This window comes from Heptranchias perlo, unplaced genomic scaffold, assembly GCF_035084215.1.
Source record: "Heptranchias perlo isolate sHepPer1 unplaced genomic scaffold, sHepPer1.hap1 HAP1_SCAFFOLD_63, whole genome shotgun sequence".
Lineage (NCBI taxonomy): Eukaryota > Metazoa > Chordata > Chondrichthyes > Hexanchiformes > Hexanchidae > Heptranchias > Heptranchias perlo.
Window position 1 is genome coordinate 1,887,745 of NW_027139655.1, and position 72,089 is coordinate 1,959,833.

The following is a 72,089-nucleotide window of genomic DNA, read 5'->3' on the forward strand; positions in this document are numbered from 1 at the left end:
GCCATAACCTCCTTAATAATGGATTCTAGCATTTTCCCTATGACAGATGTTAAGCTAACTGGCCTGTAGTTTCCTGGTTTCTGTGTCCCTCCTTTATTGAATAGAGGAATTACATTCGCTATTTTCCAATCTGATGGGACCCTACCAGAATCTAAGGAATTTTGGAAAATTAACACCAATGCATTGACTATCTCTGCAACCACTTCTTTTAGGGCCCGAGGATGAAGTCCGTCAGGTCCTGTAGACTTGTCAGCTTTTAGTTCTGATATTTTTTTCTGAACCCTTTCCCTGGTGATTGTAAATGTTTGAAGTTCCTCCTCCCCTTTCACTAAAAATCACTTCCTAGCTGTTGTACTCTATGCCTCTATTTATAAAGCCCAGGATCCCATATGCCTTTTTAACAGCTTCACCAACTTGTCCTGACACCTTCAAAGATTTACGTATCTGAACCCTCTCTGTTCCCTCATTTGTTATTTTTATTTGCCGCAGATCCTCTCGCAAAACCAAAGTTGATCCTTAATGTCCAGTTGGTCAGGTATTGGAAAGGACAAGTGCTGACCATAACATGCCAGGGAGATGTGTGGGAGCAGAACGGTTACTTCTATTTTTACAGAGATGGGCTACTGGCATAAGTTGGGGAGTCCCACAGCTTTCAAACCGTCTGCTTTCTGGGTCCAAACAGAACGGGAATCTCCCAGTATAAGTTCATATTGGATGACCATGGAAATGGTTCGAGTCCCTATCAGTGATGGTGTGAGAGTGACTGAGATAGGTCAGTGATCATGAGAGAATCAATCCCCAACCTGTTCAACTGTTGGGAAAGAATATATATATATATTATTTTCAAAAATCTTCTGATTCAACCTTGTCCTGCTTTTGTTCCAATTTTTGGTCACACTTTTCTGTCACAGTTGACAACTGTAAATTGCCTTGTCACCATTTTTGGTCACGTTTTTATGTGGGATTACCTAGAATTTGCAGCACAGAAACAGGCCATTCAGCCCAACATGTCCATGCCAGTCTTGATGCTCGACACGAGCAGACTTCGTTCCTGCCCAACTTCATCCAACCCTAGCAAGGCACCATTCTATTATTTTCTCCAGGTCGAATTTTCTAAAATTCATTCTGGGGATATGGGCGTCGCCGACAAGGCCGGCATTTATTGTCCATCACCTCGTCAAGGTGGTGGTGATGGGGCCTTCTTTTTGAACCGCTGCAGTCCTGTGTGGTGAAAGTTCTCCCACTGTGCTGTGAGGTCCAGGATTTTGACCCAGCGGCAATGAAGGAACGGCCGATATATCTCCGAGTCGGGTTCGTGCGAGGCTTGAAGATGGAACTTGGAGGTGATGGTGTTGGAGCTTTACTCTGTATCTAACCCGTGCTGCACCTGCCCTGGGAGTGTTTGATGGGACAGTGTAGAGGGAGCTTTACTCTGTATCTAACCCGTGCTGTACCTGCCCTGGGAGTGTTTGATGGGACAGTGTAGAGGGAGCTTTACTCCGTATCTGACCCGTGCTGCACCTGCCCTGGGAGTGTTTGATGGGACAGTATAGAGGGAGCTTTACTCTGTATCTCACCCGTGCTGTACCTGCCCTGGGAGTGTTTGATGGGACAGTGTAGAGGGAGCTTTACTTTGTATCTAAACCGTGCTGTACCTGCCCTGGGAGAGTTTGATGAACAGTGTAGAGGGAGCTTTACTCTGTATCTGACCCGTGCTGTACCTGCCCTGGGAGTGTTTGATGGGACAGTGTAGAGGGAGCTTTACTCTGTATCTAACATGCTCTGTACCTGCCCTGGGAGTGTTTGATGGGGCAGTTTAGAGGGAGCTTTACTCTGTGTCTAACCCGTGCTGTACCTGTCCTGGGACTGTTTGATGGGACAGTGTAGTGGGAGCTTGGTGTCCATGGACAGAAATCACTAGAAGCTAGTGCACAGATACAAAAATTAATCACAGACTAATGGAATATCGGTCTTTATCTCGAGGGCTGGAATAGAGAGGAGAAGAAGTGATGGATCAGATCTGCAGAGCCTTGGTCAGAGCCCCTCTGGAGTACTGATCCTCACTAAGGATATATTGGCCTTGGAGGGGAGACAATGCAGATTCATCAGAATGATACTTGGGCTTGAAGGTTGATATTATGAGGACCGGTTGCATAAATTTGGTTTGCATTCCCTTGAGTTTAGAAGTTTGAGGGATAATCTGATCCAGGGATTTAAAATGATAAAGGGGTTCGATAGGGTGGAAATAGAAACTATTTTCTCCGGTGGGGGAATCCAGAACAAGAGCACACAACCTTAAATTTACAGCTCGGGTGTCTTGGAGTGAAACCAGGAAGCTCTTTTTCACACAAGGGTAGTGGAAATCTGCCCAGGCTGATTGAAGTGGACCCTGTGATATAATAGAATTTTCTGTCCTGTCAGACTTGGACATCTTGTCGATCCATCTTTTAAAAAAGGTGGAGGTACTCAGTTCTAAGATGGATTCCACTCACTTTATAATATTTCCTCGATCAGCTTCTCTTATCATCGAGATATCAAGGATCAGAAACACCATGTTTAAAAGAAACCTGATTTATTTGACACTTGTACAGAATCCGAAACTCCAGCCCAGTTATTGGGGTTATTAACATCAGAAACAAACCCCAACTGTCAGAATGAACATGGTTCAGTCCTGGATGTGATTAACAACAGCAATAACAGCAGAATCCAAACCCTGCAGTAACATGTGAACTCGCTGCTGACTCAGCAGGTGTGATGACTGAGTGAATCCCTTCCCACACATGGAGCAGGTGAACGGCCTCTCTCCAGTGTAAACTCGCTGATGTCTCAGCAGGTGGGATGACTACGTGAATCCCTTCCCACACACGGAGCAGGTGAACGGCCTCTCCCCAGTGTGAACTCGCTGGCGTCTCAGCAGGTGGGATGACTACGTGAATCCCTTCCCACACACGGAGCAGGTGAACGGCCTCTCCCCAGTGTGAACTCGCTGGTGTCTCAGCAGGTGTGATGACTGAGTGAATCCCTTCCCACACACGGAGCAGGTGAACGGCCTCTCCCCAGTGTGAACTCGCTGGTGTCTCAGCAGGTGTGATGACTCAGTAAATCCCTTCCCACACATGGAGCAGGTGAATGGCCTCTCCCCAGTGTGAACTCGCTGGCGTCTCAGCAGGTGGGATGACTACGTGAATCCCTTCCCACACACGGAGCAGGTGAACGGCCTCTCCCCAGTGTGAACTCGCTGGTGTCTCAGCAGGTGTGATGACTGAGTGAATCCCTTCCCACACACGGAGCAGGTGAACGGCCTCTCTCCAGTGTGTCTGCGTCGATGAGTTTCCAGCTGGGATGGGTAACTGAATCCCTTCCCACAGTCCCTACATTTCCACGGTTTCTCGATGTGCGGGTGTCCTTGCGTCTCTCCAGGTCGGATGATCAGTTGAAGCCTCGTAGATACACAGAACACGTGTACGGTTTCTCCCCGCAGTGAATGGTGCGATGTTTTTTCAGGTTGTGGAAATGGTTAAAGCTCTTCCCACAGTCAGTGCACTGGAACACTCTCATTCGGGTGTGTGTGTCTCGGTTCTTTGAAATCATTTCCCACAGACAGAACCGATGAACATTTTTCCTTCTATATTCAAAGGCCGATGATCTTCAGGTGCTGGTGAATTGAGTGACTGTCAGATCTTGATGTTTGAGTTTCCTGTCTGCAAATCCTCCCCTTGTAATACCCTGTAAAAGTAGATAACAAAAGTCCTCATTGTGAATGCAGGATAGAAATTCAGAACAGGCAAATTTAGTTTCTATGGAACATTCTTCCTGCTCATTCCCCCAGATTATAAATCCCCGTCCCACACACTCACCCTCCTCCCTCTGCTGAGATCCGAACCCATCGCACCATCTCCAACATTTGGGTTGGTTTGGAGGCCTTGAATCTGAGTTGGGAAATACAATTAGAGAAACATGATACAATTTAGAAACAAAACTATTTAAAATCAAATAACATGGATTGTTGTTTTGCGCCAAGTGGGAAACAAATTTTGTTCGGGCTGTGGGTGAGTGTTTGCGCCAGGTTGCACAGCGTGTCCCTCTCTCTCCGCATCAAATGCGCTTCTTTCGGCTCGCAATCTCTTCTACACATCTAACTGACTGGAACCATTTAAAGCTCCTCTGGACCCATCTTTTGTTTCTTTACTTGACCCATTACCACCCTCCTTCCCCTGTACCATCGTCCCCTTTGTCGCTTTATCACTCCTGCCCTCCACCCTATCACAGACCTTCCCTTTTGTTCTTTCCCTCCCCCCACCTTTCCCTGGCTCTCCACTTGCTTAAAAACTGTTAAATCTTTAACTTCTTCCAGTTCTGACGAAATCTTAACTCTAACCTGAAGCGTTAACTCTGTTTCATTCTCCACAGACGCTGCCACACTTGCTTTCCAGCATTTTCTCTTTATATTTCACATTTCCAGCATCCGCATTATTTTGCTTTTGATTAGACAAACCTCGCCCTTCGAAACCCCATCAGAGAATTATCAGCAAGAGGGGATTACAATGGCGGATGAGATTACCCAGAATGCCGCGCGTTGTAGAATACGGTCTATCTCCATTCGAAGGGGCGCAATGCGAAGGCGCAGCAAGTGCCGGTGGTTGGAGAAATCAGCGCCTTGGAGAGATAGAGGGGTTTCTGGGTCGCGGGGGATTGTGGGCCCTCCGGCCGCCATTAGTCGCAGGTTGTGGGTCAGTGTTCTATTGCCCGCGCCGCCCACAGAACCGTTTCTGGAAATACAGACTGAGGCATTCAGAGCGGGTTTGATGAACAGACACTGACCGTACAATGTAGAACAGAGTTTCTCAAATTATTTTTCTCGTGACCCAGTGGAAGAAAAACACTTCCCCCAGGGACCCGAAACAATAATAACTTCAGACTGGAGTTTTCATCAAATCCCAATAAAGGTCAGTCCATGCTCGCTCTTCACTTCACTTCAAGTCATAACTAAAATTACACATCGACGTTGCTTGAAAAACATTTTAAATACAGTATAAATACAGTAAAAGAAGATCAGGTTGAGTTTCACTTACTTAATGTGAGGGGTGGGTTTGTCAGTTGGTCATGATCTCGTTCCAATCTGTATCACAGGATGAAAGTGCTTCACGCATCTCAGGTGCGCTGTTGAGTTTCTTTCACTTGTTTTTAACCTTGTCAAAGTCCAAAATCCCAGTTCGCACATGTAGGTTGTTCTGAACGGCAGCAAAAGAACAGTAATCATAACAGAGGATATTCTTTGAAAGCACTGATCCAAAAAGATGACAATCTGAATGACTTGTGGCGTGTTTTCAGTGTGCTCACAGGTGAGTCGCACCAGATCGTTTTCTTGCTCAGGCATCAAGTTTAGCCTCATTATTGATTCAGGATTTTCGAAAGCAAAAGGATCTTTCACCAAACGCTTTTCCTTCAAATTTTCAAATCCCTCTGCAGGGAAGTATCGACTAAAACGGTCAGACAGAGCAGCGAGATGTAACTGTGTGACACATTTCATTTCATTCCCTTTATCTTCATTGATGCTGTTCTCCTCAATGTGTTGTAACAGTGTGAAGCAGTAAATGAGCTCCGCTCCCATTTCTGAGCGTAAATCTTCAAAAACCCTGCAGTTCAGTGAGTTTCCTTTAATGAAAAACCCCTTCTAATTCCAAGCCATTATGGAGAGTGCGGTGCCCAGAACTGAGCACTGAACTCTAAATGATGCCTAACCAGAGCTCTGTATAACTATGACATAACTTCCACTGCTTTTTATTCCAATTCCCTTGAGACAAAGATAAAAATTTAATCTCCATTTTAACATTTTTTTGTGATTTAGTGATCACTTTTAGTGATTTCTGTACTTGGACACCTAAATCTCTCTCCTCCCCCACAGTTCCTAGCTTCTTGCCATTTAGAAAATACACTGATCTATCGTTTTTTGGTCCAAAGGGATGACCTCACACTTCCCCACGTTGAACTCCATCTGCCACAGTTTCACCCACTCATTAATCTATCAATGTCCCTTTGCAAATTTCTGCTCCCATCTACAATGTTTACTGTGCTACCTAAATTATTGTCGCCAGCACACCTGGAAATAAAGCTCTCTACATAAGAACATAAGAAATAGCAGCAGAATAGGCCATATGGCCCATCGATCCTGCTCCGCCATTCAATATGATCATGGCTGATCTTCGATCTCAACTCCACTTTCCCGCCCGATCCCCATATCCCTTGATTCCCCTCGAGTCCAACAATCTACCGATCTCAGCTTCGAATGTAACTCAACGACTGAGCATCCACAGCCCTCTGGGGTGTAGAGAATTCCAAAGATTCACAATCCTTTGAGTGAAGAAATGTTTCCTCATGTCGGTCCGAAATGGCCGACCCCTTATCTTGAGACTATGAGATCTTCTTCTTGACTCTCCAGCCAGGGGAATCAGACTCTCAGCATCTACCCTGTCAAGCCGTCTAAGAATTTTATACATTTCAATGCGATCAACTCTCATTCTTCTAAACTCCAACCAATATTGTCCAATTTTGCACAATATTTCCTCATACTACAATTGCAGCAAGACCTCCTCACTCTTATATTCCAACACCCTTCCAAAAAAGGCTAACATATCATTTCCCTTCCTCACTCTCATTCGACCCTTGGTAAATCAGTATTTCCAGCATGTTTTTCCTCTTTTCCTTCGATAGGGAAAAGAAATGAAGGTTGATAACATTTTACTGCAATTACACTCGATTCTGTCTTGGAAACAATATCCAACTGAACTGCATCAAATTCGATTGTAAACTTAACAGTTTCTGATGGAAATAAAATAATAAAAACACTTAACTGCGATGGCCGGGAATCGAACCCGGGTCAACTGCTTGGAAGGCAGCTATGCTCACCACTATACCACCACCGCTGAAAATAATCGATAATAAAATAGTTCCCAAACATCAGACCCTGACCAGACACTGCAGGCTGATGGATTTTGTTCTTCATTTTCACTGGTTTCTGACGGATCCTTTCTCGCTCTGTTGCAGTTCCTGTTTCCGCCCAGTAGATTTCACCAACCCCCAATCAATGGAAATTCCACACCAGCCAGTAATTCTTCACCTGATATCGGACTGAAGGGACAGTCGATACCTGCAATACTTGACCAGCTGGAAATACATTTTACCACAGCTCACATCGGCCTTTGAGTAAAGTTAAATAATTCCATTAAATCATTACAGAGACCTGACTACCAACTGGGCAGGAATGGCAGCTTAATATTCAAGTCTATAAGATCTTTAGAAAGGACAGGGAAATAGGGAAAGGAGGAGGAGCAGCAATATTACTAAAGGTCAATATTACAGCAGTTCAAAGATAGAATATCAGTGAGGGTGAGCGGGCTGTGTAAACACTCTGAGAGAGACCCATCACAAGTGCCCCCACTGTACTCCTCTTTGTGAAAGTGTTTGTGAGATTGTGGAAATGTCTGGAAGAGGAAAAACCAGCGGTAAAGTTCTGTCCAAGGCCAAGTCTCGCTCATCCCGGGGCGGACTGCAGTTCCCTGTTATCCGTGTTCACAGGCTCCTGCGAAAGGGGAACTATGCTGAACGTGTGGGTGCCGGAGCCCCGGTCTATCTGGCTGCTGTGCATCGAGTATCTGACGGCTGAAATCCTCGAGCTGCCCGGCAAAGCGGCCCGGGACAACATGAAGACCCGCATCATCCCCAGACACCTGCAGCTGGCCATCCGAAACGACGAAGAGCTCAACAAGCTGCTGGGACAGGTGACCATCGCTCAGGGTGTTGTCTGATATCCAGGCCGTGCTGCTGCCGAAGAAAACCAGCATTGTGAGCTCCAAGAGCAAGTAAACTGGCCAAGGCTTAATCTGATAACCCAAAGGACAGGACCAACCTTATTGAAATATTTGAAGAAGGAACAGAACGTGTAGACAAGTTTAATGCAGTAGATGTGATATATTTGGATTTTCCGAAGGCCTTCTGTAATGTACCACATTGTAGACTCATGGTTAAGTTCAGAGCACGTGGAGTCAGGGTCAGGTTGTCGAATAGAAGTTAAGGTTAGCTACTCAGATTGGCAAAAGATGGGAAGTGGAGTTCCAGTTGCTGGGACCACTGTTCTTCAGAATTTACATTAACGATTTGGATTCGGGAATCGGAAGTACAATTCCAAAATTTGTGGACGACACCAAATTGGGGATTTAGTTAATAGAAAGGAAGAATGCATCAAAATGCAAGAGGACATTAATAAACTTGCAGAATGAAGAATCAGGAGGTCACACACTGCTTGGATAATAAGAGTCTGAACGGGATAGAGGAGCAAAGGGATCCAGTGGTACAGATACACAAATTACTAAAAGTAGCGACCCAGGTTAATCAGGTCATAAAAAGACAAATCAAACACTAGGATTCATTTCCAGAGGGATATGGTTGAAAAGCAAAGAAGATATGTTAAACTTGTATAGAACCTTGTTTAGACCAGACTTGGAATATTGCGAACAGGTCTCGTCTCCATATTATAGACATAGGGGCATTGGAGAAGGTGCAAACAAGATTCACAAAGATGATACCAGAAATGAGAGGATATTCTTATCAGGAAAGACTGAACAGCCTGGGTATCGTTTCACGAGAAAAGAGAAGGCTGAGGGTTGATCTGACCGAGGTTTTTAAGATAATGATAGGGTTTGTTAGGATAGATGGAGCGAAAATGTTTCCACTTTTGGGGAGTCCAAAACTTCAGGTAATAAATATAAAATAGTCGCTAATAAATCAAATAGGGAATTCAGGTAAAATTGCTTCACCCAGACAGTGGTTAGAATGTGGAACTTGCAACGACGAGGAGCAGCTGAGGCAAATAACAAAGAGGCATTTAAGGGGAAGATAGATCAGCACATGAGGGAGAAAGGAATAGAAGGATATGCCGATAGGGTTAGATGAAGTAAGGAAGGAGGAGGCTCATGAGCAGCATAAACGCTGGCATAGACTAGTTGGGCCGAATGGCCTGTTTCTGTGCTGTAGTTTCAATGTAACTCGATGTAAAGGCTCTTTTCAGAGCCACCCTCTGTATCTGTGAAAGAACTGGTTACTGTCTGAAGGGAGACGCTGATATCATGCTACCAGTGTGGCTTTGAGCTGCTTTTGTCTGGTTGTGGACGAGATGAGGTATTAATGGGACTGGAGTCGGGGCAGTGACCACAGTTCGGTACTTTAAACGGTGCCTTATAGACCGCAGCCCACACATCACCAGATTTCTTGTATTTATTTAAACTACTTGCCATGCTGGGCTCGTAAAGAATCACCAGAACTGCTCGAATAACCTTTCTACATCTGTGGAATTCAGCGCTTCGCTCCGTTTCTGTTCTATTTGTTGGATTATTTACATAACGCATCAAACTCACTGGGGAATCACTGAAATGTAACTCTGTACAGAAACAAATAACAGTGAATTGCCTGGTGCCCAGGAGATCAGGAACATGACTCGCCTTTCGTCCTGTTAACGAGTAAACCGTGTTTAGAGTCCACCGACCCGCTTTGTTTCCATCTGGGGGATTAAACAGAGAAATCGGGAGGGGAGGAGACAGTCAGAGTGACAGAGCGGAGAGCGGCCTCTGATCTTCCAGCTCCACCTCCAGTTCTCTCCATCCGACAGTTTCAAACCGTTTATCGATAATTGAACCGAACCTCAGCGCTCCGCACAGACCCTGACAGACCCGGGCTTCATATTGAAGGATTCCCAAAATCCGAAGCTTTCAAATAAGCCCCGTTACAATGAGAAATCGTTAATATTCCTGCCTAAATACAGTCCATTCAATAACAAGTCAACTCGGCTCCTCCATTTCAGTCTGTTTCCCTGTTCTATCTCCCCACACATCCCCTCCCAGACGGGTTCAGCGTTTCACAAACACCTTATTGCAGCTTATTTGGAGAATCTCATGTGTTGGGGTTTGAGTTATGACGCGGAGTTTCTCCGCCAGTGTTACCGTCTCACAGAGACTCTCGCCCTGAATCTGTGAAAAGATCATGACCATGAACTGGGACTGGAGCCGAGCACATCCCCAGTTACAGTGAGGCCCGGCCCGGACATCTCATTCTCTCTATTTTATATCAGACAGTATCCCACTTTCATGTCCAGCAATAGAGAGAGAGAGACAGTATCAGTCTTACACTCCCGATCTGTGTCCAAATCACGCTCAATAGCAGTATCCACCTTCATATACAGCACCAGAGAGAGAGAGGGGGAGGCAGACACTGTGAGAGAGACAGAGAGAGCGGTGAGACACAGTGACAGACAGACGTTAACAGTATTAGTTCCAGACTGACCGGTAAAGTGCCGTTTTATCCAGAAAGATCGCGTTGGAGAGACAGAAGATGCAATCTCATCTCTCACTGATATTGTACAAGGGTCAGAAACACTATTAATCCCACACTCGGGGACAGTACAGAGAGGGACAGAAACAATGGGTCACATTTAACCCTCTAATGCCTGTTGTACTATCTGCAGTTTCACAGCTCAGGGCTGTTCGATATTACTCTCAGTGACCTACAGTTTCACTCCGGTTAAATTAATCTGCGACTGTTGCTGCCTGATATTAACCCTACACGGTCCCAGCAAATACACCGACTCCCACTTTCCTCCCATGTTTCTCCAGGATTGGTTTGAGAAATCCTCTCTCAGTCACACATTATAGGGGCCATTAATGAAGAGAATCCATTGGCTGATTTCACAGCCGCTCACTTTATCTCTGAAAGGCATTTCCCATCAAAAGACCCCGAGAGAAACAGCAGGGATGGAAACATCTAGTTTAATAGTTGGAGATTGTAAAGTCAGTCTGGATTCCAGCGTTAGGCACTGGTGGAATCCCATCTGTTTCCCATTCTGGTGCCTGTTCCTGCACAGCCTGTGGACCCCATTCCCTCTGACCTCTCCCCCAGACGCACTTCCATTGCTCGGAAAAATTCCAATTGGGGATAGTTTCCATCGATTTCTGGATTGTGAATTGTGGGCGCCATTCCCTCAGTGAGCGGAAGAAGATGGTTTAAAACAGCCGGGAATGGAGAGATCACGGCCCCCGGGGGAAGGGAGCAAAGAGCAGCCTCGTTACAGCAGATGATCGCTTCGGGACCGTGTCGGCAGATGGGCTCAGAGATCGGCATTGAGTCCGGGGGAAGTTCAGGGGGAGTCCGGGGGGCTGTTTGTAAGAGTCGAAGTGGATCAGGAACTGGTCCCGGAACATGGAGTGAGAGGGGGGAAGGGAGAGGTCATTCTCGGGCTGTGTGTGTTCAGCGTGTGTCCAGGGGAAGGGAGAGAGAATGGGAAGGACCTGCTATTAAAATCATTGCTGCTTTCTCTCCCCAAACCAGGAGTGAATGGTCTTGGTTTAGTTCCAGCCTCACCCTGTTTATTGTGATTGGACAGTGAAGAGTGGAAACAGAGCCGGACAGTAAGGATGTGGGGAGTTATACAAAGAGCATCTATTGCAGGCATCAGGTGAGAAGTGTGAAGGACACATTTTAAACAGCGGCTGTTTGGTTTCGGTTGAACGGTTAGTCCCATGGGAGAGGGGATTAGAAACCTGACCTGTTTCCCATCGGGTTGTCACATTCATGCATCCGTGCAGGGGTTGGGCCGTGTCTGGATGTCATTAAATTGTTGTAAAACAGCCCAACACACCTGGTATGCAGAAGCTGAGTGCTGCAGTACTGCAGAGGAGTCAGACACTGACACTGTTTGTATCACTGGATTTCATTTGTGGATATTCAAAATGATCATTAACAGTGATATTAAACTGATCACATCTGTATTTTCTACCTCACATCTTCCTGAGTAACAAGAGATAATTTTCTTTCTCCAGGCAAACCCTTGAACGATCCAGAATAAATGTGATGCTTCCTCCACCCGAGGCAGAAGGAACAGTGCAGCCAGCTCCTTCTCACACACAGTAAGTATAATATCACTCACAGAGCACAGAGACACAGACAGGTCATCAGTTCCACAGTCTCAGACAGCAGAAGTAGTCAGTCCCACACTGATCACAATTTCCAGAGACACATTTTCAATCCAACAGTGAAGCAGAGTAGGTGAGGCAGACACTGTTCCATTCCCCCTAACTCAGTCCCGCTGACAGGTAGATACAAAAATCCCAGTCCAAAACCACACTCTCAGAGTGAAAGGCACTGTGTCAATCTCACAATAGAGCAACATTAGCTACGAATTAAATACCAGATAGAAATCACACATGGTACCCGATTCAAAGGTACAGAATGAATCCCAATAATGTACCCCGAGATTCAAATTGAATACTGGGCCAGAACTCTCACACACATGACTTTAATACATGCAATATCCATTCGAAATGTGTATCATATGATACAAATTGCATACAAGTCCAAAACTCAGGTGGAGTACCAGAGTGAGAAATATTGAAAGATAGTAAACCTGAGAAACAAATTAGATACCTGTTCAGAATGCACTCGTAGAATGAGATTTAAAGATAGAGTATATCATGCACAAAAAGCAGGACAAATCCAATCCGGCCAATTACCGCCCTATCAGTCCACTCTCAATCATCAGCAAAGTAATGGAAGGTGTCGTCGACAGTGCTATCAAGCGGCACTTACTCACCAATAACCTGCTCACCGATGCTCAGTTTGGGTTCCGCCAGGACCACTCGGCTCCAGACCTCATGACAGCCTTGGTCCAAACATGGACAAAAGAGCTGAATTCCAGAGGTGAGGTGAGAGTGACTGCCCTTGACATCAAGGCAGCATTTGACCGAGTGTGGCACCAAGGAGCCCTCGTAAAATTGAAGTCAATGGGAGTCAGGGGGAAAACTCTCCAGTGGCTGGAGTCATAACTAGCACAAAGGAAGATGGTAGTTGTTGTTGGAGGCCAATAATCTCAGCCCCAGGGCATTGCTGCAGGAGTTCCTCAGGGCAGTGTCCTCGGCCCAACCATCTTCAGCTGCTTCATCAATGACCTTCCCTCCATCATAAGGTCAGAAATGGGGATGTTAGCTGATGACTGCACAGTGTTCAGTTCCATTCGCAACCCCTCAAATAATGAAGCAGTCCAAGCCCGCATGCAGCAAGACCTGGACAACATCCAGGCTTGGGCTCATAAGTGGAAAGTAACATTCGCGCTAGACAAGTGCCAGGCAATGACCATCTCCAACAAGAGAGAGTCTAACCACCTCCCCTTGACATTCAACGGCATTACCATCGCCGAATCCCCGACCATCAACATCCTGGGGGTCACCATTGACCAGAAACTTAACTGGACCAGCCACATAAATACTGTGTCTACGAGAGCAGGTCAGAGGCTGGGTATTCTGCGGCGAGTGACTCACCTCCTGACTCCCCAAAGCCTTTCCACCATCTACAAGGCACAAGTCAGGAGTGTGATGGAATACTCTCCACTTGCTTGGATGAGTGCAGCTGCAAAACACACAAGAAGCTCGACACCATCCAAGATAAAGCAGCCCTCTTGATTGGCACCCCATCCACCACCCTAAACATTCACTCCCTTCACCATCGGCGCACAGAGGCTGCAGTGTGTACCATCCACAGGATGCACTGCAGCAACTCGCCAAGGCTTCTTCGACAGCACCTCCCAAACCCACGACCTCTACCACCTAGAAGGACAAGAGCAGCAGGCACTTGGGAACAACACCACCTGGACGTTCCCCTCCAAGTCACACACCATCCCGACTTGGAAATATATCGCCGTTCCTTCATCGTCGCTGGGTCAAAATCCTGGAACTCCCTTCCTAACAGCACTGTGGGAGAACTGTCACCACACGGACTGCAGCGGTTCAAGAAGCCAGGTCAGCACCAACTTCAAAAGGGCAATTAGGGATGGGCAATGAATGCTCGCCTTGCCACCGACACCCACATCCCATGAACGAATAAATAAAGTTATTAAACATAACAACGAGATCTGCACCTGTGTTTTTTCCACTTCAGTTTTGGTCTCCATACTTAAGAAAAGACATACTTGCTCTCGAGGCAGTACAAAGAAGGTTCACTCGGTTAATCCCGGGGATGAGGGGGCGGACATATGAGGAGAGGTTGAGTAGATTGGGACTCTACTCATTGGAGTTCAGAAGAATGAGAGGCGATCTTATTGAAACATATAAGATTGTGAAGGGTCTTGATCGGGTGGATGCAGTAAGGATGTTCCCAAAGATGGGTGAAACTAGAACTAGGGGGCATAATCTTAGAATAAGGGGCTGCTCTTTCAAAACTGAGATGAGGAGAAACTTCTTCACTCAGAGGGTGGTAGGTCTGTGGAATTTGCTGCCCCAGGAAGCTGTGGAAGCTACATCATTAGATAAATTTAAAACAGAAATAGACAGTTTCCTAGAAGTAAAGGGAATTAGGGGTTATGGGGAGCGGGCAGGAAATTGGACATGAAGCTGAGTTCGGATCGGTCAATGCCCTGTGGGTGGCGGAGAGGGCCCAGGGGCTATGTGGCCGGGTCCTGCTCCGACTTCTTGTGTTCTTTAGATTTGTGGTTGGGATCAGATCAGCCATGATCTTATTGAATGGCGGAGCAGGCTCGAGGGGCCGATTGGCCTACTCCTGCTCCAATTTCTTATGTTCTTATGTTCTTATGTTCTTATCTGTGCAATTTCTGATCTCCATTCAGACCTGTATCTATGTTTCACTTTATATTCCTGTCCTCTGTACAGTTTGTTTCTTTCCCAGTGAGGAGTGGTACTCTGTAATAAATGTCCCAGTGCTGTGTTGACACAAAATGGTGGCCCTGAATAAACACAAAATTGAGACATATACCTGTAAAAAAATCAGTGCCTTTACATTTAAACAACATACCTCTCTCAGTGTGTCTCTCCTTCTCTGGACTTTACGGCCCATGTATGGAACAGTGTCAGCTCCTGGACATGAACAGCACACAGTGGGTAAAAGGGAAACATTCACTCCCGCCCTGAACTGAAAACATCATGACTGCCAGCAAGGCTTACTGAGGGGCAAGGCGGCCATCATACTGTGGGACGAGCTGGCTATTTTGCTGAGGGGCAAGGCTTACTGAGGGGCAAGGCGGCCATCTTACTGAGGGGCAAGGCGGCCATCATACTGTGGGACGAGCTGGCGATTTTACTGAGGGGCAAGGCTTACTGAGGGGCAAGGCGGCCATCTTACTGTGGGGCAAGCTGGCTATCTTCCTGAGGGGCAAGGCTTACCGAGGGGCAAGGCGGCCATCTTACTGTGGGGCAAGCTGGCTATCTTACTGTGGGGCAAGGCTTACTGAGGGGCAAGGCGGCCATCTTACTGTGGGGCAAGCTGGCTATCTTACTGTGGGGCAAGGATTACTGAGGGGCAAGGCGGCCATCATACTGTGGGGCAAGGCGGCCATCTTACTGTGGGGCAAGGCGGCCATCTTACTGTGGGGCAAGCTGGCGATCTTACTGTGCGGCAAGGCTTACTGAGGGGCAAGGCGGCCATCATAATGTGGGGCATGGCGGCCATCTGACTGTGGGGCAAGCTGGCTATCCTGCTGAGGTGCGAAGGCCATAAAAATGCAAACATTTCTCGAGGAATAGAATTGAAAAGCAGAGATATTATGTTGAACTTGTACAGGAGCTTGGTTAGACCAGTCCATATGAAATGTAATTAATCAGATAATGCTGGACACACACAACAGGTCAGGCAGCATCTGTGGAGAGAGAAACAGTGTTAACATTTCAGGTCTGTGAACAGTTCTGTTCTCCATATTATAAAAACGATACACGGTCACTGGAGAAGGTGCAAAAAATGAATCACTAGAATGATACCAGAACTGAGAGGTTTTCAATATCAGGAAAGACTGAACAGGCTGGGTATTTTTATTCGAGAGAAGAGAAGGCTGAGGAGTGCCCTAATAGAGGTCTTTACAATTAGGAAGTGGTTTGATATGTTAGAGGTCGGGAAGATGTTTCCACTTGTGGGGCGTCCAAAACTTGCAGTCATTAAGATAAAATAGTCACGAATAAACCCAATAAGGAATTCAGGAGAAACTTTTTTAACCATGAGAGTGGATGGAATTTTGAAACTTGCTCCTACCTGGAGTAGTTGAGGCGAATAGTAGAGATGTATTTAAGGGGAAGCTGGGTAAGTACACGAGGGAGAGAGGAACAGAAGGATATTCTGAAGTTAGGAGGAGGCTCGTGTGGAGCATACACACAGGAATGGAACAGTTGGGCCGAATGGCCTGTTTTTGTTTAAGATTTAAGTCTCGTCTTTTCTATTCCCATGGAAATAATCCTTTTTTTTCAAGTCTTTCCAAAAAAGTTTCCCTTCCCTGGCCACATTCGAGTGAATCCACATTGTGCTCTCCCTATGGCTTTAATGTTGTTTCTATAATGGGACACCGAAACTGCTCTGGAACTATGTGGTTTAACCGAATAGAATAACTAATAAATCTTCATCATAATCATCAGTCCCAGGGAGCAGTAAAACGGGTTATAATCAAAGAGTAAAAAGACAAATAACTAATAAATCTTCATCCTAGTCAGTGTTGCTTGTCTCCTATTAGATCAAGGATCCCCTAAAGGATCCCTCACGGTTGTACAAACCGATTTCAATGCGATGCCTGAACATAAACCAAGTTATGTTGTTCGAACAAAACGGTGTCCACGAGCAGTTTCCAATGTTTATTTATGTGAGCAAGTCTGTCTCTGATATAAATCTCTTTCTGGTACAAGAATATGATCCCAGAAACTACTTTTGCTCATACAGTGGACAACTAATGAACACATTCCAATGAAAGTTAACAACAACTTGCATTCCCAGACTGCCTTTAATGGAATAAACATTCCCAAGCGGATTCACGGAGAAGTAAAAGGAATAAGAAGTTATCAGGAGGACTGGCGAAAACCTTGGTCAAAGAGTGGGTTTAGGGAGGATGTAAAAGGAGAAGTAAATGGAGAATCGGAGGGGATATGATTGGTTTTAAAGAGTAGAATTTCGTCGACCCCTGACCAAGGAAGGAAATAGTAGGAAGGACGGCAAAAGCTTGGAGCAAGAGATGGGTTTCTTGGAAGGTCTGAAAGAAGGAAAGAACTTGCTTTTATATAGCGCCGTTCTTGGCCTCGGGACGTCCCGAAACAGTCAATGAAGTACATTGTTAAGAGTAGTCGCTGTGTTAATGTAGGAAACGTGGCAGCCAATTTGCGCACATCAAGCTCCCACACACTGCAATGAGATAAATGGCCAGAAAGTCGGTTTTGTAAACATTGGTTGAAGGGTAAATATTGGCCAGGACACTGGAAGGAACTCCCCTGCTCTTTTTCGAATATTGCTGTGGGATCTTTTACATCGACCTGAGAGGGCAGATGGGCCCTCGGCTTAAAGTATCCTACCGTCGGAACCTTCAACAGTACAGCGCTCCCAGAGTACTGCCCGTCCGACAGTACTGCGCTCTTTTAGCACTGACCATCCAGCAGTGCGCCAGTCCCTCAGTACTGACACTCAGAGAGTAATGTGCTCCCTCAGTAGTGACCCTCCGATAGTCGAGTGCTCCCTCAGGACTGCACTGCAGTGTCAGCCGGGATTATATGTTCAAGTCTCTGGAATTAGACTTCAATGCACAGACTTCTATCTCACAGGTGTGAATGCTACCACTGAGCCACGTCTGACACGTGAAAGGAGGAATGGAGATGGAGGGGCTCAGGGAGGGCAATCAGGAGCGTGGATATGGCTGAAGGCACGCCTGTCAGAAGTAGGACAAATGGACTGCAGATGCACAAGCGGCCAGAGGGGGAGGAGCAGAATGTTTGGGAGGGGCTGTCGGAACTGGTAGTTTATAGAGATAGGGAGGGGTGAGACACTGATGGATTCAAGTGTGAGAAAGAATAAAAATAAACTAAAGGCTGAGGAGATTGGAATCCAAAGCAAGTCAGTAAGGGCTTGAGTGATTGGTGAGTGACTCACCAATCAAAAAACCAGGGGTGAGGATGGAATCCCTGGCAAGGATGTGGAGATTGTGGGGCCAAAGATCATGACTTCTCAATTTTTAACTGGAGGAACTGATGGCTCATCTAAAACAGAATGTGGGTCTGACAACACAAAGATATTGGAAGGGTCAAGGGAGGCGGTGGTTTTGTCAGCGTCCATCTGAAAGCTGGTCCGTGTCTGTGGACTATTTCACCAAAGGGCAGCTTATAGATGAGGAAGAGGAGGGAGCCAAGGATTGAACCTTTAGAAACATCAGAGATAACGGTGATAGGGTGGGAAGAGAAGCTTCTTCTGGCTCTGATCAGATAGGTGAGTGGAACCAAGTGAGGGGAGTCCCAGCAAAAGAGGCCAGTTTCCGATGAATGAGATGCTGACGGGTGCTTTGTCTGTAGGTATGGAAATGGGGAGCGATTTAAACCCAAGGATGAGAATTTTAAATTTAATGAATATGTAACTGGGAGCCAGTGAGGGTCAGTGAGGCCGAGTAGGACCTGGTGCTGGTTGGACACGGACAAGACTTTTGGACGAGCTCACGTTTATGGAAGGTGGAGGTTGGGTGGCCGGTCAGGAGTGCATTGGAGGAATGGAGTCTGGAGGGGACAGAGATATTAATGAGGGTTTCAATGGCAATGGGCTGAGGAAGGAATGGAGGCGGGTGAGGGAATTACGGGGCCTTTGTGATGGAGGTCAAAAAGGGTCATGAGCTCAGCTCGGTGTTACACGGGACCAATTTTACTGGAGCCGTTAACCAATGTAGAATAAACGGGTAAATATCTGCAGTAAAATAGCGGAGAGAGGAATGTCAATGGGACACGTTCAGTGTCCGTCCCATAATATCACCCACAGTCATTTCTCGGCTGCAATTCTCAACCTGCCCTTTAACTGTCCTCGTATCAGAGACTCAAAATTCATATTTTAACTGGGAAACTGCAGGAACAGAGTGAAACGGGTCTGCTTGTGTCCCTGGATTCAGTTCACACTGCGCAGACATCTGTCTAAATTATAAATGAAACACCAGGAGTGAACATGGTCAATATAGTTATATAAAAGCTGTAAATGAATCCGATTATTATTGTTGGATCAGTCCTGTATGAGAACAGGTTTAAACTTTATTCCTGAGAGAGGTCTGATTAAGTAATATCGTGGACTTAGAGATTTTTGTGTTTTATTCACCACATTATTTACATCGGAGTCAAAGCTGCTGATGTAATGTGTTTGTTAAACTGACTGTAACTAATAGCAATGATCAGGAGTATAACCGTGTCAGTGGAGACTTATCCCCTGTATAAATCAGGGCTTGTTGGAATGGATCAGCTCAGAGTGTCTGCCGAAGCTGTGGTTTCCAGGCCAACAGAAGTCAGTGCTTCTCACAGAAATGGGATATCCAGTAATATTTCTGGTACAAGATATTTATTTTCCTGTTCTTGCAGCGGTTGGAGTTCCAGGTAAGCCGTTATCTCAGCTGTTAATGACGTAAATCAGAGTTGACTCCGCTGCTGTACTTGGTACATGATTTTTTTCTCCTACCATGTTCAACACAGTCACCTGTTCTATCGGTTGAATGATGGAATATGTTAAGTCTCTGCTCTTTCGGTCTTGTCAGAGCTGTATTATATCCATAATGACCCTTTTATATCCAACCCTGGCATTGTTACTGGATTATTCTCTGTACTGAATGTTGTGTTGAATAATGGTATGTCCTTAGCTTCCAAATGTTCGATCTTGTAGGAGTTACATTATATCTGTAATAGCTTTATATTTACAAAGCTGACATTGTTACTGGATTATTCTCTGTACTGAATGTATTGGAATCAGGTGTTTGGGCTAAGAGTTGGTATCAGACCATCAGGAGCTGTTAACAGTTTCTTGTGGAACTAACCTGTCCTGGAATATGTTTTCATCAATGTGTTTTCAGTGATTGATAATGAGACAGCTCACGGTCTCAGTCTTACAAGGAGGCAGTGCAGTGTCCTCCCTCCCCAATAACATGCTTCAATTCAACTGAGATTTCAATGTATTTATTGGTGATCACTGTTACGAAATATTATTTCATTATGTGTGTATCTGACGCCGCTTCAGATGTTTGGTTACTGATCTGAATTTACTGCTGACTCTTTCACATCTCCTTCTCTGCTTCACTGTGGATGAATTCACTGACTGTCACTGGACTTCACTGTTAAATGAAAAGTGTGGTTGTTATGTTATCTCAATTTGCACCGTATCTGTTGGAATCAGGAGCCCTTCTATGTATCTGTCGATTATCCGTGTGATTTTGGCGTTTTGTTAATTGAACAATCCCGCCATCTATCACTTTACTTTATAATTACAGGAGAAGGAATCTCAATTATTGTGAGATCTGCCTGGGAGAGGGATTCGATTCTGTTTATTCCATGATTTGTAGATGAAGTGAACAGTGTCGGTGAACAGGTGGAGAATTGGGTGATCTGTAGAAACATTAAACTATTCCACAGAGGCTTCACTATTTAACAAAATGAGACTGAGAATAGGATCGGTGGAACACGGGGCTGGTGAACAGAATGCAGGCAAAGGATGATAGGATTTAATCGGATATGAAAATGGACTTGAGAAAGAGAGTAGAGTGCGTGATAGAGAGGGCGACTGAGAGGGAAAGCGAGAGGCTGTGGTATGAATAATTCATCAGAATGAACTGCTGAAACTTCCAGTACAATTAAATATAGAAAATGTGATTTGAAGCTGTTATTATGATGTGGTCATATTGGGTGAGTTTTTATTGTGGGACTCGCTCCTCATGTTTATATCCCTGTCAGGTCCTCAGTCTGTTTTTGTGAATGTTCTTTGTTTTCCAACTTAACACTAAACATAATTAAAATTTGCTGAAAAAAATATAATCAGAAATGTCTTGATCGGAATGACTAAATATAATTACAATTTACTTGAAGAGTAGAATTAGCAATTTATTTATCGTGATGAATTATGAGGATTCTGTGTTTTCAAAGCTCGGCTGAATTCAATAAAAAACAAGTTTGATATAATTAATACCCAACAAAGGTTACCTGACACCAATAACCACAGAAATTAACTGTTGAATGCATTAGTTGGATTGTGTTCTTGGGACCTAGAGATTAGATTTCCTCTCACACTCTGCTGCTTTCTCGCCCTGTAATTCACAGCCTCTCCTCTCACTGCTTTGAATCCTCTGTCTCTTCTTCCCTTACTTCAGTTCGTGCAAGTTCCCAAATTATCTGCTCCTGACTCCCCTCCAGCTCTGACATGTCCTTTTCCTTGTCTACCTCCCAATCTGTCTCACTGGGACGGTCCTCAGCCGCCTTTCCCGTTTAGTGCCAGCCCCTGTCAGCTCTCTTAAACCAGAGCAACAAACTAAATGTACCTCTCTTTGTCCCCTCACCTTCCTGACCCTTCCCTCTCTTTCCCGTCAGTCTGGAGCCCAAATCCGGCTTTAATCCGCTGGATTCCCGGTGTGTAAAACCCCTTCTCCCTTCCCCACCGGCACTGTGCCCTCACTCAGCCCTTCCAGTGGATCCAGCGCTCACTTTATTCACTTTCTGTATCCATCTCCCAATTCATTATTGATCATTGTGTTTAAAAATATCTCTCTGCCCGAAAGCGCTGCCCAGGTCAATCAATCACTTTCCACCCTTCGATGCAGCAACAAAGCTGGAAATTTCACCTCAGATCCTCTCAATCTGCTGCTTTGGCGCCAGCTTTGAGCAGTAATTTCTCAGCTTCCTTTTCTCTTACAGTTAACTTGGTGGCGATTGTGATCCTGTCCCGAGGAAAGTGCGGTCTCTCCAAATGTATCAGTCGCTACCTGGTGGGAATGGCAGTGGCCGATCTCCTGGTCGTTATCATTGGTGTAATATTGAATTGGATTGGTGCGATTTATTTCCCAGGTTCATTCCTGTTCATTACTCCCGTGTGTAGTTTTATTTCCTCCTTGAGTGAAGCAGCCACGGGTGTTTCTGTCTGGTTCACAGTCGCTTTCACCTTTGATCGATTTGTGGCCATTTGTTGTGAGAAGCTGAAAACTAGATATTGCACCGAGAGAACGGCGGCTGTGGTTCTGGGAACAGTGAGTGTGCTGGGCTGTTTGGAGAGTGTCCCCTGGTACTTTACATATGAACCTGACTATATAATTGATAATGTTCCCTGGTTTTGTGTGACTAAACCGAGGTTCAGTACTTCCCCCGCATGGGCCGCATTTGACATGTTTCACCTCATTTTAACCCCTTGTGTCCCGTTCTGTCTGATTTTGCTGCTCAATGTTCTGACGGTCAGGCGTATTTTAATGTCCAGTCGAGTCCGCAGGGGACTCCGGGGCCGCAGCAATGGAGAGAATCAGAGTGATCCAGAGATGGAGAACCGAAAGAAATCCATCATTTTACTCTTCAGTATATCGGGCAGTTTTATACTGTTGTGGCTGATACGGGTTGTATTTTTCATTTATCTGCGAATTGCAGACATTTGGTCTTATTACTCCACCGCTGACCCTGGTTATATCACACAACAGACAGCAGGAATGCTGCAGCTTCTCAGTTCCTGCACAAACACGTGTATTTATGTCCTGACCCAGACTAAATTCAGAGAGGAGCTGAAGAACGCGGTGAAATACCCAATAAATCTAATTGTTAAATTAGTGAAATCATAGAAAAAGCTGAAGGGTTTCAAGCACTAGAACTGAATCCCATTTCATACTCCATCGCCTACACTTCCCAGGGGACGGAAAGTACATTTTATATTAGCAGCACAGAGCCATTAAATGATCTGAAATATGGTTCTGATGTTATATTTTATTGAAAATCTGACCAATTGAGGCAGGATTTATTCTGCAGACGACACATGCATTTTGCTCGAAATGGCAGTCCTAAAGAGCCGAGCTGGACTTCAACTAAATGGTGATCCAGCAAAATGTGCAAAGCTGGGAGTCAAAGTCGCTGCTTTGGGCCAGATCAGAATGGGTGCAGGGGGAGAGAGGGAGAGAGAGGGGGAGAGGGGGAGGGAGAGAAGGAGCGAGAGAGAGAAATTCATAGAGTTTGAGAAAGAGGGAGAGAGATTGAGAGAGGCCGAAATACAGAGAGGGAGAGAGAGAGGGGAGAGTGACTGACATAGAGACAGAGAGGAACTTACTGCGATAAAGAGTGTGAGAGAGCGAGATAGTGATATAAAGAGCGAGGGAGAGACAGAAAGTGAGAGCGAGAAAGAGAGAGAGAGAGGCAAAGAGTGACACAGGGAGAGCGTGAGAGAGATCAGAGAGAAAGACAGGGAGATATTGGGACAGAGAGAGTAAGAAAGACAGAAAGGCAAGGAGGGAGACAGAGAAAGACAGAAGGAGAGAGAGGCGGAGAGAGGAGTGGACAGAGACAGAGAACACAGGGCAAAAGAAATATAATGATTAAATAGCGCAGAAAATTAAAACAGGTTCACATAAAGGCGAGAGGGTCTGTGACAAAGAGAGAGAGATGGAAACAAAGAGGGGTAGAGACAGAGGTACACAGAGCTGGAGATAAATAAAGTGAGTTTGTTTGACAGGAGAGAAAAAATAAAGAGAGAAAGAAAGTGAAAGAAAGCATATATGTATATATGTATATAATGAGAGAGAGCAAGCAGACATGGATGGAACGAGAGAGAGAGACTGACAACGAATTACAAATTGATGGAATAGAAGTGGAAATAACAAGATAGAATAACACACAGAAAATAAATAGAGACAAACGACATAAACAGAGAACAGACATATTGAAAGACGGACAAACACAAACTGTGTAATCAGCCTGGAGTGTGTGAGAGTGCTGACCAGCAGAACAGCAGCAGATGAAGCAGGCCAGACAGTTCATGTTTGTTCTGGGGTAACACTCGTGTGGATTTAATTTTGACATTTCTAAAGTTGATGCCTGGAGGCTGCACATTAAAGTCACTCAGTCTTGTGAACCTGACCCTGACCATTACTTACTGCAGGAGTCTCCCAGCTGTTCTGTGCAGTAAACATTCATCTGATGAACGAAAACCTGAGATTGAATCGGCTTCAGCATGTCTGAAGGAAAGGGACGATTAAAAGGTGGAAGCGCTGTTGAAAGATTGTTAATGACACATTGTAAAAAGATCACACAGCCGAGGATAGATCACCATAGCAAGAAGAACGATTCCAGGGGGGCGAGAGATCGTTTGAACTCCTGCCGAATTAACTTGGTTACGTTGTATTTGTAGGAACCTATTGTTGAGAAGCCACTGTCCCAGAGGTGTGATTCTCTGTAAAAACGGTCTTAAAAATCTGGGCAGAAGTTGAGTGGGGAGAGACGCAGATCCACCATAACTGCTCCAAGCTCACCTTTCGCTTCCTGACAGCGCCACCTCACCTGGAATCTTCCTGACTACTCGCTACCTCCCAGCTTGATGCCTCGATGCAGGTTTACAGATTGCCTGTGAAGCAGATGACCTGTCCACCAGAGAAAGTCAAACTATTCTACAACGGTATCCATCAAAATACCTGGAATCTTCTCGGCAAGTCTAAAACTTTCGTTATAGGCTTAGTCTAAGATAAACATTTGATTTCCAAACGGTTATGCATTTTGAGAATTGAGAATGTGTTGTTTAATTTTTGCTAATGCAATTCTAAATCGGGCATAAAACCAAGATGAAGTTTAAATTCTAATGTCATTTTTTTCTATTGAATGAATAATACTTGTTTTCTCTGTAAAGCCATGGTTTGTGCCTGAAGTTTGTTTAGGATAAAGAGCTCATTAAGTTAAATGTAAAACTAAACCTTGTGGAGATAAAAAGGCATTGATCCAAATTAAAGTGTAAAATCACTTTCCATCTTTTTGCTCCTCCATCTGTACCATGTGTAACTTTCCCAGTGAGCTGCTGAATTCTGCAATAAATAATATGTTTTTTTACCCCTTCTGCAGTGTTAATAAACTGGACAGGCTCCCGCAGCACTCTCCTGTTCTGTTACTGTTAAAATACTGTTATTGTTTCAGATTAAAGAAAAATATGAATAATGGAGAAATTAATTAAATCCCAGATCAGAACTACATTCAGATTGAGTCCAATTTTACTCTGATTTGTTGAATAGAAGCTAGAATTACATTCTCTACAAAAAATGGTTGATTGGACCTTTCCTCCGAATGTCTGGTCTCTCCTTTTCTGTCACCATTCAGTCCAAATAACCAAATGTTAATCCATTTTTTTGGCAGAAGTTCACATTTTGATGTTTAATTCCCTCACTGCACCGCTGTCTTTATGTTAAACACCAGCTAGTGTTAGTCTCACTCAGTTTGTATCTTTAACGAGAGTGCAACAGTGATTTTACAGGACCAGCAAATGAACCCTCTCTGTGTCTCTCATCACAACAAGCTTCACCTTGCCCCTCAGTAAGATGGCCGCCTTTCGGGTGCCATTTTGTTTCAGGTTCATGGCGTTGAAGTTGTTGTTCATCGATTCACATTTTGATAGCAGGCACGGTGCAAGAGGAGTCCATTCAGCCCACCCTGCCTGTGCCAGCTCCTTGAAAGCGCGATCCAATTATTCCCATTTCCCGCTCTGCTTTTCCCCCACAGCCCTCATGGATGCTTGTAATAGTAGTTTTGATAATACACACACACATATATATATATATATATATATATATACAATTTGCTGTTGTAGGGGGTGGACATATGAGGAGAGGTTGAGTCGATTGGGACTCTACTCATTGGAGTTCAGAAGAATGAGAGGCGATCTTCTTGAAACATATAAGATTGTGAAGGGGCTTGATCGGGTGGATGCGGTAAGGATGTTCCCAAGGATGGGTGAAACTAGAACTAGGGGGCATAATCTTAGAATAAGGGGCTGCTCTTTCAAAACTGAGATGAGGAGAAACTTCTTCACTCAGAGGGTAGTAGGTCTGTGGAATTTGCTGCCCCAGGAAGCTGTGGAAGCTACATCATTAAATAAATTTTAAACAGAAATAGACAGTTTCCTAGAAGTAAAGGGAATTAGGGGTTATGGGGAGCGGGCAGGAAATTGGACATGAATTTAGATTTGAGGTTAGGATCAGATCAGTCATGATCTTATTGAATGGTGGAGCAGGCTCGAGGGGCCGATTGGCCTACTCCTGCTTCTATTTCATATGTTCTGATATATATATATATATATATATACATATATATATATATATATATATAAGTTGTTGTTGTGGATAAAGCTGTTTCTCAATCTTTTACTCTTTCGATTCTTCTCCTTTATAAATTGGGCTTTGTTTCTGTGTAAATGAATGTTGCTGAGAGATTGTCCCTGTAACTGAGTGAGGGATCTTGCTGTATATTGGGTTTTTTAAAAATTGCTTTGGCTCTTTTATATGTCATGAATTTATTTGAAATCTTTGGCTGATTGGAAAAAGCCACAAACTGTAAGTTGATCACAAACTGCTGGAATTTTGTCCACTGCAAATTAAAACAAGAGAAAAGAGCAAAGGTAAAGTTCGTTCATCTTTGCAAACTGCAACATAAAGGGCGAAGTAGCAAAAAATGCCCAGGCTTTTTGTCCCCTGCTCCAGGAACAGAAGTGAAAATGAGCACAGGGGCAATTTGAATCTTGCAGCGAACATTAACCAAGGACAGGCAGACAGACCAGCACCTTTTAGGGGAGGGGGTGGGTGAGGGATTGAGTGGCAAAGCAGGAGAGAAAACCCTGCAAACTTGTATTAGAGAGAGAGAGAAGCAACATGTGCTCTTCAGTCTGCCCGAGTGTCTTTCTGTTTCTCTCTGTCCAAGCTTTTCACTCTTTTCTTCAGATTCTCTGCTTTGTAACTTGGGATTTTTTTTTGTCAGTGGTGTTTGCTGAGAGATGGCCTGCCTGTGTAATGGAATGAGTGAGTGACTGAGTGTGAATGTGTGTGTGTGAGTGAGTGTGAGGGAGCTCTGAGCTCTTGCTGTGCTTTTTTATTCGCTTGCTTTGTTTTTAATCCATTTTTAAAAATCAATTAAAAGATTTTTTTGTGGAAATGCTGTAACATGAAGTTGTGGAAAGAGAATTTTTGGGAGGAATTGGATTCCTTGGACAAGAAGCTTTCTCTCCACAGGGGACTGATCGAGACCTTCACCACAGGCTCACGTGAATTGTGTCTGGGTCACTGTGGGATCACTGGGAGCACTGTGGGATCACGGGTTGCTATGGGATCACTGGGATACTGCAGGTTCACTGGGACATTGTGGGATCAGTGGGACATTGTGGGATGAATGCGACACTGTGGGATCAGTGGGACATTGTGGGATCAGTGTGACATTGTGGGATCAGTGGGACATTGTGGGATCAGTGGGACATTGTGGGATCAGTGGGACACTGTGGGATCAGTGGGACATTGTGGGATCAGTGGGACATTGTGGGATCACTGGGACATTGTGGGATCAGTGGGACATTGTGGGATCAGTGGGACATTGTGGGATCAGTGGGACATTGTGGGATCAGTGGGACACTGTGGGATCAGTGGGCCACTGTGGGATCAGTGGGACATTGTGGGATCAGTGGGACATTGTGGGATCAGTGGGACATTGTGGGATCACTGGGACATTGTGGGATCAGTGGGACACTGTGGGATCAGTGGGACATTGTGGGATCAGTGGGACATTGTGGGATCAGTGGGACATTGTGGGATCAGTGGGACATTGTGGGATCAGTGGGACATTGTGGGATCACTGGGACATTGTGGGATCACTGGGACATTGTGGGATCAGTGGGACATTGTGGGATCAGTGGGACATTGTGGGATCAGTGGGACATTGTGGGATCAGTGGGACATTGTGGGATCACTGGGACATTGTGGGATCACTGGGACATTGTGGGATCAGTGGGACATTGTGGGATCATTGGCTTCCTGTGGCATCACTGGGATACTGGCGGCCATGTTGTTTAAGATGGCCGCCTTAATGGCCACCATTTTGTTTCAACTTCATGGGGTCACAGGAGAAACTACTTTACCCATTCTAAGTAATATAGAAATATTATATATGTACATATATATATATATATATATATAGACATGTAGAAATATTATATATATATATATATATATAGACATGTTATTTCATACACGCAAGTTGTTGTATATAAAGACAGTCTCAAACTTTTACACAAATGCAGTGAACTGGGATACTGGGACCTCTGGGTGCACTGTGGGATCACTGACTGCACTGTGGGATCACTGGGATCACTTAGGGAGCATTGTGGCATTATCAGTGGGTGTGCAGCTGGATCACCGGGTCACTCTGTGTTCACTTTGGGATCACTGGGTGCACTGTGGATCAATGGGACACTATCACTGGGTGCAGTGTGGATCACTGGGACACTGTGGATCAATGGGACACTATCACTGGGTGCAGTGTGGATCACTGGGACACTGTGGATCAATGGGACACTATCACTGGGTGCAGTGTGGAATCACTTAGTCACACAGTGGGGACTCGTTGGGTTACTTATTTACCCAGTTGGGCCGAATGGCCTGTTTCTGTGCCGTGCTGTATTCTATGTAAAATATATATAAAGATATGCACGGGGTTAAATTCGATAACCCCCGAATCCGGGCGCGATGGTCGATAAACCTCCACGTGATTAACCTGCACCCGGTCGTTGAGATGCAGACAGTCCGTGAGATTGGTGCTGCCTGGTGATTTATCGGATTCCTGCGAGCAGTCAGGCCTGGCTGCGCTGTTCAGCGGCTTCTCACCAGCAGGGGGGCCCCCGATATTGCGTGAGTGGTTTGCACCTCTGAAAGGCAGGCTGCACCTCTCAACGGCAGCCTGAACTCACAAAGTCAAACATTTGATTCAGATACAAACCTCCGGGGTCATTTCTCCTCGTACAGTTTTGATTGGCAGCTTCTTTTGAATTAAACAGACCATTGCTTAAAATGACTGGCTCCCAGTCACTGTTTTGAAGTCATTTATCAGCCTGTCTTTTTCAAACTGGTGAGTCTGTTTGGAATCTCTGAGAATGTTAATCAAATCGACAGCTTCCATAGTTTGTGCGAAAAAGACAACAAAGAACCAGGATGTTCGAAAGTTCGGGCACAGTTTCGTATAGTATTTTGAATTATTTATTATTTTTTATTTTCCAATAATGATCTGGTTGAGCTTTACAGTAAAACTGTTGTCTTACTGCTACTATTCTGTTTATTCTCTTACTGTTTCATCAATTTGTTTGGCAGTTAAAGTCTAAAACAAGGTCCAGTGTAGTGTGAATCTGTCACGCTCTGAAGAGCAGGCACTATTAGGCACTGGATAGAACGAGTGGGCTGAGATAATCTGAAGGGGTTTCACTGTTCATTACCTGGAGCCCTTCAAATGTTACATTGATATCAGGACAAGCGGAAACACTGAGACATTGAGAGTGAAGCCTCACCTAACAGAGGAGCTGCTTTTTCAAGCTAAGAAATACTGCTGATTTTAAATCAGCAAAATTTCACTTCATTAAAGTAGACAAAAAGGCAAATATATCTGAACTGTCTCCATTATCTGAAAAACACGGATATTTTACTGATCGGGTAATAATGGTCTTGTTCAAACTGTACAAAATAAAAATCAATTGTGATCTTTTTAAAATAATGAACTGATTTAAAGCATTCTCCAACCAAACAAAAGCACCAAGCATTCCCAGGACATTGAGAGATTATGTGAGTGGGTAAAACTGTGGCAAATGGAGTTCAATGTCGGGAAATGTGAGGTCATCCACTTCGGATCTAAGAAAGACAGATCAGAGTGTTTTCTAAATAGTGAGGAGCTCGAAACTGTGGGGGAGCAGAGAAATTTAGGTGTCCAAGTGCAGAGATGATTAAAAGCTAGTGGACATTTGCAAAAATAATTAACAAGGCTAATAGAATGTCGGCCTTTATTTCAAGAGGGCTGGAATATAAAGGGGTGGAAGTTATGTTCCAGCTGTGCAGAGCTCTGGTTAGACCCCATCTGGAGGGCTGCATTCAGTTCTGGGCACTGACCCTCAGGAAGGATATATTGGCCTTGGAAGGGCTGCAGCACAGATGCAACAGAATGATAATGGGTCTAAAAGCGTTAAATTATGAGGACAGGTTGAATTATTAAGGCTAGTATTCCCCTGAATATAGAAGATTAAGGTGTGATTGAATTGAGGTGTTTAAGATGATGAAAGGAGTTGATAGGGTAGATAGAGAGAAACTACTTCCTCTGTTGGTGGAGTCTAGAACAAAGGGGCATAACCTTAAAATTAGAGCTCGGCCGCCCAGGGGTGATGGTAGGAAGTTCTTCTTCACAAAAGGGTAGTGGAAATCTGGAATTCTCTCCCACAAAAGTCTGTTGAGGCTGGGGGTCAATCCGAAATTTCAAAACGGAGATTGATAGACTTTTGTTCCGCAAGGTTATTAAGGATCAAGGAACCAAGGCGGGTAGTTGGAGTTAAGATACAGATCAGCCATGATCTAATTGAATGGCAGAACAGGTTGAGGAGCTGAATTGTCCACTCCTGTTCCTGTGTAACAGGCTCGTGTGGCTGAATGGACTCCTCTTGTTCCTATGTAACATGCTCGAGGGGCTGAATGGACTCATCTTGTTCCTATGTAACATGCGTGAGGGGCTGAAAGGCGTCCAGATCCTGTATAACAGTCTAGAAGGACTGAATGGCCTCCTTCTGTTCCATTGCAACAAGCTCGAGGGGCTTAATGGCCGAGTCCTATTCCAGTGTAATAGGCTCGAGGTGCTGAATGGCCTTCAGTTCCCGTATAACATGCTCGAGGGGCTGAATGGCCTGCTGCTGTTCCTATGCAACAGGCTTGAGGGGCTGATTGGCCTCCAGGTCTGGTGTAATGGGCTCGGGGCTGAATGGCCTCCTCCTGTTGATATCTGACAGGCCTGAATGGTTGGTTGGCGTCTAGTTCCTGTATAACAGGCTCGAAGGGCTGAATAGCCTCCTCCTGTTCCTATGTCATAGGCTTGAGGGTCTGTCTGGCCTCCAGTTCCGTTGTAATGGGCTCGAGGGGCTGGATGGCCTTCAGTTCCCGTTAACACGCTCGAGGGGCAGAGTGGCCTCCTCCTGTTCCTATGTAACAGGATTGAGGGGCTGATTGGCCACCAGATCTGGTGCAAGGTGCTCCAGGGGCTGAATGGCCTCCTCCTTTTGCTACCTGACAGGGTTGAACGGTTGATTGGTGTCTAGTTCTTGTATAACAGGCTCGAAGGGCTGAATGGCCTTCAGTTCCTGTATAACAGGCTCGATGGGCTGAATGGCCTCTTCTTGATTCTATGTAACAGGCTTGAGGGGATGATCGGCCTTCAGTAACGATGAAACGGGCTTGAGGGGCTGAATGGCCTCCTGCTTTCCCTGTGCAGCAGCCGTGAAGGACTTGCCGCCATTTTGTCCAAGATGTCCCGCGAACTTGCCACCATTTTGTCTAAAAATTAGAGCCGGACCTTTCAGGAGCGAGATTAGAAAACATTTCTACACACAAAGGGTCGTAGAAGTTTGGAACTCTCTTCTACAAACGGCAATTGATACTAGCTCAGTTGCTAAATTTAGATCTGAGATAGATAGCTTTTTGGCAATGAAAGGTATTAAGGGATATGGGCCAAAGGCGGGTATATGGAGTTAGATCACAGATCAGCCATGATCTTCTCAAACGGCGGAGCAGGAACGAGGAGCTGAATGGCCTACTCCTGTTCCTATGTTCCTATGATATTATTTATATGGAATTCCGGCAGGCATTTGATAAGGTTCCACACAAGAGACTGTTGGCAAAAATGAAAACACATGGATCTTGAGGCAATGTATTGACATGGGTAGAGAATTGGCTCGGAGATGGGAGACAGAGAGTAGGGATAATGGGTACATACTCCAATTGGCAGGATGCGACTAGTGGTGTCCCCCAGGGATCTGTAACTGGGGTCTCAGCTTGTCACCATATTTATCAATGACTTAGATGAAGGAACAGAGAGTCGTATATCCAAGTTTGCTGATGACACTAAGTTGGGTGGTACAGTAAGTAGTGTGGATGCGAGTGAAAAGTTGCAAAGGGACATTGATAGATTAAGTGAGTGGGAGAAACTATGGCAGATGGAGTTCAATGTGGGGTAATCCACTTTGGACCTATGGTCAGGGTATTTACCAAATGGTAAGAAGCTCGGAACTGTGGAGAAGCAGAGAGAATTAAAGGTTCATTTACATAAATCAGTAAAAGCTAACGGACGGGTCCAAAAATAATTTAAAAGGCTAACGGAGCGTTAGCCTTTATCTCAGGGGGCTGGAATATCAAGAAGTGGAAGTTATGTTCCAGTTATATAAAGCTCTGGTTGGACTGCGTCTGGAGTAACTGCGTTCAGTTTTGGACACTGCACCTCAGGAAGGATAGATTGGCCTTGGAGGGGTTGCAGAGCAGATTCACCAGAATGTTACCGGGGCTAAAAAGGTTGAATTATGAGGACAGGCTGCATAGATTGGGCTCGTCTTCCCTCGAGTATCGAAGATTGAGGGGCGGTCTGAGCGAGGTGTTTAACATGTTCAAATTATTCGATAGAATAGAGAGAGAGAATCAATTTCCTCTGGGGAATCAAGAACGAGGGGGACATAATCTTAAAATTAGAACCATGCTATTCAGGTTCGAAATCAGGAAGCACTTTTTTACACAAAGGGCAGTAGAAGTCTGGAACTCTGTCCCCCAAAAGGCTGTGAATGCTGGGGGTCAATTGAAGCTTTCAAGACTGAGATCGATAGATTTTTGTTGGGTAAGGGTATCGAGGGATAGCGAGCAAAGGCGGATAAATTGATTTGAGGTTCAGATCATCTCTGATCTAATTGAAGGGCGGAACAGGTTCAATGGGCTGAATGGCCTCCTCCTGTTCCCAATGGAAATGTTGAGAAAATGCTTTGTTGAGGCTGTGACGTCAGGGTCAACCCCTGTCCAAACAAGACAGGCCACATTTGGGAGTTTAATAACTTTGAAATGAACATTTTTCTTTTGTGACTTGTGCAACTTCGATCAATTGAATAGTTATGAAAGCGAATCAATGCAGTCATTGGAACTTCTGGCTGGAAACCAGAGCAGAGGTTCTCATAGTGTAGTGGTTATCACGTTCGCCTCACACGCGAAAAGTCCCCGGTTCGATCCCGGGCGGGAACATTATGTTGGGGCAGATGTTTTTTTCATCTGTGAAAATCCCGGTTTTGTTCAATTTAACACAAATTCGTGGTCTCACGAGCATTGAACATTTTAAACCGAGCCCTTCAAAATACAGTGTGTAAAATGAGAAGGGATAAAAAGTTCATCGCACAAAAGAAATGATTAAAGTTTTCCAAAATCCCTCAGTAGCTTTTCATTCTGCAAAATAACGTTATCGGTTAATTAATAGTATTTAAAACAATGATTGTTTTTTTTTCGTCCCACAGACTTTGAGTCAGTTCATGCGACTAATATAACAAATGTTCAAAAGTTGCTTCTCTGACCTGGAAGACAACCCGCGCCGCGGCGGTGAGAGCGCCAAATCCGAACCACGAGGCAACCAGGGAGCGCTGTTTGCAACATTATTAAATGTAACATGGATTTCCCTTTCTCTGTGATTTAGCTTTTAATTCTGTTTAGCTCCTGATTGCGAATATTCCCGTGATTAAATAGGAATAATGCACAATAGGATCAGGAAAACCCGGGGTGGTGGCATCCCGCTGACCGAGCCTCAACAGCACAATTTATCTCACCAAGCACTGGAATGAGTGAAACTTTCTCCGGGGGTGAGACTCAGTGTGGAAAGGGTTGCGAGTGAAGATGCTATTTGTCAGTCAGGATGGCCGAGCGGTCTAAGGCTCTACGTTCAGGTTATAATCTCTTCTTTTAGAGCCTTACGTTCGAATCTCACTTCTGACATTGGTTATTTTGACTCCTATTTTATTTGTTGCTTGAGCTGCAGTTGTTTTTCCGTCCAGTTAATTTGCTCTTCCCGCAATAACAAACCCGGTCTCAATCCACGGCACGTTTTGACGCCCACCGGCTCATCCCTAAACCGAGATGCAAACGAAAATATGCTGGAAACACAAGGCGGTCATTCTACAACTATGGAGAGAACAGACACTTGGGGAAATGTACCATAGGAACAGGAGTAGACCATTCAGCCCCTCGAGCCCGCTCCGCCATTTGATAAGATCATGGCTGATCTGTGATCTGACTCCATATACCTGCCTTTAGCCCATATCCCATAATACCTTCGGTTGACAAAAAGCTATCTATCTCAGATTTAAAATGAGCAATTAAGCTAGCATCAAATGCCGTTTGTGGAAGAGAGTTCCAAACTTCCACCATCCTTTGTGTTTAGAAGTGTTTTCTAAGCTCACTCCTGAAAGGTCTGGCTCTAATTTTTAGACTGTGCCCCCTACTCCTAGAATCCCCAACCAGCGGAAATAGTTTCTCTCCATCCAGAAAATGTCAATGACACAGTCAATGAAAGGTGCAGTTCGCGAAGGCGGCTCACCAGCACCTTCTCAAGAGCAATTAGGGATGGGCAATAAATGCTGACCTTGCCATTAACACCCACATCCCATGAATGAAGACAAAAAATGTCGCCTGCATGGCCGAGTAATTTCCTGCTGCTAAACGACGGGAAGAATGAAACCATCGGCTTCAGTCCTTTGAACGAACTGTATACACTTGCCGTCGAGCTCAATCCCCACTTGGTCCTCTGCCCCGAATATCCACTACATCAGAAAATCCTCCATAACATAGAATCACAGCATGGAAACATCACAGAGGGAGGCCATTCGGCCCATCGTGCCTGTGCCAACTCTTTGAAAGAGCTATCCAATTAGACCCCTTCCCTTTCCCCATAGCCCTGCAAATTTGTCCCCTTCAAGTATTTATCCAGTTCCCCTTTGAATGATATTATTGAATTTGTTTCCACCACCCTTTCAGGCAGTGCATTCCAGATCATGACAACTCGCTGCGTAAAAACATTCTCCTCATCTCACCTCTGTTGTTAATTACCTTAAATCTGTGTCCTCTGGTTACCATCTTTCTGGCACTGGAAATAGTTTCTCCTTATTTATTGTATCCTCCTTCTGTGCTGTAATATTCTTTGATTCTATTCCATGATTTTAGTGTGGGACAGGAGAGATGTTGTTTAAAGAGAGGTAAAACTGTCCCAATCAGAGCAGAGAGAGGTGACTGGTCAGTTCCCCTCTGTCCAGTATAAGTCACCAGCGGTTTTTTTGTGTTGTAGTGGTTACCAGTTCGCTTTACACGCGAACGGCCCTGCTTTCGATCCTGGGCGGACAATTTATGTTGCAATTGCTGTTGACATTCTATATTAACGACTTAGATGAGGGCACCGAAAGTAATGTATCCAAGTTTGCTGATGATACAAAGGTAGGTGGGGAAGTAAGCCGTGAGGAGGATGCAAAGGGAGGTGGACAGGTTAAATGTATTGGGTAAGAAGATGGCAGTTCGACTATGAGGTGGGAAAATGTGAAATTGTCCAATTCGGTAGGAAGAATAGAAAAGCAGAATATTTTTTAAAAGTTGAGAGTCCAATAAATGTTGGTATTCAGAGGGAGTTGGGTGTACTTGTAAACAAATCACAGCAAGTTTACATGCAGGTACAGCAAGCAATTAGGAAGAAAAATGGTGTGTTGGCCTTTTTGCAAGGAGGTTGGAGTATAAGAGTAAGGAAGTTTTGCTGCAATTAAATAGGGCTTTGGTGAGAATACATCTGGAGTACTTTGATGTAGTCTGCATGGATTTTAGCAAGGCTTTTGACAAGGTCCCAATTGGCAGACTAGAGAGGATACAGAGGAGATTTACGAGGAGGTTGCCAGGGTTGGAGAATTTTGGCTGTGAGGAATGATTGGAGAGGCTGGGGTTGTTCTCTTTGGAACAGAGGAATCTGAGGGGTGATTTAATTGAGGTGTACAAAATTATGAAGGGCCGAGATAGCGTGGATGGGAAGGACCTATTTACCTTACCAGGGAGGTCAATAACCAGGGGGCACAGATTTAAAGTGATTTGTACAAGGTTTGGAGGGGAGCTGGGGAGAATTTTTTTCACCCAGAGGGTGGTGGGGATCTGGAACTCACTTCCTGAAAGGGTGGTAGAGGCAGAATCCCTCGTTACATTTAAAAAATGCACCTGAAGTGGCGAAAGCTGCAAGGCTACGGACGGAGTGCTGGAAAGTGGGATTAGGCTGGGTGGCTCATTTTCGGCTGGCGCGGACGCGATGGGCCGAATGGCCTCCTTCTGTGCCGGAAATTTGCTATGATTCCAGCAAAATTGTCAATTGTTCTTTGGAACAGCAAAATCCCTGATCAGAAATCGAACCTGGGCTGCGGCGGTGAAAGCGCCTAATCCTAACCACTGGACCATTAGGGGATTCATGCAAAATTTCGAAATATATCTGGGAGTGTTCGTATTAGGTGCAAATAATATTTCTGGTTTAGTGACTTCTTAGTTGCAAATGTGTTACATGTATCTGTATTATTTATTTATTTATTGGGGTGTATATATTGTAAATCTACTTTTGGCGCTGATAAGAGTCCATATAATTCCGCAATTAATGCTTTAGTTGCGTTTTGAAAATAACAAGTCTGTCTCACTGGTTCCCCAGTGTCAGGGAGGGAAATGTCTGATGCCCTCTTTTATTTAATGTTACAAACGGAAGACAAACACTCGAATTCGTTCAAAATCAACCTGCAGGTGGACACACACACACAGATAAACACAGCCAATGATATGGACGTTATGCAGGGATTGCTGCACATGGACCCACAGGGGCGAGCTGACTACAATGACAGATATGAGTGACCGAGTTTTTTCAGTTCTGGCTCGCTCAGTTGGTAAAACATGAGATTTTCAATTTCAAGGTCGTGGGTTCGAGCCTGACGTTGGGCGAATTGTCTTTTAAGCTTTTTATGTTGCTTTCAGTGGCGAACCCCAGCTCCAACTCAACCCCCGACCTCCCGTGCAGTGTCACCGCGCACATTGTGGCCGCGCCCGGGCTGATTTCTCTCTCTCACCCGGGACCGCTGAGTCTGCTGTACCGTGATCACCAACTCATCCAGTTTGTGAATTTAAACCGGAACAGGTGCCTCGCAAAGGGCAAGAGAAGGAGGGAAGGCTGCAACCTCTGACAAAATCTCATTCCCATTAGAGGTTTGTGTATCTGAACCCCGAACACTTTCTGCACCTTTTAAAAGTTTTGACATTCACTGCACAGGGCGCGGCACTGAGAGACTCGTCACTGACACTCACAGTGATGCGTCGGGCCGTTTTCACTCGTAAAGCAGCTATTGTAATATTGTGATATTGTCTTAGACTCGCTCACCAACCGACCGAAAGGATTTGTCTATCTACCTTTCAAAATCTTAAAAAGCCTTCTATATTTCAGGGAATACAAGTATGTAACCGCTCCTCATAATTTAACCCTTCGAGCCCTGGCTAACATTCTGGTAAATCTGGGCTGCGCTCCTTCCAAGGCCAATCTACCCTTTTAGAGTAAAAGGGAATACAACTTGAAATCAGCGTCACTGAGGATCAGTTTTCTCTCACTCAAAGCTATCTGTTTAGTGAAGTAAAAGATGCAGCTTTTCAAGAATAAGGGAGCAGCCACTGTCACCCTTTTTGGCAGGAGAAAAAAACTCCTCGTTGGATGTGTATGGAGAGCAAGTTTCAACATAATATTTACGCTCGGGAACCTTTCGCATGTAAAGCAAACGCGATAACCGCTACACTACGGAAACCGCTGCTATCTTATTAAAGCAATGGGGAACTGACTTACTCTCCTGTCTCTGTTCTGATTTGGAATGTGTTGCTTCTCCGTCCAGCAACACTTAATATGTTGCAACACAGAAGGAGATCATTCGGCCCATCGTGCCAGTGCTAGCTCTTTGAAAGAGCTGTCCAAGTAGTCTCACCACCAATAAGCTCTTTCCACATAAGGCATGCAAATTTTTCCTTTTCAAGTATTTATCCAATCCCCTTTTGAAAGTTACTATTGAATCTGCTTCCACCGGCCTTTCAGGCAGCGCATTCCAGATCATAACAACTCGCTGTGGAAATTATGTTCCCTCATGTAGCCTCTGGCTCTTTTGCCAATCACCTCAAATCTGTGTCCTCCGGTTACCGACCCTTCTGCCACAGAAAACAGTTTCTCCTTATTTGCTCTATCAAAACCTTTCATAATTTTGAACACCTCTATCAAATCTCCCCTTAACCTTCTTTGATCTAAGGGGATAATCCCAGATTCTCCATTCTTGCCACATAACTGAAGTCCCTCATCCCTATTACCATTCTAGTGAATCTCCTCTGCACCCTCTCCAAGCCCATGACATCTTTCTTAGAGTGCGGTGCCCAGAATTGAACACAATACTCCAGCTGCAGCCTAACCAGTGTTTTATAAACGTTTAACATAACTTTGTTGCTTTTGTAATCTGTGCCTCTATTAATAAAGTCCACTTCACCAGGCTGCCTATGTCCTCCTGACGTCTGATACTATCCACCACATTGTTTACTACATTCCCGAGATTCGTGTCATCTGCAAACTTTGAAATTTAACCCTGTATACCCAAGTCCAGGTCATTAATGTATGTATCAAAATTGAAAACTTTTTGCAGTGTGACTTGTGTGATTTTAGGACTAGTTTATATAACATCGTCTCATAATTTAACGCATTGCACCCTGGTAACAATCTGGTGAATCTGTGCTGCACTCCTTCCAAGGCCAATATATCCTTTCAGATTAAAAGGGTATAAACTTGAAATAAGCGTCATTGTGGATCAGTTTTCGCTCACTCAAAGTTATCTGTTGAGTGAAATAACAGAAAGCGCTTTTAAAGAATAAGGAAGCAGCCACTATCGCCCCTTTTGACAAGCCTATTTTGTGGCACTTCATCAATCGCCTAGACACAAAATCAACCACATTGCCCTCATCAGCCCTCTCTGTTAACTCTTCACAAAATTCAATCACGATTTACCTTGAACAAATCCACAGTGTCTTTCTATTATCAATCCACATTTGTCCAAATGACTATTAATTTTGTCCCAGATTATCATTTCTAAAAGCTTCCCACCACCGTGGTTAAACTGACTGGCCTGTAGTTGCTGCGTTTATCCTGACACCCTTTTTTGAACAAGGGTGTAACATCTGCAATTCTCCAGTTCTCTGGCACCAAACCCTGTATCTAAGGAGGATTGAAAGATTATGGCCAGGACCTCTGCAATTTACACCCTTACTTCCCTCAGCAACCTATGATGCATCCCATTCGAACCAGGTGACTTTAAGTACAGCCAGCCTTTCTAGTATCTCCTCTTTATCAATTATCACCCCATCCAGTATCTCAACTACCTCCCCATTTACTGTGATTTAGGCAGCATTTTCTTCCTCGGTAAAGACAGATGCAAAATACTCATTTAGTACCTCAGCCATGCCCTATGCCTTCATGTGTAGATCCCCTTTTTGGTACCTAATCGGTCTTACCCCCCTCCCCCCACCTTACAACCCGTTTACTATTTAAATGCCAATAGTAGACTTTTAATGAATTGATGAAGGGATCGAGTGTGATATATCCAAGTTTGCTGATGATTCAAAGCTAGATGGGAAAGTAAGCTGTGAGGAGGACACAAAGAGTCTGCAAAGGGATAGACAGGTTAAGTTTGTGGGCAAGAAGGTGGCAGATGCAGTATAATGTGGGGAAATGTGAGGTTATTCACTTTGGTAGGAAGAACAGAAAAACAGAATATTTTTGAAATTGTGAGAAACTATTAAATGTTGATGTCCAGAGAAACTTGGGTGTCCTGGACATCTGAACTCCAGGTTGTGCTAACCTAGTATAAGCATCAAAAACCTGATGACAGAGAAAGGCTAAATAAACACTAAGACATTAAATAATATTTGGTGGTTTCTGAGAGTCAGCAAAGTGGGATGGTTTACGACCATGAGTTAATATCAGTGGTGCTAAGGTACAGAACAATGCAGCCGAATCCTATAAAGATAGGGCATGCTCCCTTCTCAAATGTTAGAGCTCTCAATAGGGGACTGTCAGAAGTCCATTGCCACAGGCAGTCCGCATATGTCAGGTCTGTTATATCTGGATTCGCAGGTAGGTCAGGTTGTGTTGATTGCTTGTCATTAATGTAATCTGTAGCCAGTTGTATTATAATAATAATGCTGTTGAATGTAATGTTGAAGACAGCTGTCGTGCAACTGAGTTGTAAGTCAATCTATTAAACCTGCTGTGTTGTAACCCTCGGGCTAAAATCAAGCGGAAGTCATTGTTGATGGATTAACAACCCATAGTTGCGACAGTAACGGGAGAAAACCGCTAACAAACATTCACTTTATATATAAACATCACACCCATAGTTTATATTTTCACGTTCTTTTTTGCAGTTCTAACGAAAGTCCAAACATCGAAAGTCCACGTGTTTTTCAGAAGTTTCCCGTGCTGTTATGTATTTTGAGCAGTTCCCTACAAATATAAACATCACACCCATAGTTTATTTTTTCACACGTTCTTTTTTGCAGTTCGAATCGAAGTCTAAACACCGAAAGTCCAAGTGTTTTTCAGAAGTTTCCCCTCCTGTTATGTATCTTGAGCAGTTTCCCACATCCTTTTCCTGTGATGTGATAATTCTGGGTGCAGGATGAATGTAATTGGATTTGCTGCAGTCCGCTGACAGCAGGCGATGGAAGCGAGCGCCATGCTGCCGCTGACAGGTGAAGGCGACTTCTGATGCTGCCTGATATCCGGTGGGAGTGAGCGGGCATTTGAAAGCCAACCCATTCCTCCAATCGAGGAGCTATAAAGCGGTGCTTGACAAACATTGATAGAAACAAACACCCATGGCAGCAGCCAGTCCTTGGAGCGCAACGGTAGCGCGTCTAACCCCAGATCAAGAAGGTTGCGTGTTCAAATCACGTCGGGGTCACAGTTTATTTCCCTTCGAGCTGGTTTGCATAATTCTTCAATTAATGTTTTCTTTGCGTCTTCACAATTAACAGAACCCTGCTCCAAAGTCTGCCTCTGGTTCCCCAGTGTCAGGGAGGGAAGCACCTGATAGCCTCATTTATTTAATGTAACAAACAGAAGAAAAACAAACGTCTTCGTTCAAAAACCACCCTGCAGGTGGACACACAGTGAGATGAACACAGGACAGAGATGCAGACAGTATCCAGAAATATCGGGAAGTGGACAAGAGAAATAGATTGAGCGCTTTGTTTTCAGAAAATTGACTGAACGTCCACGGTCAATGAAAGGGCTTTTGTTGGTCGGTTTCCCATTGCACCGGAGAATTCGGGAGAACTTGGGAAATGGTTGGTTCGATTCCCTTGTCCCCCACCATTGGAAAAGGTTTGTCGATCCCACCCGACTAACTCCTTTGAAAAGCCACTCTGTCCAAAGCCAATATATCCTTCCAGATTAAAAGGGAATAAAGCTTGAAATGAGCGTCACTGTGGATCAGTTTTCTCTCATGTGTTTAATGAAGTAAAACATTATGTGTTTAATGAAGTAAAAGATGCAGCTGACAAAGAAGAAGGGAGGAGCCACTGTCTCCCTTTATGGCAGGAAAAGAAAACCGATCTGGATGTTTCTGGAGACCAAGTTCCAACATAATGTTCCTGCTTGGGATTGAACCGGGCACCTTTCACACAAAAAGCAAAGGTACCTTTTGCTTTCTACCACTGTACCAATTTTGGATCCAGAAAGCTATCTTTCCTTGGATCCCATGGGCCTTAACTTTTTTTGACCAATCTGCCAAGTGGGAAATTTTCAAAAGCCTTGCTCAAATCCATGTCGACCACATCAATTGCGCTACCCTCATCGATCCTCCTTGTCACCTCCTCGAAACATTCAATCAGGTTGGTCAAACACGACCTCCACTTAACAAATCCATGCTGACTGTCCTCGATTAGTCCGTGCCTTTCCAAGTGACAGTTTGTCCTGTCCCTCAGAATTGATTCCAATAATTTGAAAGGGAGTCTTTCTCCTGCTTTCTCCTGCTTGCTGCAATAACAGATAAGGCGGTTAAATAAATTTTGGGCCCGGCTAGCTCAGTCGGTAGAGCATGAGCCACTGAGTTATAAGATCGTGGTTTCGCGCCCCATGGCTGACTGCCATGTTTATTGTTGGGTGAATACCATTTTAAACTTTTATGCTGTTTTCACTGACCAACAGTGCAGAAATTATGTAGAATGAAGCATTAAATTATTAGTTCGAATGGCCGAGGGGTCTAAGATGCTGCGTTTAGATCGCAGTTTCTTCTGGAAACGTAGGTTCGAATCCCATTTCTAATAACTCCTATTTTTACTGCTACGTGGAAATATTTTATTTGTGGATTGGGCTGCAGCTGATTTTTCGACCAAGTTCATTTGCTCCTCCCACAAAAGCAACTGGCTTTGTAATGGATATGTGACTTGAGAAGTTTCCAACGGTGAAATGGTTGACAGATTAATGACCTGGACAAAGAAATAGAACAACAGTGGGAAACATTTAAAACGCTGATCAACGGAGTCCAGGAGAAATATATCTCACTAAAAAGCAAGAACAAACTTGCCAGAAATGACACACCAGGGATGAATAAAGAAATAAGGGAAAAATTGAAACTAAAGAAAAAGGCACACACTGGACAATAAAGGATAGAGGGGAATGTGAAAAGACTGGGAAAGAAGTCTAAAGAACTATTAGAAAGGCAAAAAGGAATATCAAAAAAGCAAAGTATTCGAAAGACATCAACAGCCAAATAATGTTTAGGATAGGAATAGGGTCACGAAGGGATACACACGACAAACTCACAGGCAATGACAGCGAAATGGCAGAAATATTAAATAATCACTTTGCTTCAGTCTTTACCAGCGAGACGAGTATTGTGGGCGTGACAGTAGAAGAAGAGATCAAAAAGATATGTAAAGACATTTAAGATCGAAAGGGGAGATAATTGATAAACTAATCAATCTTGGAGAGGAAATTTCCAGTTAGGAGCCTAACCAGAGTTTCAAACCGCTCAGCCACACTAATTTCCGTATTACTGTTCAGGAGCTTATTTCACAGGGACACGATTACTGCGCTCCATTTAGGGAGGCTACGTGAAAGGCGGAAATTGATCTATTAATAGAATCATAGAATAAGATAGCGCCATTCGGCCCATCGTGCCTGTGTCAGCTCTCTGAAAGAGCTGTCCAGTTAGTCCCACTCGCCTGCTGTTTCCACATAGCCCTGAAAATGTTTCCATCCAAGCGTTTATCCAATTCCCTTTTGAAAACTGTGAGTTAAGAAAAACAATATTGAAAGGGGTGCTGGGGCCTCTGCAGCGTCGATGTAGAGTGTGTGATGATTGAAGTTATCAAGATGGTTGCTTTACACATGGTATGTTGTGCAATCATCCTGAAATACCTTCAATATCCAATACAAATTGAATTGCAAACCTGACGGACCAACACTGGAAAACAAATCACGAGTGAACGCAAATCATCTGGGACCCGTTTTTAGCCTCACGGCACTTTAAATAAAGTGAAATAACTTTGCATTGAAAGGATTTGGAACTTGCGTCTGTGCCTTTATCTGTTCCATTTCTTAAAGTTGCTGGCGTCTGATGATGGACACGCCTCTGCTCCCTCCATTGCACAAGAAATGAGGTTTTTGACGTTGACGGGACCTGTTGGTTATGAGCTCATCCTTTACATTGAGTGGGTTCGCGTCCTTTAAACGGCGTCAACTTTTGCCCAGCGGTGAACTTCGCAGCAAACAAGTTCATCACCGTCTCACCGCGGGCACTGACTGACACGTTTATCGTTATTTCTTTCAGACCGAAATAAATAGGAACCGTGATTTTAAATTTGCACTAAGTGATTTTTAGGTCGTCGCCTTTAAATGTTTCAAAGGCGAATCGGAATTTATGATAGTCTGGCCATTTCACCAGCCGTGTTGAAAACAGAACATGTCTCTAACTTTCGCGTCTTTTTTCGAAAGGCAAAAAACATATTTCCCATGACCTCTGAAGGATGGGCAAGTACATTTCAGAAATCAGAAGCAAGTTAACCAGCCTTTTAATCCGGAGTCAGACCTTTGCGCCACACACTCTGAAGACAGGATCCTGGATGTTATTATATTTTTGAATGTTTCTTAAACACCGTTTCATATCTTGGTTGAATGGATGAGTCTTATCAAATCTCCGCCAGGTCCCACGGGGTGTGAGACAGTATTGGAAGCAGCCTTCACCCCCAATATCACGCTGGCTTTCATCGCCTGCTCTCAGCGGACTGCATTGACAGGGCTGGGAGATATGGACTTTGTTCACATTTAATGAGCAATGTGAATCGTTAAACATTTAATCATTTTTAATGGGGACAAGGTTTCAAAATATTTCCGCCCGGTTTCGAACCGGGGAATTTTCGCGTGTTAGGCGAACGTGATAACCACTACACTACGGAAACCTGATATCCGCAACCTCGTGTTAGGGATATAACCCCTCAGCCAAACTAATTTCCGTATTACTGTCCAGGAGCTCATTTCACAGGGATCCATTCACTGCGCTGTATTTCGGAAGGCTGCAGAGAAGGACAGGTGGCGATGGTCAGGCAGGGAATCTCAGAGCATCGCGCCCACACAAACATTTCACTGTTTTTTTTGCATGTGCCTGATATCCGACCGCAGTGTAAATTATGGCGAATCAGGCATGCTCAGATGACATTGTTCACAGAGTGTTTTATTGCAGCCAAATCACACATTAGAAAACTTGAAATGAGATGAAGAGATCGCAGCCATTTAAAGTGCTCCCAGTTACTGCAGATCAGGAATCGAAACTTGGCACCGGCTTCAGGGCCATCAGAATGAGGCAATGAATCCGAAAGTGGGAAGAAAAAGGTGCAATTTCCGTCCCTGGGTGGGCTCGAACCACCAACCTTTCGGTTAACAGCCGAACGCGCTAACCGATTGCGCCACAGAGACCGTCTGTTTTTTTTTTCTTGCAAGATACACTAAAGCAGCGTGTCACCTACCCAAAGTTACATGTTGCAGCCACAGAAATGCAATTGTCCACTATCAGTGTTACTTTTCCAGAAATAAAGGATGGGACATTGTTTGTGGAAACATGGGAACGGTCTGGTCTCGCTCACAGCGTCGATATCACCGCCAACCAGCTCTCCTGCAACCGGCGTGCCCACCGGTGCTTTGTCTGTTCGTTAGTTGCACTGTGGGAGATCCTTCGCCACACTGACTGCAGCGGTTTAAAAAGCCGGCTCACCACCACCTTCTCAAGGGCTTTTTGGGATGGGCAATAAATGCCGGCCTCGCCAGCGACGCCCACATCCCATGAACGAATAAAAAAAATATTCTGAGCGTCCTGATGCTGATGTCAGGATTTGATGCCTGATCTGCAGTAACTGGGAGCGGTTTAAATGGCTCCGACCTCTTAATTTCACTCATAACATCAGAGTAACTGTTCCAGGGGGACATGCCGACTCAACTGCGTCTTGGCCGCCTGTCTGGACAGTCCTTTATTCGTCTCCAATTCCGTTTCCCAAAGCGTATGTGCAGATTCACAAAGCTGTTTGTCATTTCGGTTCCTTTCGATTTGTCCAGCTTCCGACTGGCAATAATTTTCAAACCTGGTTGCAAACCTCCGCCTTGCATCGTGTCCAGGGATGGGTTATGTGGAGAGACTGGAGAAGCTGGGATTGTTCTCCTCGGAGCAAAAAAAGGTTAAGGGTAGATTTAATAGAGGTGTTCAAATTATTTTGATAGAATGGATGGGGAGAAGCTCTATCCATTGGCAGGAGGGTCGATATCCAGAGGACACAACTTGTATTTACATAGCGCCTTTAACGTAGTAAAACGTCACAAGGTGCTTCACAGGAACGTTATTAAACAAAACTTGACACGAAGCCACATAAGGAGATATTGGGACAGGTAACCAAAAGCTTGGTCGAAGAGTTAGGTTTTAAGGTATGTGTTAAAGGAGAGAGAGGCGGAGAGGTTGAGGGAGGGAATTCCAGAGCTTCGGGTCGAGGCAGCTGAAGGCACAGCCTCCAATGGTGGAGCAATTAAAATCGGGGATGCGCAAGAGGCCAGAATTGGAAGAGCACAGATATTTGTTTTATTCGTTCATGGGATGTGGGCGTCGCTGGCGAGGCCAGCATTTATTGCCCATCCCTAATTGCCCTTGAGAAGGTGGCGGTGAGCCGCCTTCTTGAACCGCTGCAGTCCGTGTGGTGAAAGTTCTCCCACAGTGCTGCTCGGTAGGGAGTTGCAGGATTTTGACCCAGCGACGATGAAAGAACGGTCGATATATGTTTGATGCAGTGTTCCCTAGTGATTGGGAATAGTTCATTGCACAAAAATAATGCATGTCTGTGAGACACTTAATGTTTTTTGTAAATCACCATTAATACGTTCTGTTGCACACCGAAGGAAATGCTAACTTGTTTACCAAGTGACAATTAAAACGTTAATAAACCTTTGTGCTTTGCATGTCATGAACTTTTATCCCTTCCCATTTTACATACTGTATTTTAGGAGTCTGCTTAAAAATGTTTAGTGCTTATTACACCAAGAATCTGGTGCAGCTGTTGTTAAATTTAAAAAGGTTTGTAGCCCCTTCCATGCTTGACGAAACTCAACCCTGGAGGTTTATGGGGAGCAAGTCCCAACAAAATGCTTCCCTCCGAGATCAAATCGGGGACTTTCTGCATGTAACTGGTGAACATGATAACCGCTACACTACGGAAACGACAAACTTTTCGGTCTCAGGTCTGAAGGAAGTGTCTCGGGAAAACATGAACCGTTGACTCTCTTTGCACTGACTCTTTTCACGAATATTTCATCGATCGAAACGATACAAGTCACAGGGAAAAATGTCAAAGTCATTAAACTCCCGAATTAGCCCCAAAATCTATCAATCTCAGTTTTGAAATTTTCAATTGACCCCCAGCCTCAACAGCTTTTTGGGGGAGAGAGTTCCAGATTTCCACTCCCCTTTGTGTAATGAAATTCTTCCTGACATCACCCCTGAATGGCCCAGCTCGAATTTTTTAAGGTTACGCCCCATTGTTCTGGACTCTCCCCACCAGAGGAAATAGTCTCTATCTGCCCTGTCAAATGTTTAATCATCTTAAACACCTCAATTAGATCACCCCTTAATATTCTAAACTCAAGGGAATGCAAGTGTCGTCCATGCAACCTGTCCTCATAATTGCTTATCAAGGATAGCCACCAAAAAGCGTTTCACGATGGCTGGCTCTAGAGTGGATTGGTCGTTAGTAGTGGGCTCGTTGGTCTCGGGGTATGATTCTTGCTTCGGGTTTGTTACTATGAATATGTGAGAGGTTCCGAGTTCAAATCCCAGATAAGCCCTTATTTTACTTTGGATCTTGAACTTCCAAAGACAGAAAAGTACCCAAATCACCCCACATGAGTGAAACAATTCCTATGTTTCATACTAGTACCGAACACAACTGCCCAACTTGGTTCTGATGAAAGGTCATTGACCTGAAACATTAACTCTGTTTCTCTCTCCACAGATGCTGCCTGACCTGCTGAGGGTTTCCAACATTTTCCATGTTATCAGAGTATCACTTCCCTCATCACCTAACTACACTCCTCCACTAGATGTCGCCTTGTGGTGAAAACAGGCTCCTTCCACACAGTCAGGTGTTCTGCTTCAGGCATTCATCATAACTATAACTTTTGAACTTGATAGTTAAAACATATGGCCTTGCCAATTGACCAGAAAACAGAATGGTGTTTATCTCTCACCAGTACAGCCCTTTCCCGCAGCATCAGCTTGGAATGATACGTCGCAATCATACAGATGTCACACCTCTCCTGCTTGCCTGTGAAGCTGGTAAGACGAATAGTACACAATGCTGCCTGACACACATACACAGCAGCTATGAATGACTTAAAGGTCTTGTTATGATTGTCAGGCAATTGTTTATATCAAAAGGATAATTAAACTTACGAGTATAATGATATCAGCAACAATCCAAGTGTTTCTGGACTTCAGAATCTACTCGTCTCTATATTAAACATATGCATGCATATAAAATGAAGCAAATCTGTCTTATGATTGTAGTTTCATTCTCCCAACGGAGATTTATACTTCCTCACTTAAGAGGCAAAAGCTAAAGGTTAATATTACTTCAATATAAAGACTGACTCTTTCCTTACAATACAGATAACCCAAACTAATATAACACCTCAAACTGATGGAGCTCCTCAAACTAAAACAGAATCTCAAACTGATACAGTACCTCAAACGGATAGAGAATCTGAAACTACTATAATACCTCAAGCTACTACATCATCTGAAACTAATGAAGTACCTCAAACTAATACAGTACCTCAAACAAATACAACACCTTAAACTAATGCAGTACTTCAAACCGATACAGAACCTGAAAGTAATATAATACCTCAAACTAATACAGCATCTCAATCTAATACAGTATCTCAAACTAATAAAGTACTTCAACTAATACAGCACCTCAAACTAATAGAGCACCTCAAGCCAATACAACACCTCAAAGTGACACAGCACCTCAAGCGAATACAGTACCTCAAACTAATATAGTACCTCAAATTAGTACAGCGTCTTAAACTAATCCAGCACCTTAAACTATGTATCGTTGTCTCTCCACTGCTTTAAATGTATCTATCTATCTATATATTTATCTATCCATCTATCTATCTTTCTATCCATCTATCTCTCCATCTATCTATCAATCGATTCATCTATCTCACTATCCATCTATCTCTCTATCTATAAATCTCTCTATCCATATATCTATCCATCCATCCATCTGTCTTTCTATCTCTATATCTCTCTATCCATCTATCTATCCATCCATCTGTTTAAATATCTAGCTATATATCTATCTATATATCTCTCTATCCATCTATCTATCCATCCATCTATCCATCCATCTATCTATCTATATATCTCTATCCATCTAACCAGATATCTATCTACCGATCGATCTATCTCTATCTATCCATCTATCTATCTATATAGCTATCTATCTACCTTTATCTCCCTATCTCTCCATATCAGTTCCTCGTTCAACCTGTTTATTGCTCTGTTGTTGTTTCTCTATCGCTTTCTGTCTCTCCTCCTTCATTACTCAAGTTTATCAAATAACTTTCGAATCTTTATTTAAAAAATGCAATATTAAAGCATGAGCATGAGGTAAATGAGCAAATTACAAGGTGGGGTGGACTCAGTATGTTGGTCTGTGAGGTCTTCCTTCTTCAGGCTGCTGATCACAGAAGTCTCCCTGAGCAGCTTCTGGAAGAAGAAGCGCGAGCACTTCTCGTCCTGCTCCACGGAGCGGACTCTGGAGCGAAAGATCATTTTTGAAGCCCCTTTAACTGGATGCATCACACCGTGAGATCACAAGGTGAGGCCCCTTTAACTGGACGGTTCATAGCATAAGATCACAGCATGAGGCCCCTTTAACTGGACGGTTCATACCGTGAGATACGGTCTGTATTGTACTGTATTGCTTCGAAATTGTGAAATTTAGTTTTAACTCTGTGTATTCTTAAATTTTATGCAGTAATATATGTTTTGTAATAAAAAAAATTCGCAGAAACTTTCGAATCAAACGGGTATCGACCCTCCACACGTTATCCATTGCTCCACTGGCCCAGTTTTCAAAAAGCATGCAGTCACTCACTCCCACAGCGCTGGAGAATGAGCAGTTACCGAGTCAGTCTCGGTCATGCCCACGCGATTCCACGAGTCCGGGCGTGTCAATAGGTGCACGGTGAACAATCACCAAAGAGAGAGACATCAGCTGCTTCCTTTCGATCGCTCAACTTGTAGAGCAGAGGTCTACAGTACAATTAACAGATCAAAGTTTGCTGGTTCGAAGTAATAAATGTGCTTTTGGAGTAAGTAGCTCTAGGCCATTCTCTTAACTTTACAGGCAGCCTACGGCTTAACATGTTGGCGCTGAGGCACAGGAGACCACTTTTCCTTTGTCAAACCTTAAAGCTTTCTGTGTCTTTCAGAACACGGCTGTTTTGCTCGAGCATTTGCCTCTGCTCACCAGCAGGGAGTGCCTTTGAGCTACAACACCGCAAACCGATTTCAGGCAAAAATGTCTTCGATCAGTCAGACAGGGCTCTCGCTGCTCCCTCAAGCTCGGGGCCACTGTTCCTTTCCTGAGATCTCGTCTACCTTCCGCAGGCTCGGGCTCTTCTCAGCATCATTCATGATTACTGTGGCTTCCCGTTCTGCTGTTGCTCACTTGCTTATGCTCGATACCACCGATTGGAGCAAAGTATTGATTGTCGTCAGGGAGGGTCCATCCCAAGGCAAGATTTCTCTGCTGATCGTGGAGCTGCTTGGAGGCGAGTGCGAAACAACCACTGTGAAGGGCATTGAATAAAGGGGGCAGTAGCAACATAGATACAGAATCGGCTAAGGGACAGGAAACAGAGCTGTGGTGAACGGTTGTTTTTCGGACTGGAGGGAGGTGGACAGTGGTGTTCCCCTGGGGTCGGTGCTGTAACCACTGCTTTCCTTTATATATATTAATGACTTGAACTTGGGTGTACAGGGCACAATTTCCAAATTTGCAGATGACACCAAACTTGTAAGGGTAATGAACAGTGAGGAGGATAGTGATAGACTTCAAGAGAATATATGCAGACTGGTTGCATGGGCGGACACATGGCAAATGACACTTAAAGAAGAAAAATGCGAATTGATGCATTTCGGTAGGAAGAACGAGAAGAGGCAACATAAACTAGAGGGCACAATTCTAACAGTGATACAGGAACAGAGAGATCTGGGGGTATATGTGCAAATATCATTGAAAGTGGCGTGGCAGGTTGAGAAAGCGGTTAAAAAAGCATACGGGATCCTGGGCTTCATAAATAGAGGCAAAGAGTACTAAAGTATGGAAGTCATGATGAACCTTTAGAAAACACTGGTTCAGCCACAACTGGAGTATTGTGTCCACTTCTGGGCGCCGCACTTTCGGAAGGATATGAAGGCATTAAAGAGGGTGCAGAAGAGATTTACTAGAATGATTCCAGGGATGACGGACTTTAGTTACGTGGATAGACTGGAGAAGCTGGAGATTTGATCGAGATTTTCAAAACCATGAAGGGTTTAGAAAGAGTATATAGAGAGAAATCGTTCCCATTTGCAGAAGGGTGAAGGACCAGAGGACATAGATTTAAGGTGATTGGCAAAAGCACCAAAGATGAAATCAGGAAAAACGATGGGGCGGGGGAGTGGGACCAGCTGGATTGCTCTTGCATAGAGCTGGTGTGGTCTTGATGGGCCGAATGGCCTCCTTCCGTGCTGTGTTCTTTCCATGATTCAAGTCGAATGCTCGCTGAGCAGGTGAGAGATAGCAAGATAGATTCTTGCATTCTCCACTCACCTTTTGACTTGGGTCAATTGTCCAGAAACAAAAGTGGCGTCAGTTTTCAGCGAGCCCATTGTCCATGTACTTCTTAAGCTTCACTGCTTGCTACGGTACAGAGAGGTCAAGTGGCAGCAAATCTTTTGGTGTGCTGCAGGAAGAAAAAAATATTGATTTTGGTCTTGAGCAAAGATGGGAAAAAAAAAGCTTAATGATGCCTTCTCTGAGGATTGAACTCAGGACCTTCAGATTATGAGACTGACGCGCTGCCAACTGCGCTAAGAAGGCACTTGATGTATAATGATCCAGGCAGCACTATCAAGTAGGACAGTTTGCAAGGTGTAAAATCATAAACTAATCGGCAGTTTGCAAAAACTCTCCATCCAGTTGGAAATCGAACCAACAATCTTCTGAATTTTGGTCAGACACGTTCCCCATTGCTCGACTGGCCAAAGGTGTGTCGAGTAAGTCGGAGCTCACACTCCCACAGCGCTGCGGTATGAGCAGGTACCGAGTCAGTCTCGGTCATGCCCACGCGACTCCACGAGTCCGGGAGTGTCAAAAGGCACACGGTGAACAATCACCAAAGAGAGGGACCTTTGCTGTTTCCCTTCGAGAGCTCAGCTGGTCGTGTGGAAAACTTGTAGAGATTAAAACTTGAAAGCAAAATCACTCTTAAATCGTTGGTTTAATTCTGGCTCAAAATAACGAACGTGCTTTTGGATTAAGCGGTATTGAGCTCAAGGCCGCTCTCTTAACTTTACAGACTGTTTGCTGCTTAAAATGTTGGCGCTTTTCCTTTCTCAAACCTTGAAGCTGTTTTGCTCGAGCATTTGCCTCTGCTCACCAGCAGGGAGTGCCTTTGAGCAACAACACGTCAAACCGGACATCACTTTCAGGCAAAAAAAGACTTCTGTCAGTCTTTCGGACAGGTCTCTCGCTGATCAAAGGAGTGCATTTGAGCAGCAATGCTTTTTTATTTTCAAAATATACTTTATTTCATAAAATTTAAGGATACATAAAGTTCAGGGTAAAAGTCACAATTTCAATTCAAAACAATACAAAACAGATCGCACACACTATGATCCCATTATTTCAATACAATACACAGTACATGTCTTTAAATACATTCTGTATAATAAAAGGTGGGATGGCTTTACACGGTGCTCTTTCCCCATAGAGCCCTTGCATAGGCCGCACCGCGCCTCAGTGCATCCCGCAGCACATTCCCCTGGACCTTGGAGTGTGTCAGTCGGCAACACTCGGTCGTGGACCGCTCCTTCAGCTGGGAGACCAGAAGGTTTCGGGAGGACCAAAGGGCCTCCTTCACCAAGTTGATGGCCTTCCAGCAGCTGTTGATATCTGTCTCGGTGTCCGTCCCGGGGAACAGCCCATAGAGCACAGCGTCCTGTGTGACCGAGTTGTTGGGGATGAACTGGGACAGAGACCAACGCATTTCTCTCCACATATTCTGCGTGAAGGACCAATCCATCAGGAGACGGACGATGGTCTCATCCCCGTTGCAGCCTTGAAGGCAGCTCGAGGTGGTGCTGAGAATTTGTCCATGTTGGAATGCCCACACTGGGAGCGCGGATCTCACCACCCTCCAGACCACATCCTGGTGCCTGTTGGTCAGTTCCGGCGACGAGATGTTCTGCCAAATGGCATCGACCGTCTGGTCGGGGAACTGCCCGATCGGATTCATCCTCTCCTTTTCCTGCAGGACCCCCAGAACGTTCCTCGTCGACCACTGTCTGACGGCCATGTGGTCGAAGTGGTTTCTCCTCAGGATCTTCTGCACCTGGGACAGGTAGGGTGGGGTGGTCGAGCTGGACGGGACGTCATCCGTCTCCTCGGCTAGCATGGCCAGACCCAGTTTTCTCAATGTTTTGGACAGGTAGCAGCTCAGCACGTAGAGACACTTGATGTTTGTGTACCGGGGCTCTACACACACCCTGAGGCAGCCACACACAAAGCTGGCCATCAGGAAAAGGGCAGCATTGGTGACGCTTCTGTCCCCTTTGTCTGGAGGTTTGTACATGGTGTCCCTGTGGGCGCGTTCAACCTTGGACCTCCAGACAAAGTGGAAGATAGCTCGGGTGACTGTGGTGACGGAGTTGTGGGGAATGGGCCAGACCTGGGCCACGGAGAGCAACACCGCGAGTACCTCACACGTTATCACCAGGTTTCTGCCCGATATTGAGAGAGACAGCGTCCCCCCAACATACCAAGCTTCTGTTTCGCTTTGGTGAACCGCTCCTCCCATTTCTTGATGGAGGCCTGGGCCCCACTGAACCAGCTCGCAAGTACCATCAGTTCGTCAGACCTGACGGTGAAGGGGACAAAGGATCGGGTCTCCCACCTGCCATAGAACATGGCCTCACCCTTACTGTAGTTAACTCTGGACACCGAGGCCAGTTCGAAACGATCGCAGACGCCCATCAATCTGTGGACCGACTGCTGATCGGAGCAAAAGACAGTGACGTCATCCATGTACGGGCGGCCGTAATCTGAAAGCTTCCGCTGCCTGGGATCGTCATCCCCCTGATACTTGTGTCCTTCCTGACGGACGGGGCAAACGTCTCGATACCACATATGAACAAGACCATGGAGGGAAGACAACCCTGCCTGACTCCAAATCTGATCAGAAAACTCTCCGACTCCCGCTCATTGATTAGCACTGCGCAGTCAGGTCCAATTGAACATTTCCTCCCCAAAGCCCATTTTGGACAGCACGTCCATCATGTATGTGTGGGATATTCTGTCAAAGGCCTTGTCCAAGTCTAGGCTGATGAGGCAGGTGTTCACCCCCTTTCCGACATGGAGACGATCGTATACCTAGACAGTACCAGGCTATCAGAGACCTTCCTGCCGGGTACAGTACAGGTCTGATCCGGGTGGATCACCTGCTCCAGAGCGGACTCGAGCCTGTTGGCGATGGCCTTCGACAGAATCTTGTAGTTGACATTTAGCAAGGAAATGGGTCGCCAATTTTTGATTTCCCCCTCTCCCTCTTCTGCTTGTAGATGACAGTGATGATGCCTTTCCTCATGGACTCTGAAATGCTGCCTGTCAGAAGCATACCCCCGTACACATCCAGTAGCTCTGGGCCAATCTAATCCCACAGAGCCGAGTGCAACTCAACCGGTAAACCTTCGAGAAGAGTAGAACTCCCCGGAGTTCTACTCTTCTCGAAGGACCGGACGGCCTTTGTCAGCTTCTCCAAGGTCAATGTCCGATCGAGGCTCTCCCGCTCGCCGTCATCTAAGACCTCCGTAATAGAGGACAGGAAGGGTTGGGAGGCCGTGCTGTCTCTGAGCTTTGCGTCATACAGCCCGGCATATAATGATTTTCTGATCCTCAGTATGTCGGTCTGTAAAGGCGTCACCGAGCCGTCTTCCTCCTTCAGGCTGCTGATCACCAGAGGTCTCTCTGTGCAGCTTCTGGACGACGAAACGCGAACACTTCTCGCCCTGCTGCACGGAGTGGACTCGGGACCGAAAGGTGATCTTCGAGGCCTCGGAGGTGAAGATCGAGACTTGCTGGCCCTTCAACTCCCTGAGTTCCTCCCCTACATCGATCCCCATCGACTGCAGCTGGAGCAGATCCTGCATGCTTTTCTGGATCTGGGACAATTTCCTCTGTCTCTCTCTCGTCCCTTTAACTGGACGGGTCAAACCGTGAGATCAGAGGGTGAGGCTCATTTAACTGGACGGGTCAAACCGTGAGGTCAGAGGGTGAAGCCTCTTGAACCGGACGGGTCACACGGTGAGATCTCAGGGTGAGACTGCTTTAACTGGATGGGTCACACCGTGAGATCACGGGGTGAAGTCCCTTTAACTGGACGAGTCACTACGTCAGATCTCAGGGTGAGGTCCATTTAACTGGACGAGTTACAACGTTAGATCTCAGGGTGAGGCCCCTTTAACTGAATGGGTCACACCGTGAGATCTCAGGGTGAGACCGCTTGAACTGGATGTGTCACACCGTGAGATCATGAGGTGAAGTCCCTTTAGCTGGATGTGTCACAACGTTAGATCTCAGGATGAGGCCCCTTTAACCGGACGGGTCACACCGTGAGATGACAGGGTGATGCCCCTTTAAATGGACAGGTCACACCGAGCGATATTAGGGTAAGGCTCTGTGATTCCAGGTGGTATTTCCTAGCTCGGCTAATTTAAATATGTGAGGTGACGAGAGTGTTGGAGAAATAAAGGCTTGAGATGGCAGAAGCACAGGGTCTCAGCAGCAGTGGGACCAGGACTGTACTTTGTAACTGGTGCAGGGAAACAGCAGTGGGAACGGAAATCACAAAATCACAAGAGACTTAGAGGTCCATGTGTATAGATCATTAAAATATTATGGACAGGTACAGAAAATAATCAATAAAGGATAATGGGATGCTGGCCTTTATATATAGAGGACCAGAATACAATGGGGTAGAAGTTATACTACAAATATACAAAGCCCTGATTAGACCACACCTGGAGTACTGTGTTCAGTTGTGGGTACTACACTTTAGGAAGGTCACATTGGCCTTGGGAGTGCAACGCAGATTTACTAGAATGTTACCTGGACACTGAGTGGGGAAATTGGATAGGACCTGTTTTTGGGCGGGAGCAGCACGATCCGCTATTACCCCGTGCCCAATGGGCCCTGCGCAGGCAGGACGAGATTTTCGTCAGCCCTGAGGACTCACCTGCAATCTGCGTTGGCAATCAGCGTTGAACGAGGATTCCATGCAATTCGCATTTTCCACCAGCAGGGGGAAGCGCCTATCTCTTAAAGGCAGGCTGTCTGTTATAAATCTCTTAAAGGTAGCGAGTACCTGTTATTTGCTGAATATAACAGACTGCTGTCTGCACGGAGTCTGAACGGAGATCAGACATCGCACATGTAAAGCACAGATGCAGGTCCCATCCCTATTTTAAAATACTGATGAGTTAATTTAAAATATTGAATAAAGGTTGCACACCAGTAAATCCCACATCCTCCAATCTGCAGGCCAGACCTCACCAGTCTGCTGGCCTGAGACTCCGTGCACCAAGGTTCTCTGCTGATGCACCAGAGGCCTTGGTATAAGAGGTGGACTGAAGGAGGGGCATCCGATATCCACGGTGGGCAAGAGGTCCTCCAGACATACACCCAAAAGGTAGTGGGAGGCAGTCGGGGATGAGGTCAATGCCAGGTGCTCAGTATCATGAACATGGATGCAGTACAGGAAGAAATTCAATGCTTTGACATGTGTGGTCAAGGTGAGTGAGGTCAACTGTCAAGTAGCGCCTCCAACCAACTACACCACCAGCCGCACCCATTGCTCCACGCACTACACCCCCCATCACCCACATAGCAACAAACTCTTTCTTTCAGTACTCAACCCTCTCACCATTACACATTATCACCGTTGCAAGCAGCACACCCACAACTCACAGGCCACACACACTGGCAGTTATTCAAACATGATAGTAACATCACCCAGACACACATGGCGCTTTCTTTCAGGAGAAGCTGACACATATCAGGAGGCAGCAAGTGGCGGTGTCATTTTGCCCCTCGAGCCTTTTCCACCATTCGATCAGATCAGGGTGGACCTGTGACCTAACTCCATATACCCGCCTTAGCACCATATCCCTTAATACCCTTGGTTCACAGAAATCCATCAATCTCAGATTTAGAATTCTCGATTGAGCTAACATCAACTGCCGTTTGCAGAACTGCGTTCCAAACTTCTCCCACCCTTTGTGCGTGGAAGTATTTGCTAACTTCACTCCTGCACGTCCCGGCTCGAAATATTAGGCTAAGTCACCGCGTCCGAGCTGAGGTAATAAATGAGTTCTTTGCATTTGTCGTTACCAAGGAAGAAGATGCTGCCAAGTCACAGAAACAAGGGAGGTAGTTCAGATCCAGGATAGGCTAAAAATTGATCGAGGAACTACTGGAAAGGCTGGCTGTACTTAAATAAATAAGTCACCCGGTCCGGCTGGGATGCAACCAAGATTGCTGAGGGAAGTAAGGGTGGAAATTGCAGAGGTTCTGACCATAATCTTCCAATCATCCTTAGATATGGTGCTGGTGTCCGAGGACCGGAGAATTGCAAATGTTACACCCTTATTCAAAGAAGGTTGTAAGGATAAACCTGGCAAATACAGGCCAGTCAGTTTAACATCGGTGTTGGGGAAGCTTTTAGAAACGATAATCGGGACAACATTAACAGTCACTTGGACAAGTGTGGATTAATAAAGGAAAGACAGCACGAATTGGTTATGGGCAAATCGTGTTTAACTAACTTGACTGAGTTTTTTGATGAGGTAACAGAGGGTTGATGAGGGCAATGCAGTTGATGTGTATGTGGACTTTTAAAAGTTGTTTGATAATGTTCCACATAATATGCTTGTCGGCAGAATTGAAGTGCGAGGAATAAAAGGGGCAGTGGGAGCATGGACATGAAATTGGCGAAGTGACAGTAAACAGGGAGTATTAGTGAACGATTGTTTTTCTGACTTGAGGAAGTGTTCCCCAGAGGTCGGTATTAAGATCACTGTTTTTCTTGATATATATTAATGACTTGGAATTGGGTGTACAGGGCACAATTTCAAAAATTTGCAGATGGCTCAAAAATTGGAAGTGTTGTGAACAGTGAGGAGGATAGTGATGGACTTCAAGAGGACATAGACAGGCTGGTGGAATGGGCGGACGCGTGGCAGATGAAATTTAACGCAGAGAAGTGCGAAGTGACACATTTTGGCAGGAAGAAAGAGGAGAATCAATATAAGCTAAATGGTACAATTCTAAACGGGATGCAGGAACAGTCAGACCTGGGGCTATATGTGCACAAATCGTTGAAGGTGGCAGGATAGTTTGAGAAATCGGTTAAAAAAGCATGTGGCGTCAAGGGCTTTATAAATACAGATATGGAGTACAAAAGCAAGGAAGTTATGTTGAACCTTTATAAAACACTGGTTCGACCACAACTGGAATATTGTGTCCAATTCTGGGCACCACACTTTAGGAAGGATGTGAAGAAGATAGAGAGGGTGCAGAAAAGATTTACTACAATGGTTCCAGTGATGAGGGACTTCAGTTATATGGAGAGTCTGGAGAAGCTGAGGTTCTCCTTAGAGCAGAGAAGGTGAAGAGGTGATTTGATAGAAGCGTTCACAATCATTTCATGTGATTGGCAAAATTACAAAAGGCGACATGAGGAAAAACTTTTTTTAAGCAGCGAGTTATTATGTTCTGGAATGAGCTGCCTGAAATGGTGGTGGACACAGATTCAACCATGGCTTTCAAAAATGTATTGTAAAAATACTTGAAGTGAAAAACTTTGCAAGGCTACGGGGTAGAGCGGGGTATTGGGGCCAACTGGAATGCTCTTCAAAAGAGCCGGCACTGGCTCGATTGGCCGAATGGCCTCCTCCTGTGCTGTAACAATTCTATGATTCTCTGATTTTGAAGTGTAGTCACTGTGGTAATGTAGGAAATGCTGCAGCCAATTTGTACACAGCAAGATCCCACATACTGCAATGAGATGAATGACCAGAAAATCGGTCTTAGTGATGTTCGTTGAGGGATAAATATTGCCCAGAACACCGGGGAGAACTCGCCTGCACTTTTTCAAATCGTGCCGAGGGATCTTTTACATCTACCTGGGAAGACAGATTGGACTTCAGTTTAACGTCTCGTCTTCAAGGCGACATCCACAACTGTGCAGCACTTCCTCAATGCTACCCCTTCAAAAGTACAGTGTCCATTCACTAATGACCCTCCGACAGTGCAGCACTTCCTCGATACTACCCCTTCGACAGTACAGCGCTCCCTCAGTACTGACCAACTGACAGTGCTGCGTTGCCTCAGTACTGACCCACCGACAGTGCAGCACTCCCTCAGTACTGCCCGTCCGACAGTGCAGAACACCCTCCGTACTGACCCTCTGACAGTGCAGCGCACCGTCAATACTGCCCCTTCGACAGTACAGCGCTCCTTGCGTAATGATCCTTCGACAGTGGAGTGCTCCCTCAGTACTGACCCTCTGACAGTGCAACGTTGCCTAAGTACTGCCCCTCCGGCAGTGCAGCACTCCCTCACAACTGACCCTATCACAGTGTAGCATTCCTGCAGGACTGACCCTCTGACAGTGCAGCACTCCGTCCATACAGCTCATGCGACAATGCAGCCCACCCTTAGTACTGACCCTGCGACAGTGCATCACTCTGTCAGTACTGACCCTCCGAGAGTACTGAGCTCCCTCAGTACTAATCCTCCATCAGTGCTGTGTTCCCTTAGTCCAGCACTCCATCAATACTGCCCCTCCGACAGTGCAGCACTCACTCAGTACTGACCCTCCGACAGTACAGTAATCCCTCACTACTGCCCCTCCGACAGTGCAGAACTCCCTCACTACTGACCCTCCGACAGTGCAGCACTCCCACAGGACTGACCCTCCGACAGTGCAGAGCTCCCTCAGAATGGCACTGTCGTGTCTGCCCGGATTATGTGTTCAAGTCTCTGTAGTTGGACTTGCATTCACAACCTTCTAACTCAGAGGCGAGACTGCGACCACTGAGCCTCTTCTGACACCTGAAAGGGGGAGAGGGAGATGGAAGGGCTCAGGTTGTGCAATCTGCAACGTGGATATAGAATCATAGAATCATAGAATCATAGAAGTTACAACATGGAAACAGGCCCTACGGCCCAACATGTCCATGTCGCCCAGTTTATACCACTAAGCTAGTCCCAATTGTCTGCACTTGGCCCATATCCCTCCATACCCATCTTACCCATGTAACTGTCCAAATGCTTTTTAAAAGACAAGATTGTACCCGCCTCTACTACTGCCTCTGGCAGCTCGTTCCAGACACTCACCACCCTTTGAGTGAAAAAATTGCCCCTCTGGACCCTTTTGTATCTCTCCCCTCCCACCTTAAATCTATGCCCCCTCGTTATAGACTCCCCTACCTTTGGGAAAAAGATTTGACTATCTACCTTATCTATGGCTGTCAAAAGTAGGACAAATGGACTACGGATGCACAAGCGACCACAGGTGGAGGAGCAGAGTGTTTGGGAAGGGGTGTCGGATTGGAGGAGGTTACAGAGATAGAGAGGGGTGAGGCCCTGATGGAATAAATATAAGAAATAATAAAAATAAGCTACATGCTTAGGAGGATGGGATCCAATGCAGGACAGTAAGGGCTTTGGTGATTGGCGATCCGCTCACCAATCAAAAAGCCTGCGATGGGGACGGAATCTGTGGCACGGATGTGGAGATTTTGGGGCCAAAGATCATGACTTCCCAATTTTTACCAGGAGGAAATTGTGGCTCATCTAAATCAGAATGTGGATCTGACAACACAAAGACATTGGAAGGGTCAAGAGAGGCGGTGGTTTTGTCAGCGTCCATCTGAAATCTGGTCCGTGTCTGCGGACTGTGTCACCAAAGGGCAGAATGTAGATGAGGAAGAGGAGGGAACCAAGGATTGAACCTTTAGAAACATCAGAGATAACGGTGATAGGGCGGGAAGAGAAGCTTCTCCTGGCTCTGATCAGAGAGGTGAGTGGAACCAAGTGACGGTAGTCCCAGCAAAAGAGACCAGTGTCCGATGAATGAGGAGGTGACGGGTGGTTTGTCTCCAGGTTTGGAGACGGGGAGGGGAGGAACATGGAGGAATTTAAACCCAAGGATGAGAATTTTAAATTTAAGGGATATGGAACTGGGAGCCAGTGAGGGTCAGTGAGGCCGAGCAGGACCTGGTGCTGTTTGGACACGGACTACACAGTTTTGGACGAGCTCATGTTTATAGAAGGTGGGTATTGGGTGGCCGGTCAGGAGTGCATTGGAGCAATGGAGTCTCGGGGGACAGAGCCATTGATGAGGGTTTCTATGGCAATGGGCCGAGGAAGGAATGGAGGAGGTGAGGGAATCACGTGGCCTTTGTGATGGAGATCAAATCGGATCATGAACTCAGCTCGGTTTTACAGGGGAACAATTTTGCTGGAGCCGTTAACCAGTGTAGAATAAACGGGTAAACATCTGCAGTAAAATAGCGGAGAGAGGAATGTCAATGGGACACGTTCAGTGTCCGTCCCCTAATATCACCCACAGTCATTTCCAGGCTGCAATCCTCAACCTGCCCTTTAACTGTCCTCGTGTCAGAGACTCACAATTCATATTTTAACTGGGAAACTGCAGGAACAGAGTAAAACTGGTCTGCTGTGTCCCTGGGTTCAGTGCACACCGCAGAGAATCGGTAACATTTATAAATGAATCACCAGGACTGAACATTATCAATACAATTATATAAAAACTGTAAATGGAGCTGTTCATTATTACTGGATCAGTCTTGTACGAGAACAGATTGAAACTTTATTCCTGAGAGAGATCTGATTAAGGTAATGACCTGGACTTTGAGATGTTTGTGTTTTATTCACCACATTATTTACATTGGAGTCAAAGCTGCTGAAGTAATTTGTTTGTTAAACTGACTGTAACTAATAGCAATGGTCAGGGGTAAAACCGTGTCAGTGGAGACTTATCCCCTGTATAAATCAGGGCTTGTTGGAATGGATAAGCTCAGTGTGCCTGCTGGAGCCTTGTTTTCCAGACCAACAGAAGTCAGTGCTTCTCATAGAAATGCATGATTTAGTGATTCCTCAGATACAACGCATTTAATATCCTGTTCTTGCAGCCGTTGGAGTTCCGGGTAAGCCGTTATCTGAGCTGTTATTTGTGTAAATCGCTGCTAACTTTGCTGCTGTGCTTGGCAAATTGTATTTTCTCCCTACGTGTTCCACGCAGTCGCCTGTACTGTTCTGTCGGTTGAGTGATTGAATGTGTTAAGTCTCTGCTCTTTAGCTGCTGCAATATATCCGTAATGATTTTTGTATATCCAGCCCTGCCATTGTTACTTGCTTATTCTCTGTACTGAATATATTTTGAATAATTGTATTTTGAATAATGTTATTTTGACACTAAGAATATCCCAACACTGGACAAACAGGGGGCTCTAGGGGGGGAGGAGCTAAATACGATTAAAATCACGAAGGAATTTGGTACTCAGTAAATTAATGGGACTCAAGGCGGATAATTCCCCTGGACCTGATTGCTTGCATCCTAGGGTCTTGAAGGAAGTGGCAGCAGGGATTGTGGATGCTTTGGTAATAATTTTCCAAAATTCTCTGGACTCGGCAAAGGTCCCGGCAGGTTGGAAAACTGCCATTGTAACACCCTTATTTAAAAAGGGTAGTAGGCAGAAGGCTGGAAATTATAGACCAGTTAGCTTAACATCTGTGGTGGGTAAAATTTTGGAGTCTTTTGGATTGGTTTTGGATTGGTTATCTAACAGGAAGCAGAGAGTTGGGATAAATGATTCATTCTCGGACTGGCAACCTGTAGCCAGTGGTGTTCCGCAGGGGTCGGTGCTGGGTCCCCAACTCTTTACAATCTATATTAACGATTTGGAGGAGGGGACCGAGTGTAACATATCAAAGTTTGCAGATGATACAAAGATGGGAGGCAAAGTAGAGAGTGAGGAGGACATAAAAAACCTACAAGGGGATATAGACAGGCTGGGTGAGTGGGCGGAGATTTGGCAGATGCACTACAATATTGGAAAATGTGAGGTTATGCACTTTGGCAGGAAAAATCGGAGAGCAAGTTCTTATCTTAATGGCGAGCAACTGGAAAGTACTGCAGTACAAAGGGATCTGGGGGTCCTCGTGCAAGAAAATCAAAAAGTTAGTTTGCAGGTGCAGCAGGTGATCAAGAAGGCCAACGGAATGATCGTTTTTATTGCTAGGGGGATAGAATATAAAAACAGGGAGGTATTGCTGCAGTTATATAAGGTATTGGTGAGACCGCACCTGGAATACTGCATACAGTTTTGGTCTCCATACTTAAGAAAAGACATACTTGCTCTCGAGGCAGTACAAAGAAGGTTCACTCGGTTAATCCCGGGGATGAGGGGGTGGACATATCAGGAGAGGTTGAGTAGATTGGGACTCTACTCATTGGAGTTCAGAAGAATGAGAGGCGATCTTATTGAAACATATAAGATTGTGAAGGGGCTTGATCGGGTGGATGCGGTAAGGATGTTCACAAGGATGGGTGAAACCAGAACTAGGGGGCATAATCATAGAATCAGGTGCTGCTCTTTCAAAACTGAGATGAGGAGAAACTTCTTCACTCAGAGGGTAGTAGGTCTGTGGAATTTGCTGCCACAGGAAGCTGTGGAAGCTACATCATTAAATAAATTTAAAACAGAAATAGACAGTTTCCTATAAGTAAAGGGAATTAGGGGTTACGGGGACCGGGCAGGAAATTGGTCATGAATTTAGATTTGAGGTTAGGATCAGATCAGCCATGATCTTATTGAATGGCGGAGCAGGCTCGAGGGGCCGATTGGCCTGCTCCTGCTCCTATTTCTTATGTTCTTATGTTCTTATGGTATGTCCTTGACTTCTAAAACTTCGGTCTGAAGGAGTTACATTGTATCGGTCGTGATCTTTCAATATCCAACATTGGCATTGTTACTGGATTATTCTCTTTACTGAATGTATTGGAATCAGATGTCTGGCCTAAGAGATGGTATAAGACCATCAGGAACTTTTAATAGTTTCATGTTGTGGAACTAACCTGTCCTGGAATATACTTTCATCAAAGTGTTTTCAGTGATTGATAATAAGACAGCTCAAGGTCTCAGTGATACAAGTGCATTGTCCTCCCTCCCCAATAACATGCTTCAGTTTAACTGGGATTTCAATGTATTTATTGGTGATCACTGTTATGAAATATTATTTCATTGTGTGTGTATCTGACGCCGCTTCAGATGTCTGGTTACTGAACTGAGTTTGCTGCTGACACTTTCACATCTCCTTCTCTGATTAACTGTGGATGAATTCATTGTCTCTCACTGAACTTGATTGTAAAATGAAATGTTTTGATGTTATGTTGTATAAGTTTGCATTGTCCCTGTTAGAATCAGGACACCTTCTATGTATCTGTATATTATAAGTGTGATTTTGGGGTTTTGTTAATTGAACAACCCCGCCATCTATCCCTTTACTTTATAATTATAGGAGAAGGAATCTCAATTTTTGAGAGGTCTGTCTGGAAGAGGCTTTCGATTCTGTTTATTCCATGATTTGCAGATGAAGTGAACAGTGTAGGTGAACAGGTGGAGAATCTGATGATCTGTAGAAACATTAGACTATTGCACAGAGGCTTCACTATTGAACAAACCGACACTGAGAATAGGATCGGTGGATCACGGGGCTGGTGACCAGAATGCAGGCACAGGATGATAGGATTTAATCGGATATAAAACGGATTTGAGATAGAGAAGAGAGTGAGTGATAGAGAGGGCGAGTGAGAGGGAAAGCGAGAGGCTGTGGTGTGAATAATTCATCAGAATGAACTGCTGAAACTTCCAGCACAATTAAACAGAGAAAATGTGATTTGAAGGTGTTATTATGATGTGGTCAGATTGGGTGAGTTTTTATTGTGGGACTCGCTCCTCATGTTTATATCCCTGTCAGGTCCTCATTCTGTTTTTGTGAATGTTCCTTGTTTTCCAACTTAACACAAAACATAATTAAAATTTACTTCAAAAATAGCATCAGAAATTTCTTAATCGTAATGAATTATTCCGATGCTGTATTTTTAAAGCTCGGCTGAATTCAGTAAACAATGAGGTTGATTTTATTAATACGTACAAATGTAATTTTATTTGAATGCACAAAGTAAATTTATTCAACACATTTTATACCGATACAGGTTCCCTGACATCAATAACCACAGAAATGAGCTGTTGAATGTATTTGTTGGATTGTGTTACTGGGACCAAGAGATTAGATTTCCTCTAACACTCTGCTGCATTCTCTCCGTGTGAATCCCAGCCTCTCCCCCTATTGCATTGAATCCTCTGTCTCCTCATCCCTTACTTCAGTTGGTCCACTTTCCCAAACCTACGACTCCTGACTCCCCTCCAGCTCCTACATGTATTTTTCCTTGTCTCCCTCCCAATCTCACTCACTGGCTCAGTCTCCAGCTGCCTTTCCCGTTTCGTGCCAGCCCCTGTCGGCTCACTTAACCCAGAGCAACAAACCAGCTGCTACTCCCCATGTCCCCTTAACTTCAAAACCCTTCGCTCTCTTTTCCCATGCATCTGGAGCCCATATCCGGCTTTAATCCTCTGGATTCCCACTGTGTAATAATCCTGATCCTTCCCCTCCGGCACTGCTTCCTCACTCGGCCCTTCCAGTGGATCCAGTGCTCACTTGGTTCACTTTCTCTGTCCATCTCCCAATTCATTGTTGATAATTGTGTTTAAAAACGTCTCTCTGAAAACGCAGCCCAGGTCAATCAATCACTTTCCACCCTTCGATGCAGCAACAAAGCTGGAAATTTCACCCCAGATCCTCTTAAACTGCTGCTTTGGCTCCAGGTCTGATCAGTAATTTCTCTGCTTCATTTTCTCTCTCGTACAGTTAACTTGGTGGCGATTGTGATCCTATCCCGAGGAAAGTGCGGTCTCTCCAAATGTATCAGTGTCTACCTGGTCGGAATGGCAGTGGCCGATCTCATGGTCGTTATCGCTGATGTGATATTGAGCCAAATTAATGCAATGTATTTCCCAGTGTCATTCCTGCTCATTACTCCAGTGTGTCGTTTCATTGCCTCCTTGAGTAATGCAGCCACAAATGTTTCTGTCTGGTTCACAGTCGCTTTCACCTTTGATCGATTTGTGGCCATTTGTTGTGAGAAGCTGAAAACTAATTATTGCACCGAGAGAACGGCGGCTGTGGTTCTGGGAACAGTGAGTGTGCTGGGCTGTGCAGTGAGTGTCCCCTGGTACTTTACATTTAAACCTTACCATATAATCGATAATGTTCGCTGGGGTTGTGCGACAAAATCGAACTTCCGTGCTTCCCCCGCATGGGCCGCATTTGATATGTTTCGTCTCATTTTCACTCCTTGTGCCCCAGTCTGTCTGATTTTGCTGCTCAATGTTCTAACTGTCAGGCGTATTTTAGTATCCAGTCGAGTCCGCAGGGGACTCCGAGGCCAGAGCAATGGAGAGAATCGCAAAGACCCAGAGATGGAGAACCGAAAGAAATCCATCATTTTACTCTTCAGTATATCGGGCAGTTTTATATTATTATGGTTGACAAAGGTTGTATTTAACATTTATGCGCGAATTGCAGACATGCGATATTACTACTCCTACACTGACCCTGGTTATATCACACAAGAGACATCAGTTATGCTGCAGCTTCTCAGTTCCTGCACAAACACGTGTATTTATGTCCTGACCCAGACTAAATTCAGAGAGGAGCTGAAGAACGCGGTGAAATACCCATGCAATCTAATTGTTAAATTCGTGAAATCATAGAAAGAACTGAAGGGTTTCAAGCACTAGAAATAAATCCCATTTCACTCTCCATCCCCTACACTTCCCAGGGGACGGAAAGTACATTGTATGTTAGCAGCTGACAGCCATGAAATGATCATAAATCTGATTCTGACTAAATTTTTTTTGGTAATCTGACTTGTTGAGGCAGGATTTGCTCTGCTGAAGACACGTGAATAGTTGCTCACAATGGCGACTCCATAGAGCTCAGCTGGACTTCAACGAAATGGCTGGTGGGCAGTCATCGAATCATAGAAAATAGGAGCAAGAGTAGGCCATTCGGCCTTTCGGGACTGCTCCATTATTCAAAATGATCATGGCTAATCATCGAACTCAGTATCCTGTTCCCGCTTTTCCCCGTATCCCTTGATCCCTTTAGTATTACGAAATATATCTATCTCCCTCTTGAATACTTCTAATGCCTTGTCCTCCACTGCCTTCTGTGATAGAGAACTCCACAGGTTCACCACCCTCTGAGTGAAGACATTTCTCCTCATCTCGTTTCTAAATGGCATACTCCGTGTCCTGAGACTGTGATCCCGGGTTCTGGATTCCTCAGCCATCGGGAACATCCTCCCTGTATCTAGTCTGTCTAACTCTGTTCGAATTTTATATATTTCGATGTGATCACCTCTCATTCTTCTAAACTCGAGTGAATACAGGCCTGGTCGACCCAATCTCTCCTCATACGTCAGTCCTGCCATTCCAAAAATCAGTCTGGTAAACCTTCGTTGCACTGGAACATAAGAACATAAGAAATAGGAGCAGGAGTAGGCCAATTGGCCCCTCGAACCTGCTCCGCCATTCAATAAGTTCATGGCTGATCTGATACTAACCTCAAATCTAAATTCATGTCCAATTTCCTGCCCGCTCCCCGTAACCCCTAATTCCCTTTACTTCTAGGAAACTGTATATTTCTGTTTTAAATTTATTTAATGATGAAGCTTCCACAGCTTCCTGGGGCAGCAAATTCCACAGACCTACTACCCTCTGAGTGAAGAAGTTTCTCCTCATCTCAGTTTTGAAAGAGCAGCCCCTTATTCTAAGATTATGCCCCCTAGTTCTAGTTTCACCCATCCTTGGGAACATGCTTATCGCATCCACCCGATCAAGCCCCTTCACAATCTTATATGTTACAATAAGATCGCCTCTCATTCTTCTGAACTCCAATGAGTAGGGTCCTAATCTACTCAACCTCTCCTCATATGTCCGCCCCCTCATCCCCGGGATTAACCGAGTGAACCTTCTTTGTGCTGCCTCGAGAGCAAGTATGTCTTTTCTTAAGTATGGAGACCAAAACTGTATGCAGTATTCCAGTTGCGGTCTCACCAATACCTTATATAACTGCAGCAATACCTCCCTGTTTTTATATTCTATCCCCCATCAATAAAAGCCAACATTCCGTTGGCCTTCTTGATCACCAGCTGCATCTGCATACTAACTTTTTGATTTTCTTGCACGAGGACCCCCAGATCCCTTTGTACTGCAGTACTTTCCAGTTCTCGCCATTAAGGTAATAACTTGCTCTCTGATTTTTCCTGCCAAAGTGCATAACCTCACATTTTCCAATATTGTATTTCATCTGCCAAATCTCCGCCCACTCACCCAGCCTGTCTGTATCCCCTTGTAGGTTTCTTAGGTCCTCCTCACTCGCTACTTTCCCTCCCACCTTTGTATCATCTGCAAACTTTAATATGTTACACTCGGTCCCCTCCTCCAAATCGCTAATATAGATTGTAAAGAGTTGCGGACCCAGCAACGACCCCTGCGGAACACCACTGGCAACTGGTGGGTAAATCCCCTGGATTCAGTCCCCGCCTTGAGTCCCATTAATTTACTGAGTACCTCCATGGCAAGGAAATCCTTCCTCAGATAAGGAGACCAAAAACGGCACACAATACTCCAGATGTGGTCTCACCAAGGCCTTATACAACTGCAGTGAGACATCCCTGTTCCTGTACTCAAATCCTCTTGCAATAAACGCCAAATACCATTCGCCTTCCTAGCTGCTTGCTGCACCTGAATGCTCGCTTTCAGCGACTGGTGTTCAAGGGCACCCAGGTCTCATTGCACCGCCCCCGCCTTTTCCCAACCTATCAACATTCAGATAATAATCTGCCTTTCTGTTTTTCCAACCAAAGTGGAAAAACTCGCATTTACCCTCGTTATACTGCATCTGCCATGTTCTTGCCCACTCACCCAACTTGTCTGAATCACATCGGAGCCTCTTTGCATCCTCCTCACAGCTCTCATTCAACCCCAGCTTTTTGTCTTCTGCAAACTTGGAAATGTTACATTCACTTCCCTCATCCAAATCATTGAGATATATTGTGAATGACTGGGGCCCAAGCACTGATCCCTGCGGTACCCCACTCGTCACTGTCTGCCACCCGGAAAAAGAGCCGTTGATTCCTACTCTCTGTTTCCTGTCTGTCAACCAATTCTCAATCCATGCCTGTATATTCCCCCCAATCCCATGTGCTTTAATTTTGCACAATATCCTCTTGTGTGGGACCTTATCAAAAGCCTTCTGAAAATCCAAGTACACCACATCTACTGGTTCTCCCCTATCTATTCTACCAGTTGCCTCCTCAAACAAACTCCAGTAGATTTGTTAAGCATGATTTTCCTTTCATAAACCCATGCTGATTTGTCCAATTCCATTAATGCCTTCCAAATGTTCTGTTATCACATCCTTTATAATAGACTCCAGAATTTTCCATACTACTGATGTTAGGCTAACTGGTCTGTAATTCCCTGTTTTTTCTCTCCCTCCTTTTTTCAAATAGTCGGGTTACATTTGTAGGAACTGTTCCAAAGTTGGACAAAGCTGGTTATCAAAGTCACTGTTGTGGGCCTAATTAGAAAGTGTGCACTCCATATAAATGGATAGAGGAAGGGAGAGAGGGAGAGAGAGACAGAGAGAGATTCAGAAAGGTGGAAAGAGAGAAAGAGAGAGGAAGCGGGAGAGACCATGGGAGAGAAAGATAGAGGGAGGCAGTCAGAGAGGGAGGGAGACATATGGCGAGAGAGCCAGAGAGAGACTGAAAGAGGGAGGTAGAGACAGAGAGAGAGAGACAGAGCCAGAGGCAGAGAGGGAGAAAAGGAGAGAGACGGGGCGAGAGAGACTGAGAGAGGGAGAGAGAGGCAGATAGAGAGATACAGAAGGAGAGAGAAGGAGGGAGAGACAGAGACAGAGAACGAGTGTGAGACAGACAGAGAGAGAGACAGAGAGAGAGAAAAAGAGAGAGAGGGAGAGAGAGTGACTGAGGGACAGCCGGAGACAGAGAGTCAGCTGGAGAGAGAGACAGAGAGAGATATAGAGGGGAGATTGAGAGACAGAAAGAAAGAATCAGACAAACAGACAGATAGCGAGAGGGGAAGGGAGAGAGAGAGTGAAAGAGAGAACGACAGAGAGAGGCCAAGATAGAGCAAGACAGTGGGAGAAACAGGCAGAGAGAGAGAAAACAGAAATGGATGGAACGAGAGAGAGACACTGATAAAGAATTAAAAAGTGATAGAAACTGAGAGGTAAATAGACGGAAGAAATCAATTCAGTATAACTAGAGACTGAGTGCGCGGCAAAGCAGGAGAGTGTAGGACATAAAAGACAGTAACAGTAAGAGAAAAAGTGGAATAGAAAGCATGGAGACGAATAGAAAACAGGAGAGAGGGAGAAATACAAAGATTAAAACAGAGATTGAAAGAAATTGAATGAAATACAGAAACAGGAGCAACGAAGAGATAGAGAAGTCAAATAGAAATAGAGAGAAAGAAGTAGACAGAAGCAGAGCTGGAGAAAGTGAGAAACAGACAGAATGGATCAAAGTTAGGTGAAAAGGATGAAGAAGGGGATGAGAGAAAGAAAGTGAAAAAGTACATACACGGCGAGTAACAAAGACTGAGATAGAGAGAGGCAAACAAAAAGAGAGAGAAGGATACAGAGACAGAGGTGGAAGTATAAAAAAGATCGAAAGAGAATGAGGGAGAGGGGCATGAATGCAGATTGAAAGGAAGACAGGGAAGGCAGAGAAAGGCGCAGAGAACAAACGCCAAGAGTAACAGATAGAAAAAGATAGAGACATGAACAGCGACAGAGACTGAAATTAAAGTGGAAATGACAACATGGAAAAACACAGACAATAAACAGAGATAAACGATATAACAGAGAACGGACACAATGAAAGGTGAACAAGCATATACAGTGAAAGGAGGGTAGAGACAAGAGTGAGAATAGAACACAGAAAGCATTAAATAAGCAAACAAACTGTGTGATCAGCCTGGAGTGTGTGAGAGTGCTGACCAGCAGAACAGCAGCAGATGAAGCAGGCCAGAGAGTTCATGTTTGTTCTCGGGTAAAACTCTTGTGGATTTAATTTTGACATTTCTAAAGGTGATGCCTGGAGGCTGCACAATAAGGTCACTCAGTCTTGTGTACCTGACCCTGACCATTACTTACTGCAGGAGATTCCCAGCTGCTCTGTGTAGTTAAAATTCATCAGTTAAACTAACGCCTAAGACTAAATCGGCTTCAGCATGTCTGAAGGAAAGGGACTGTTAAAAGGTGGAAAGAATGTTAAAAGGATTGTTCATGACACTTCGTGACAGACCATACGGCAGAGGATATAAAGAATATACATTGCAATAAGAACGATTCCAGGAGGGCTGGAGGTCGTTTGAACACCTGCCGGCTTAACGTGGTTATGTTGTGGACACTGGGAGAAAACAAGTGAAGTGTCAATCAATCGTGGGTTGTATTTGTAGGAACCTATTGTTGCAAGTCACCGTCCCAAAGGTGTGATTTTCTGTTAAAAAGTATTTTCGATCGGGGCAGAAGTTGAGTGGGGCGAGACACAGATCCAACACGACTACTCCAACCTCACGTTTCGCTTCCTCGCAGCACCTGGAATCTTCCTGAGCGCTCGCTACCTCCCAGCTTGATGCCTCGATGCTGGTTTACAGATTGCCTGTGAAGCACATGAACTGGCTACAAGAGAAAGTCGCGCTACACTACAACAGTATTCATCAAAATCTGGACAGGGTCCCGCAGCACTTTTCTGCTCTGTAACTGTTATAAATACTGTTATTGTTTCAGATTACAGAAACATAAGAATAATGGAGAAATAAATCAAATCCCAGATCAGAACCACATTTCAATTGAGTCCAATTTTATTCTGATTTATTTAATAGAAGTTAGATTGACATTCCGTACAGGTAATGTAGCCACTGTTGTGAAGTAGGAATAAACAAATGTTAATCCATTTTTTGCAGAAGTTCACATTTTGGTGTTTAATTCCCTAACTGAGTCAACAGCTTTGCGTTAAACACCAGCTAGTGTCAGTCTCATACAGTTTGTATCTTTAACTATAGTGCAACAGTGA

The 72,089-nt window shown here is 44.9% G+C and overlaps 5 non-coding genes and 1 pseudogene across 5 annotated transcripts; 2 read left to right on the forward strand and 4 right to left on the reverse strand.

Moving 5' to 3' along the window:
- Nucleotides 1-6,851: 6,851 nt before the first annotated feature.
- Nucleotides 6,852-6,923, reverse strand: trnag-ucc (transfer RNA glycine (anticodon UCC)). Its single transcript has one exon. It is a non-coding gene; the product is annotated as a tRNA-Gly (tRNA).
- A 554-nt stretch (nucleotides 6,924-7,477) lies between these two features.
- LOC137317677 (histone H2A.J-like) lies at nucleotides 7,478-7,805 on the forward strand (annotated as a pseudogene).
- A 25,198-nt stretch (nucleotides 7,806-33,003) lies between these two features.
- Nucleotides 33,004-33,076, forward strand: trnav-cac (transfer RNA valine (anticodon CAC)). The gene has a single exon. It is a non-coding gene; the product is annotated as a tRNA-Val (tRNA).
- Nucleotides 33,077-44,286: 11,210 nt separating this feature from the next.
- trnav-aac (transfer RNA valine (anticodon AAC)) lies at nucleotides 44,287-44,359 on the reverse strand. The gene has a single exon. It is a non-coding gene; the product is annotated as a tRNA-Val (tRNA).
- A 440-nt stretch (nucleotides 44,360-44,799) lies between these two features.
- trnan-guu (transfer RNA asparagine (anticodon GUU)) lies at nucleotides 44,800-44,873 on the reverse strand. The gene has a single exon. It is a non-coding gene; the product is annotated as a tRNA-Asn (tRNA).
- A 6,646-nt stretch (nucleotides 44,874-51,519) lies between these two features.
- On the reverse strand, nucleotides 51,520-51,592 carry trnam-cau (transfer RNA methionine (anticodon CAU)). Its single transcript has one exon. It is a non-coding gene; the product is annotated as a tRNA-Met (tRNA).
- Nucleotides 51,593-72,089: the final 20,497 nt, after the last annotated feature.